General features: G+C 41.5%; 1 protein-coding gene across 1 annotated transcript; it reads right to left on the bottom strand.

The window, feature by feature from the left end:
* Nucleotides 1–32584: 32584 nt before the first annotated feature.
* On the bottom strand, nucleotides 32585–70321 carry LOC133634115 (high affinity choline transporter 1-like). Its single transcript, XM_062027138.1, has 9 exons — nucleotides 70220–70321; nucleotides 65230–65419; nucleotides 65031–65144; nucleotides 60421–60576; nucleotides 45911–46059; nucleotides 45631–45774; nucleotides 41197–41350; nucleotides 40915–41129; nucleotides 32585–38405 (listed from the first exon to the last, which is right to left on the bottom strand). Exons 2-9 carry the CDS (start codon nucleotides 65405–65407, stop codon nucleotides 37896–37898), a joined length of 1620 nt encoding a protein of 539 aa, XP_061883122.1. The 5' UTR covers nucleotides 65408–65419; nucleotides 70220–70321; the 3' UTR covers nucleotides 32585–37895.
* Between the last annotated feature and the right edge of the window lie 1768 nt (nucleotides 70322–72089).

Below are 72089 nucleotides of genomic sequence, written 5' to 3'. Positions count from 1 at the left end.
TCTGGGAATCACTAATAAGCCGGAGTTCTTTGAACGCAGATTTCTGGCCGGGACATATGGTACAATACAATCGGCAAGATAGGATGGAGCTAGACCATTAACTGATATTATACTTAGTATCATTATTGTCAATATTTGTATTGATCTGCCCACCCTTGTTTATGTTTAATCAATCAATCAAAGTTTATTGATATAGCCCTTAATCTCAAGTGTCTCAAATTGCTGCACAAGGCACAACGAGATCCTCGGCTCAGATCCCACATCAGGGCAAGAAAAAACTCAACCCAATGGGCGTAATGAGAAACCCCGGACAACCGGTGAAATGGATGCCGAGTGGAAACAGTTAATAATGTGAGAGTCCAGTCCATAGTGAGGCCAGCAGGGGAACCTCTTGCATGTAGACACATCGCGGCGCAGAGACGTCATCGACTGATGCATAAGGAGTGGTCACTCCGGGTCCCCACTTCATGTGAAAGTCCAGTTCATTGGGAAGCCAGCAGGGGATCATCTTGAATGGAGACAAGTCAGCAGTGCAGAGACGTCACCAACTGATGCAAAGAGGAGTGGTCCATGCTAGGTCCCAACTTGGAACAGCTAGCGCCTCATCTGTGGTCACCTGATAACCTCTCCACGCAGGAGAGTGGGCAGAGCAGAAAAGAGACGGCTGATCAACTGGTCTAAGAGGGGGGTCTATTTAAGGGCTCTGGTCTCTAAATGAGTTTTAAGATGGGACTTAAATGCTTCTACTGAGGTAGCATCTCTAACTGTTACCGGGAGGGCATTGTAGAGTACTGGAGCCCGAATAGAAAACGCTCTAAAGCCCGCAGACTTTTTTTTGGCTCTGGGAATCACTAATATGCCAGAGTTCTTAGAACGCATATTTCTAGCCGGGACATATGGTACAATACAATCAGCAAGACAGGATGGAGCTAGGCTGTTTGGTATTTTGTAAGTAAGTAGTAAAACCTTAAAGTCACATCTTAAGTGCACAGGAAGCCAGTGCAGGTGAGCCAGTATAGGCGTAACATGATCAAACTTCCTTGTTCTTATCAAAAGTCTTGCAGCCGCATTTTGTACCAACTGTAATCTTTTAATGCTAGACATAGGGAGACCTGAAAATAATACGTTACAGTAATCGAGACGAGGCGTAACGAACGCATGAATAATGAATAAAGAGCTCTAGCTTAGGAGTTAGCTATACTCTTTTGTATCCCCCTCTGGTTGTAATGTTTAACGAGCCTTTGTCCTCCAGACACCTTTGTTGCTTGTCTCTGTCAAATTTGCGGGACACAGGCAGAATGTGTCATCAACATGACTTAACAATAGTACAAAACCCAAAACCAGTGAAGTTGGCACGTTGGGTAAATGGTAAATAAAAACAGAATACAATGATTTGCAAATCCTTTTCAACTTACGGTATATTCAATTGAATAGACTGCAAAGACAAGATACTTAACGTTCATACTGGAAAACGTTGTTATTTTTCGCAAATATTAGCTCATTTGGAATTTGATGCCTGAAACATGTATAAAAAAAGCTGGCGCAAGTGGCAAAAAAGACTGAAAAAGTTGAGGAATGCTCATCAAACACTTATTTGGTACATCCCACAGGTGAACAGGCTAATTGGGAACAGGTGGGTTATGATTGGGTATAAAAGCAGCTTCCATGAAATGCTCAGTCCTTCACAAACAAGGATGGGGCGAGGGTCACCACTTTGTCAACAAATGCGGGAGCAAATTGTTTAAGAACAACATTTCTCAACCAACTATTGCAAGGAATTTAGGGATTTCACCATCTACTATAGTACAAGACTGGCCTGCCTGTAGTCCAGACCTGTCTCCCATTGAAAATGTGTGGCGCATTATGAAGCCTAAAATACCACAACGGAGACCCCCGGACTGTTGAACAACTTAAGCTGTACATCAAGCAAGAATAGGAAAGAATTCCACTTGAAAAGCTTCAAAAATTGGTCTACTCAGTTCCCAAACGTTTACTGAGTGTTGTTAAAAGGAAAGGCCATGTAACACAGTGGTAAAAATGCCCCTCTGCCAATTTTTTTGCAATGTGTTGCTGCCATTAAGTTGTAAGTTAATGATTATTTGCAAAAAAAAAAAATTGTTTCTCAGTTCGAACATTAAATATCTTATCTTTGCAGTCTATTCAATTGAATATTAGTCGAAAAGAATTTGCAAATCATTGTATTCTGTTTTTATTTACGAATTACACAACGTGCCAACTTCACTGGCTTTGGGTTTTGTATTTAAAGCTCTATTGTTACCCAAATTCATATCATTTACATCGTGTGCCGTCTCAAACTATGGAGGCATTGATGACATATTTATAAAACAGTTTTTCTTTGTTCCAAACAAGCCATTTGAGCTTTGCCCCGACTTTTGACTGTTGTTTTAAAATGATTAGTTCCAGCTCAAACAACAATGTGAATGTTACTTCCGTCGCCATTGTTTACTACAACTACTACACGCAGGAAACTAATAACTAATTAACAAGAGTTGTGGTTGGTCACTCAGAAAAACAATTATGTGATGTGAAAGCATATTTCAGCCTTCAGAGCCTTGCCTCAATACGTGGACGATACACAGAAGGATTTACCTGTATCAACAAACAGGACTCTGGCACAAGGAGTCGTAGAGTTAGCAACCCACGGCTCTTTAGTGCCACCCTAGTGGCTCCCTGGAGCATTTTTAAAAATAATTGAAAATGGAAAAAGATGGGGGGGAAAATATTTGTTTTGTTTTAGTATGTTTTTTGTTTGAGGACAAACATGACACAAACCTTCCCAATTGTTAGGAAGCCCACTGTTTAATATGTTTGTGTGTATGCTACACTGATGAGAGTATTTGGGGAACATCGTTTTGTCCTACTAATTTCAGCGGTTCTTGAACTCACCATAGTGTGGATTGTGACGCAACAGTTTGTTTACATGTAAAATCTTCCACTCCTTCTTCATCTAATTTTGTACACCAAAAGTTTTATGCTGTGCGTGAATGCACAAAGGTGCGCTTTGTTGATGTTATTGACTTGGAGTGCTAATCAGGCTTATTTTGTCAGTGCACGACTGCAAGCTAATCAATGCTAACATGCTATTTAGGCTAGCTGTATGTACATATTGCATCATTATGCCTCGTTTGTAGGTATATTTGAGCTAATTTGGTATCCTTTACTTTTATCCACTTCATATACAATTTAGTTTTGCATGTCTCATGACACACTATCTGCATTTCAGATAGTTGTTTGGGTGCCATGTTGTTCCAGACCACAGCAAACATTACCTAGTTTGCCAAAGATTGTAATAAATCTATTAAAAGAAGAGAGCCTGCCGTTCCCTTTAACTTGGACACACACATCTATAACTTTGGCCATTAAAAGCCAGTAATTTCCAGGAGTTATCTCACCTTCTGAGTAGCCTCTGATTTACTAATGGTTTCTAATGTTGTAAAAATATATAGAATAAATATTACATTTCAACATTTCTGTCAACGAAGATTTGCGTCAGCCTGCGACACATTTTGATAGTAGGCTAATATAGCTAATATATACACTTACATCATGTGGAACAAACATTGTACAGGGTAACAGAACACGAACGCTGATGGATCGTCACAAGGCGCCCCGTAAAAGGTGGGAAATAGGTAGACACTGGGGTAGACCTGGGTAAATAAAGTTCCTCCAGTGTTTCCCACAAGATTGTAGATTTAGATCTTCAGTAACTTTTAGGAGTTCTTGCCAACTGGGTGGGACTTTTGGAAGGTTCCTGGAACCTTGATTGGTTGAACACAGTTGGGGGCGTTCCTAAAACGTCTTATTCGAATACAGAATGCTGGACGACTTGTTCATATGTTATTTTTTGTGTATTTCTATTACAACAAAGTGACGATGGATAGAAGGAAGAATGAAAGAAACTTTCGACTTGCAGGATATTTTGTGGGCATCTTTGTGTTAAAACCCCTGATCAGTGGAACTACCTTGCAGTGTTTTTACTCGGCCGTATAGTCTTTAAACTATATACAGTTTAGTGTTGTTGTGCGACTGGATGAAAAGAGACGTCGGAGACGCTTTACTGAACCAAAAGTTGCTTTATTACAAGCGAGCATCATTATACAGGTCTGCAGTTCCCTGGAGGAACCTAGGTCAAAAAATGAAGGACTCCTAAATTGGAAAAGCCAAACCACCAGTCTTATATTCCTACCTCCTGTCTGTGTGTGTGTATGTGCTAAGTCAGGAGAGCACATCCTGACCATAAAAGGAGATGTTTGTGGGTAAGTGTCTGGAAAACAACTGCTCTAAGTCATAACTTAAATGTTGGCGTTGAGCTGGACAGGTAGTCTCCTCTCAAGGATATGGTTATCACTTTTGCATTCCGAAGTCCCAATTAGGGCCTCTTTTCTAGGAGAAGTGATCCAATCCACCTGCGAATATCAAACTAAGGGCCCTTATCTTATTATGTGCTCAAACTGAAATACCACTGTTTACTTCAACTCGGAGGTTTGCTTTTTCCAAGATGAACATGAACATTCACCATATGCAAAACATAATATGAGTTAATAAATTCACTTGAGTGTACAGACTCTTTTAAACATATTTACAGAGGAGTATGTCAGAATAATTGTATCTAAGTTATCACAAAACTTTGTGTTGCCATGAGTTCCCGGCGAGAGGACAAAAGCTGTCTTTGATCCTACCAAGAAGAAGGCTTGTAAAACTCCACTGTGTAGGATGGGAAGCAACATGAAGATGTTCTGTTTCTTTGATGTATTGTAATCCACAGAAAGATTTTTGTCTTGACCCGAGAACTACAAAGCGGAGAGGAAGCAGGACCAGACTCCCCTCGAGGCGACCTCTTCTTTGAACTGTTTTACGACCTTTTCTTTGAACTGTTTTGTAACAAAGGCGATGGCTGTTTACGACCCCCGACCCTTAGAAACAGCTGTTGCCATGTAATCAGGGAAAGTCCAAATAAAAGAGGAGGCGTGCAATCTTTCGTCGGAGAGTACAGTCCAGACGTTTCTCCTCAATTGAGCCAAATTGAATTCTGTCTCTGTTTAATTCCTTGCTTCTTGTCTTGTTTAATAGATGTCATCAGTGTTTGAACCTGACAGAGTATCAAGCCGGCCTTGAAGGAACGACCTCACCTGCTTATTACTGTGAGACTTTGTTGGATAAATGTGAAATAAAAGAGGCAGTACACGAGTGGAACAAAGGTAAATGACATCAAATATTAACTTTTTACTTTATTACATGTTGTAAAAGTAGTCAGTGACACTCCATTTGTGTAGTTACTAGCCTCAACCCGAGTTAACAGGATGCTATTGCTAACATGCCAACGCAAAAGACCATGTGTTTGTGTTGTCGGCGTGAGATAAACACTGACATTGACTATTGATGTATTGTTATTTACAGCTGAAATGGACCATTGGACATTGCGGACAAAACCTGACTGTTTGTAAACAATTCATTGCACTTTAATGTTTATATCATGTTGTTTTGTATATTATTGCTCTGTATTTCATTTACTTAAGTTTTAGTAAAATAACTCTGACCCAATAGTGTCTATTTATTTACATGGTATTGGTATAGAAATATACTAAACCACTCCTCCACATGCCATCAGCCAGATTAGTTTAAACTACCCTAAACTGTTAAATGAGGTGGAAACAAAAACACTTTTCTACAGGGACCTCCAGTTCCAGGAATAAGAGATTCCAGATCCTAGAGTTCTTGAACTTTTGGTGAAAAAGGGCCTATTGTTTGTTAGAATTTTGCATTACACTTAAAGGGGTAATGTTATGATTTATTTCTACATTTAAGACTTCCTTGTGGTCTACATAACATGTAATGGTGGTTATTTGGTCAAAACGTTGCATAGATTATGTTTTACAGATCATCTTCAAGCCACTTTATGTCTGTCTTTTCAGTATGCGCTGTTTTGTGGGTGGTCTTATTTATGTTGTAGTTTTTAGCGCTTCCATATCCCATCTACTGAGAGATAGAAGTTCAAACTATACTCTACTTTGCTATAGAAATTGCAACACCGTGCATGTGCATGTACAAGCCAGTCTGCCCTACAACAAGAGGATTAGAGAAAAGGAAGAAACTTATTGACTACAACGTTGGACTACGATGGCGGACTCGTGCAAAGCTCTTCGGGTAAAAATATACCATATATGGAGTTATCTGGTATCACTAAAATGACTAATTTGGAGGAAGTATAAAGAAAGGCAAGATTGATTTGTATTTTTTAAATATTTCCACTATTGCCTCCATTTGTTTGATTTCACATTTTTGAGACTTTTGCAGTATCCCAAATACACAAAAATAGATGCCAACAGGTAGGAAAAGTTGTTTTGCCTAATAGGACCCATTTAAACAGTCTTTTTTGACTGAAATGTGCTATATAACTATTAATAGATAACTCAATTGACAAATGTAATGACACATTAGTAAGCTAGCTTTGAAGCTTACATGTAGATAATATATAAACAGGCAAAGTCATTGCAAATAGAGAGACAGGCATTATATCAACTACTGTATTTATTACAGCATGGTACTGAAAGGCGTTAAAAGACAAAGCTAATAAACTAGCATTTGAGATACTTTCATTTCCTCGGTTTTAAAGTTTCTTCTTTCTACATGTACTCTGGCTTTTACATGTACGATTGGATGCTAAACTCCCCCGCCGTTACAATTTTTAGGAAACAAATTGCGTATTCCGTCATGTGACTTCTTTCAGGAAGTGAAAAACAGTGGTGGTCAACCAAGCCAAGCAGCGCACTTGAGTACGATCTTCCTGCAAAAAGCAGAAACGAGCAAAAAAAATCAAACTGTGCTATGGAATAAATCCCAACATTTTAACAAAATAGATTTTCGGTTTGTATCGAGGATTATCCGTCGGTGGAGTTCCCAGACATATCGACCTATGTTATGCTCCAGACGTCATTTTACACGACAAAACAGATGATACGTTGGAAAAGCATGTAGCCCTACAAGGATATTGGTATCAATTGGTATAAATCATGCATCGTATTTGGTTGCATTTTAGCATTCAAGTTTGCGTCTTGCGAGGAAGCGTCCATGTAAACAAAGAGCGCCTTATCGGCGGTCACTCGAACGAGTATGACGATCCTCCTGGTAGGGGGGTATCCCTTTATGGAGGATGCCTGTGCGTGACTTTGTTTAACGTGGGGAAACTGGTGCACAGACAGTCACCACAAGATCCTTGACAGATCCGGGTCAGGGTCCAGTGGCATGGAGTCCAAGACGACTGGGGACCCTTTTCTGCTGCAGCCTTCATCCGCCATCCCAGCCATTGTGACGCTCCACAGTCATCCTCCGCCTGTTCCACCGTTGAGGTCTTGGGTTGTTATTTCCCCATAACTGGGCCCACATGGATGTGGGGGTGCCTTCTTCCGCCTGCTCCGCAGTTGAAGTCTTCACCGTATCCCTGGCTAGGGGGCAGTTAGGTACTAGGCCTTTGCCAAGGGCCACCTGGGGTAACAGTAGTAAAGGGGTTAACCTCCTAGTGCCCCAAGACCCCATAGAGGAGCCTCCACTGCCGGATGCACTTTAACGTCATGCCCAGGACAAAAGAGCGACTACCATAGCACCCAACAACTGACACCCGCGACTGCATATTCGTTTAACAAACTAACAATTCTAACAAAATCACCCTTTTTTCCATTTTTTGTCGTGTTGTCATATGTACTCTGACACATTTGTGCACAAAATAAACAAGAGGGGAGATGTAGAAGTACCTTTCCTGACAAAATATCATTAACCCTGGTTTTCTAGTTTCCGTTTGTTAATAATAAAACACAAACAATATCAAGATATCACCTAAAGCCCCTAAAGCTGACCAACACGCCAGATTGTAGTCACCTGGAGGCGTGTCTATATGAAATTAAACAAAGGATGTCCACTAACTGAATGCTGATTATCGGTCATGTTAGACACCAACACCTATTTAATAATACCACCTTAACATTTGACAACCAAACAATTACACAAAGCGACTCGGTAAAGAATCTCGGTATTATCTACGACCCAACTCTCTCATTTGAGTCACACATTATATATACTGTCTCACCTGCACTGGCTTCCTGTGCACTTAAGATGCAACTTTAAGGTTTTACTACTTACGTATAAAATACTAAACGGTCTAGCTCCATCCTATCTTGCTGATTGTATTGTATCATATGTCTCGGACAGAAATTTGCGTTCAAAGAACTCCGGCTTATTAGTTATTCCCAGAGCCCAAAAAGTCTACAGCAGGGGTCACCAACGTGGTGCCCGCGGGCACCAGGTAGCCCGTAAGAACCAGATGAGTAGCCTGCTGGCCTGTTCTAAAAATAGCTCAAATAGCAGCACTTATCAGTGAGCTGCCTCTATTTTTAAAATGTTATTTATTTACTAGCAAGCTGGTCTCGCTTTGCCCGACATTTTTAATTCTAAGAGAGACAAAACTCAAATAGAATTTGAAAATCCAAGAAAATATTTTAAAGACTTGGTCTTCACTTGTTTAAATAAATTCATAATTTTTTTTACTTTGCTTCTTATAACTTTCAGAAAGACAATTTTTGAGAAAAAATACAACCTTAAAAATGATTTTAGGATTTTTAAACACATATACCTTTTTACCCTTAAATTCCTTCCTCTTCTTTCTTGACTATTTAAATCAATGTTCAAGTAAAACATTTTTTTTTATTGTAAAGAATGATAAATACATTTTAATTTAATTCTTCATTTTAGCTTCTGTTTTTTCGACAAAGAATATTTGTGAAATATTTCTTCAAACTTATTATGATTAAAATTCAAAAAAATTATTCTAGAAAATCTGTAGAATCAAATTTGAATCTTATTTCAAAGTCTTTTGAATTTCTTTTAAAATTTTTGTTCTGGAAAATCTAGAAGAAATAATGATTTGTCTTTGTTAGAAATATAGCTTGGTCAAATTTGTTATATATTCTAACAAAGTGTAGACTGGATTTTAACCTATTCAAAACATGTCATCAAAATTCTAAAATTAATCTTAATCAGGAAAAATTACTAATGATGTTCCATAAATTAATTTTTTTAAATTTTTTCAAAAAGATTCGAATTAGCTAGTTTTTCTCTTCTTTTTTTTGGTTGAATTTTGAATTTTAAAGAGTCGAAATTGAGGATAAACTATGTTTAAAAATTTAATTGTAATTTTTTTGTGTTTTCTCCTCTTTTAAACCGTTCAATTAAGTGTAAATATCATTAATTATTAATCATAATATAGAGTTAAAGGTAAATTGAGCAAATTGGCTATTTCTGGCAATTTATTTAAGTGTGTATCAAACTGGTAGCCCTTCGCATTAATCAGTACCCAAGAAGTAGCTCTTGGTTTCAAAAAGGTTGGTGACCCCTGGTCTACAGGCTTTAGAGCGTTTTTCTATTCGGGCTCCAGTACTCTGGAATGCCCTACCGGTAACAGTTAGAGATGCTACCTCAGTAGAAGCATTTAAGTCCCATCTTAAAACTCATTTATACACCCTAGCCTTTAAATAGACCCCCCTTTTAGACCAGTTGATCTGCCGCCTCTTTTCTGTTCTGCCCCCCTCTCCTGCATGGAGTTATCAGGTGACCACAGATGACGCGCTAGCTGTTCCAAGGCGGGACACAGGATGGACCACTCCTCTTTCATCAGTTGGTGAAGTCTCTGCGTTGCTGAATTGTCTCCATTCAAGATGATCCCCTGCTGGCCTTCCAATGGAGTGGACTTGCACATGAAGTCGGGACCCGGGATGACCACTCCTTTTGCATCAGTGGGTGACGTCTCTGCCCCGCGACGTGTCCACATGCAAGAGGTTTCCCTGCTGGCCCCACTATGGACTGGACTCTCACATTATTAACCGTATCCACTCGGTATCCATTGCACCGGTTGCGCGGGTGTGGTGTCATTCTGAAATGTTTTATGGTGCATGGATGTTTTTTATAACCTTGAGACAACCTTGAGACCTCCGATACCGGGAGGTGGGGGGTGGGGGGCGTGGCCGGGGGTGGGTCGGGGGCGTGGTTTAAGGGCGTGGTTAATAGGGGAGTATATTTACCAACTCAAGTATTTCATATATATATATATATATATATATATATATATATATATATATATATATATATATATATATATATATATATATATATATATATATATGAAATACTTGACTTTCAGTGAATTATATATATATATATACAGTATATATATATATATATATATATATATATATATATATATATATATATATATATATATATATATATATATATATATATATATATATATATATATATATATATATATATATATATATATATATATATATATATATATTTATTTATTTTATTATACATATAAATAAAATAAATACTTGAATTTCAGTGTTCCGGAGGCTATCTAGTAGATGGCAGTATTGTCCTGTTTAACTTCTCCGTTCATGACTGAGTATATCATTTCGGCCACCGTGTTCAATGGAGAAGTCTGTTCTACAAAATGTACAGGCAACATACCAAATATGTGTTATATGTGTTTTATGTTGCACGATTACACCAAGAAAAATTCCTAGTTTGTGAACCCGTTCTCAAACAATGGCAATAAAACTATTCTGATTCTGATTCTGATTCTGATTCTGAACTGTCCTGGATGAACTGAAATTCTTGTTTCCATTCGTTTTGGAACTTGCAAGAGTATTTCTTCATCTTGCTCGTCGACGGCGTCGCCATGTCTGTAACTTCCTCGTTCTTCTGCTTCGTCTCCTTGTTGTGTGCGCAGTTGTGCACTCTACTCTCTAAAAGCCCTAGATGTTATGACGTCATTGGGCAGGCAAGCTGTTTATATTGTGGGAAAGCAGACGTGAGAACAGGCTGTCCCCACTCAGGTCCGCATTGAGCTGGAGGGGGCGTGGCCTCCAGCTCCTGCTGAATACCGGGAGTTTGTCGGGAGAAAATTTCTGCCGGGAGGTTATCGGGAGAGGCGCTGAATACCGGGAATCTCCCGGTAAAACCGGGAGGGTTGACAAGTATGCATTAAATGCTGCACTTGGGTTCCTCGAAAGCAGGGGTGGGCAAAACTTTTGGCTCAGGGGCCACATTGGCTTTTGAAATTTGACAGACGGGCTGGGCGAGCACATGATGCATTTCAACGCATATCATATATGTTGGAACTAAGAGTAGGCTTCTCAAACATGGGCTATTTTAATCATAATACATCTATTTTCAACAATATCATATCAGAACATCAAAGAAACATAAACATGATAATTAAGGGTTAACACTTACATTCTCGTTTAGTGGGAGCAGTGTTGTTGATCACCCTTTTTTGCCAGAGCGTCAAAGTCTTGTATCAGTTTTGTTGTAGCAATTCTCAAACCAGATCTTTGCTCAATACTGTTTTAGTATTTGGCGGGCCGTATTAAAGGGACCAACAGGCCGGATGTGGCCCTCGGGCCGTAGTTTGCCCACCCTCTGCTCTAAAGAATGGTAATTGGTCACCGTTGCCCTGTGATACGCATGCTATCCACAAGATGGAAACAGAGCATCGACATATTTATTGACTTTTAAAATGAATTGAAATCTCCCTGCAACTAGATTCATGACGTCTTGCGGGCCAAATAGAAGGTACATTATTGTCGGGGAGGGGGCGATCTTGGAACATTATACTTGCCAACCCTCCCGGATTTTCCGGGAGACTCCCGGAATTCAGCGCCTCTCCCGAAAACCTCCCGGAAGAAATTTTCTACCGAAAATCTCTCGGAATTCAGCCGTAGCTGGAGGCCACGCCCCCTCCAGCTCCATGCGGACCTGAGTGGGGACAGCGGCGACAGTCTGTTTTCACGTCCGCTTTCCCACGATATAAACAGCGTGCCTGTCCAATGACGTCATAACTGTAGAATGATCGAGGTTGAGTTCTTGGTTTCTTATGTGGGTTTATTGTTAGGCAGTTTCATTAACATCCTCCCAGCGCGGTAACAACACACAACAACAGCAGTCACGTTTTCGTCTACCGTAAAGCAGTTCGTCTGCCGTAAACTGCAATGTTGTGACACTCTTAAACAGGACAATACTGCCATCTACTGGATAGCCTCCGGAACACTGAAATTCAAGTATTTCTTTTATTTATATGTATAATAAAATAAATATTTATATATATCTATATATATAGCTAGAATTCACTGAAAGTCAAGTATTTCATATATATATATATATATATATATATATATATATATATATATATATATATATATATATATATATATATATATATATATATATATATATATATATATATATATATATATATATATATATATATATATATGTATATATATGTATATATATATATATATTAGGGCTGCAACTACTAATCGATTAAATTGATTAAAATCGATTACCAAAATAGTTGGCGATTAATTTAGTCATCGGTTCGTTGGAACTATGCTATGCGCATGCGCGGAGGCTTTTTTTTGTTTGTTTGTTGTTGTTTTTTGTTTTTTTTTGTTTTTTTTGTTGTTGTTGTTTTTTTATAAACCTTTATTTATAAACTGCAACATTTACAAACAGCTGAGAAATAATAATCAAAATAAGTACAAAAACAGTACAAAACAGTGCCAGGGCGGCACTGAGGCTACGTCTCATGAGGTGGCGTAAGCTAGCCAATGATGTGTCATGTGCAGCTCACGTGACGACGGCGTCTCCTTTGCTGGAAAAATTCGAAAAATGGCGCAGGAAAACACTACCGATAGTTTAGCGGAGAAACATCTTGAGATTATTGTTTCAATGGAGAAAAGTGTACGACCTAAGTCGTCAAAAGTTTGGGAACACTTCACTTTAAAGACTTCAAAGAAGACCGTATCTTGCAAAACGGCACGGAAGTACAACATTGCTTCAGGAGCACCTGAAGAAGAAAAATGTTGGAGCCATGGATGAAGGGAAGAACTCATGGTACGTAACTTTTTAAGTCCATAGTGGCAACAAGCATTCATGAGTTCAGCTTTTTTTTGAGTAACGTTAAAGTTATGCCTTTGTTGCAACGCGGGGCTGATAATGTGTCTCCGGCACATTTGACTCCGTTTTGAGAGAGAAAACGCACGGTTACCAATTTCGAAATAAACGTAACGGACAGAAATATCTCAGGTTGGTTTCATAATGGATCAATGTAGCCGGGCCCGATAAAGCTATATAAATATATTTAGATTTGAGTGACGCTTTAGTATAACTAAACGTTATGAAGGTGCTGGAATATTTCATGCTATTATTCAGAGGCAGCCTAAAATTAATCCTTTATTATTCACAACAGAAACGTGTACAATATCTGATTCAGTTCTGATGAGTTACATTTCTGTGTTATTGTTGGTGTATGCTGCATCCCCAATGTCCACAACATGGTGCCAGTATGCTGTTTTTTTTCAATAAAATACTGGAAAGGATAGAAATGTAGTTTGTCTCTTTCATCCGATTATTAATCGATTAATCGAAGTAATAATCGACAGATTAATCGATTATCAAATTAATCGTTAGTTGCAGCCCTAATATATATATATGACATATAGAATGAGTTGGTGAATTCTAGCTGTAAATATACTCCTCCCCTCTTAACCACGCCACCAACCACGCCCCGCCCTAACCACACCCCCGACCACGCCCCCAACCACACACCCCACCTCCCGGAATCGGAGGTCTCAAGGTTGGCAAGTATGGTGAACATTGAAGCCCTAATCAATTCCGGGGCGGATGATTGTTTTGTTCATTTCGACTTTGTTAAACGTTTTGAGATACCTCTTACTCTTTCAGCGAGTCTAAAACAGTGTGTTCTCTTGATAGGCAGGTCCTAGCTCATATTACGCATCAAACTGTGGACCTTACTTTAATTCTGGATGGCAATCATCATGAAAAACTTCAGATTTTTTGGGATCTCAGTCAGCACCTTTAGTTCTGGGTATTACCTGGCTTAAGATTCACGACCCTTGTATTGATTGGTCCAAGCCTGTAGTTATTGGCTTGTGCTCATTTTGTTTTGCTTGTGTGTCTCCGTGCCGCCTTTCCACGGGCACCACTGTCTGCTCAGGTTAGCTGTGTGAGCATTAATTTGTCTTTGTTCCTATTGAATATCTTTGCTTTAAGGTGGTTGGTTTTATTCTTAACCTTAACATTCTACAGAGGCACTATAGAGAGCCTACTGACCAACAGCATCTCTGTCTGGACTGGAGCCTGCAGTGCCTCTCAGACTGGAAGTCTCTGCAGAGAGTGGTGAGGACGGCGAAAAAAATCATCAGGACTCCTCTTCCTCCTATCCAGGAGATCGCAAAAAGCCGCTGCCTGACCAGGGCTCAGAAAATCTGCAGAGACTCCTCCCACCCCCACCAAGGACTGTTTTCACTACTGGACTCTAGAAAGAGGTTCTGCAGCCTCCGTAGCAGATCCTCCAGGTTCTGTAACAGCTTCTTCCCTCAGGCCGTAAGACTCTTGAACGCATCATAATAATTCCCCCAAAAAATGGATTAACTCGCTGGAATATAAAGACAATATAACATACATCCATAAACGTGGATGCATATGCAAAAGTGCAATTTATTTATCTGTACAGTAATCTATTTATTTATATCTGCACCTTACTGCTCTTTTATCCTGCACTACCATGAGCTAATGCAACAAAATGTTGTTCTGAAATGTACTGTAAAGTTCGAATTTGGATGACAATAAAAAGGAAGTCTAAGTCTTCAGTAAGGACTGTGCCTTGTTGTTCTATTGACTTCCTTACTTGGGCGACCTTGCCTACAGAATGGCTGATTAATATTTCCTTACCAGAACGTCGTTATGTTCTTGTATAGACTTGAGGACACTTAATGATATCATGGTGGATACCCTCTTCCACTTATGGAAGCTGCATTCACTCCTTTACATTTCGCTACTGTTTTTTCCAAAGTAGACCTGTGCAATGCCAACCACTTGGTGCTGATAAGAAAGGGGGAAGAGTGGAGGACTGTGAAGTGAATGAATTAACTCATATTATGTTTTGCATATGGTGAATGTTTATATTCATCTTAGAGAAAGCAAACCACCTGGTTAACTAGTAGGTATTTCACTTTGGGCACATAATAACATAGGGCCCTTTAGTACTGACATTTGTGTGTGGATTGGGTCAGTTCTTGCTGAGGAAAAGGCAATAAAATTGGACCTTGGTATGCAAAAGTGATGGCCCTATCCGTGAGAAGAGACTACATGTTTAGCCTAATGACAGCATCTAAGATAGGACCGGCATCTGTTTTCTTTTCAGTCACTTACACACAAACATCCCCTTTATGGCCAGGATGCGCTCTCCTGACTTAGCACACACACACAGACAGGAGGTAGGAATATAAAACTGATGGTTTGGCTACTCCAAATTAAGAGTGTTTCATTTTCTTGCCCTGAACTCCTCCAGGAACTACAGTCCTGTATAATGAATGCCCCATAGCAAGAAGATAGTGAAAAAGAAGAAGCTTATCAACTACTGCAGGGGTGTCCAAACTTTTTCCACTGAGGGCCGCAAACGAAAAAATGAAAGCATGTGGGGGCCATTTAGATATTTTTCATTTTCAAACCATAACAAAATATATGGATTTTTGAAATTTATTTTACCTTTAGGGGTTCCGGGGACCATAAAGGGTCTCAGTTATTAAAATGTTAAAAATAAGTCTAATTTTTATTTTTATTTTTTATTTAACACTTACAGTAAATCTCTATATCAACTTTAAAAAAAAAAGGTTTTATGGCTTTTCTGTCAAAAACAACTTTGTTTTTTTATAGTACAACTGAAATATGCAGTATTTAGTAATTAGAGCCCTAAAATATCAATAATGCAGGACACCATTGATTTTAATTATTTAATATTTTTGAGTAATCACAGTGAAAAGATAAATAAAATACCACTAAATATATTTGGGATCCAAAAAGGTGCCCTACTCATAAAGTGATACATTTTTATTAGTTGTTTTTTTTTTGTACTTTCAACACTTAAGTTACGAGATCAACTTCAGATATATCTGTCGATTTTACGTTTGAACTATTATTTTGTTTGTTTTATGCTCTTTTGTCAAAGAAAACGTTGATGTTTTTATATGGCAACTACACAATATATGCAATATTTACCACATAAAACATTTTCAAGTGAAATATTTGAAGTAATTGGAGCCTTGAAAATAATTCATTATAACTTGGATTTTTTTGTCATTATTTTCTTTTTGAGCAATGGCAAAAAATAAAGAAAGACAAAAGAAGAAAAAAAACAGCCTGCATGGCAGCTTTGTGTCAACATTGCAACTTTTTCTCAATAGATTTCACCTCATTCCACTTTTTTTAATGATAATTTTTATTTTTTGCAATAGCATTTCCGGAATGTGTGGCGGGCCGTTAAACAATTAGCTGCGGGCCGCAAATGGCCCCCGGGCCGCACTTTGGACACCCCTGAACTACGGCATCGACACAGACTACAGTGGCGGACTTGCACAAGTTTTCAGGACTTATGCAGATCTCAAATCCATATCAGCAGGTACCAGAAGGTGAGAAAAGTTGGTTTTGCGTAATATTGTGAAAGAAAACGCCAGATAATATGTCTGCTAATGGGTGCCATTTTGCGGTCCTGATACACACACCATAGTAACACTTGTATCTCTGACTACAGTAGCCGTAATAGTCCGACAATCCATCAAGCGGTGCGGCTTCAAAGTCGTACTAAAACATTTTGACAGATTTTTGAGTGCCGTGTGTAATGTTCTTTATTTTCAATGGAACATTTAAAGTTTTGGTGCTGTTTACTGGCGTCATATTGCAGTCTACACACACTGTATCTCTTATGTGTGACTGACATCTACTGGTCACACTTATCATTTCACCATGTACCAAATAAAATAGCTTTGAGGTCGGTAAGCACAACCAGAATTATTCCATACATTAGGCGCACTGGGTCATAAGGCGCACTGTCGATTTTTGAGAAAATGAAAGGATTTTAAGTGCGCCTTATAGACCGAAAAATACGGTAATGTTATTTTGTGTTGAGACTGATGTGTTGTAATTGCTTTTTCAATCTGTCCACACTCATTTGCAGCTCATTTCCTGAGTTCTGTGTAACATTTATCTGCAACTTATTGTCTGATTATTAGAAATAATGACATCACACTCTGAAGTATAACACATGTTAGTATTTGTGACAATTAGCAGTTAAATATCACACTTATTGGTATTAAAAACACATAATTACAGTCAAAAAAAGGCCAGCATCCAACCAACGCAGCATGGTGAATTATTTATTTTTCAGCAGAAGTTGACTCGTCCTTTATTGAAAAGGTAATCGCACCACGTGAGCGAATGTGGGACTTGTGCCCAGACTGTGCACCACACCCTCAACATCCGAGGTGACTGACACACCGAAGTCACATCCTGTAAAAAGTAAAATAACGGTGCAGTATTGCATTTGCTTTGCCTTCACTTTGAATGGAGACAGAGCAAACATTTGTATGTGCATTTTTCTGGCTCTAATCTTGAGGGAAACTAAATAAAAGTGGTGAAAAATTGCCAGAGATGTTGAATAAACTTCAATGTGCTGAACACAGGATTTCCTGTGCAAGTACAGTTGTACCCACACTGTTGACTGCTATGCTTTTAAGAACATTACTCACGTTATGTAACTTTGCATCTAGCTACGTCTCTGACTATTTTACTAGGTGCATAGACTAAATCTGCAGTCTCTATCAACACAGAGAGTCAGACAAAACCTAAAACTTCAAAAGTGTGTGTGTTTACACAGGGCAAGCCCTTTTTGGAATATAAAACCAAAGCATGAAGCAAAGCAGCTTTTTTGTGTGGGTCTAGAGCAGGGGTGTCCAAAGTGCTGCCTGAGGGCCATTTGCGGTGTGCAGCCCGGGTTTTGTTGAATATTGTTATGAAAAACAACAGTAAGAAAATGCAGGGAAAAAAGAGCAAAAAGACATAATGTACCGTATTTTTCGGACTATATTTCATTTTCTCAAAAATCGACAGTGCACCTTATAACCCGGTGCACCTTAATGTACGGCATAATTCTGGTAGTGCTTACTGACCTCGAAGCAATTTTATTTGGTACATGGTGTAATGATAAGTGTGACCAGTAGATGGCAGTCATACATAAGAGAAGCGTGTAGACTGCAAGATGATGGCAGTAAACAACACCAAAACTTTAAATGTTCCATTGAGAATATAGAACATTACACACGGCGCTCAAAAATCTGTCAAAATGTTTTTAGTACGATTTCGGTAAGCTACAAAGCCGCACCGCTTGATGGATTGTCGGCGCATTAAACATACGAGTATTATTATGGTGTGTGTATAAGGACCGCAAAATGACACCTATTAGCAGACATGTTACCTGGCGTTTTGTTTCGCAATATTATGCAAAAACAACTTTTCTTACCTTCTGGTACCTGCTGATGTGTATTTGGGATCTGCATTGTAGTCCACAACGTAGTCTTAAGCTTCTTCTTTTTCTCTACCTTCTTATGCTGTTGCCATTTCAAATATAAAGTAGTGTAAAGTTCTTACATACATTATATTGCCCAAATTATTTGGCCACCTGCCTTGACTCCATTGGCGTTGTTAGGCCTATTTTAGATGGGCTCAAGCCCCCCTAAAATGTTCTTAAGCCCCCCTAAATAATTTGGTGTTAACATTTTTTTTATTTATTTTTTATTTTTTTTTACAAATACATGCCGACATATTCATTATGAAGTGGCCCGAATATGAGTTGAAATAAATAATCATATAACCTGTCTTTATTCACTCAGTTTCCCCTCACTTCATAGTGTAAGGTAGAGAGCCCCTTTAGTGCGTCGGTATCCAATCCTTTCCACTTGTTCATATAGAAAATGCCCACATCACTCAAAATCCAGTCCGCATTTTCTCTGCGACCTTGCTTGCGGTCCTGCGGGTGTACGAAGCACATTAGCACACAGCACTGCAGAACAAGAACCTTGTGTCTGCAATTGTAAATAATATAGTTTTTAAGTTTTGTGTTTCTTGTAGAATCTATATAAAGTAATATACAATAGCCTATTGTTAAAATAATGACAACAACATCATTGAATATATTTGTTTTATTGTATTGTTACATTAATAGCTGTTGTATTATTATAGGATGGCTTGTTAAACATTTCATAGGATTTTCAGAGGGTGGAAAAACCAAGACATTTAAAATAAAATGTAAAATGAATAAATACATAAAAAGAAAAAGAAAAAAAAATGGTTAAAAGCCATCATCCCGGGGAGCATTTAATTTCGTCCCGTGCATTTTTTTTACCGTCCCTGGGACGACGAGACTACGTTGATCTCAAGCCCTGTAAGTTACATTTTATTGTTTGCATTATTTGTTTCAGCATTGCACTTTGAAGATGGTCCCTCAGCTCTTTGACAGCTTTGGCTCTTTTTCAGATCAGCAGACTAAGTCTTTCTTATTTACAGTATATATAAAAGTTTCTCATTTCTATTCATACTTAATTTCCTTAACGGCTTGCCATAATATATATATATATATACAAATATTATATACAAGCCAAATTATCCCGATCCAGATATTACTTTAATTCAAGTAATTAAGTAATATTTCCAGGGCTTGAATTTACAACCATTTTAGTCACATATGTGCCCAAAATGTAATCTGTGCAACTTCAAAATATTTGGGAACAAACAATTATTGTATTGTGAGTGAAAGTGGTGGCATTAGCCTCTATGTTGTGAATGAATAACATAGAGGCTAATGCCATGACTTTCATAGTGTTTCAGTGTATCTTGAAGGATCATGCAAGTAATTGTTTCTTGTTGATGTTGTAAACAAAATGTCACTGTGCAAGCCCATGTTTGTTGTTGTACTGAACACAGATTGAAAATAAACCGACTGAAATAATAATAATAACAATGAATCATTTCTAAGTCTTTGTTAGCCGTTTGTGAAGTTTTGTGCTCGTGCGCTACGTTCGCTCGCATCCTGCATCTCCTGGGGGCTAAGCCCCCCCTGTCCTTAAAAGCTAGTGACGCCCCTGCTTGACTCACATATGAACTTGAAGTGCAATCCCATTTCTAACCCATAGGGGTTAGAAATGGGACCGCAACCTTTTGCAGCTATTACAGCTTCAACTCTACTGGGAAGGCTGTCCACAAGATTGCGGAGTGTGTTTATAGGAATTTTCGACCATTCTTCCATAAGCGCATTGGTGAGGTCACACACTGATGTTGGTCGAGAAGGCCTGGCTCTCAGTCACTGTTCTACAAACGTAGTTCATCCCAAAGGTGTTAATTGGGTTCAGGTCAGGACTCTGTGCAGGCCAGTCAAGTTCATCCACACCAGACTCTGTCATCCATGTCTTTATGGACCTTGCTTTGTGCACTGGTGCACAGTCTTGTTGGAAGAAGAAGGAATTGGGAGCATGGAATTGTCCAAAATGTTTTGGTATCCAAAGTTCCTTTCATTGGAACTAAGGGGCCATGCCCAACTCCTGAAAAACAACCCCACACCATAATTCTTCCTCCACCAAATTTCACACTCGGCACAGTGCAGTCCGAAATGTACCATTCTCCTGGCAACGTCCAAACCCAGACTCGTCCATCAGATTGCCAGTCTCCATGCCTAAGTGCTTGATTTTATACACCTGGTGGTACATGCCAAGTGATTAGGACACCTGATTCTGATCATTTGGATGGGTGGCCAAATACTTTTGGCAATATAGTGTATATCTGTTCGTAGACCACCTATCAAAACGCTAAAAACAATAGTGGGTTTACATTCTTTACCCACAGAACTTTAGTTATTAGAGTTCCGGTCAGACGGTTTTTCACGGGACACATTTCCGGCGTTGATGTTGCATTATTGAGCCACGGATGAGGAGATGCTGCTCTGTTATTGATTTAAGTAAAGTCTGAATATCATTAAAACAGTTAGCTCCATCTTTTGACACTTCTTCCACTCCCGCTACAACAAAGATGATGGGGAGAAGACGCTGTCGAAGGTGAGCCACGTAAATAAGACCGTCCACAAAACGGCGCATCTTGAAGAGATGCTCAGACAGCTACTTGAAGATGATCTGTAAAACATAATCTATGCAACATTTTGACCAAAGAACCACCATTACATGTTATGTAGACCACAAGAAAATGTTTAAAATTTAGACAAAAAATCATAATATGACCCCTTTAATGCGCCTTATAATCCGGTGTGCCTTTTGTATGAAAATAGACCTGAATAGACCCGCTCATCGGCAGTGCGTCTTATAATCCGGTGCGCCCTATAGTCCGAAAAATACGGTAATTAGAAACTACAATTTTAATTTCTAATAACTCAGGGGTGCATCAATACTGAAAAGTCGAATCATGCAGGGGCCGTTTTGATATTTTTTAAAATTTTGTTAAAATGAAAGAAGATATTGCATTCGGTCAATCGGGTTGAGGCTAATAACTACACAAATGGCGTGTCACTGACTACATTTAAAGCATGTAACAAAGTGAAAAGTGTTTAGTTCTCCAGAAATATAGTTTGTTAAATTTTGCTCACATTCAAAGATTAGCATCAATACGAATGGCCCATTGAATCCTAAATAACACTGCACCAGCACCACTTAAGCACTTTGTCCAGTTTACATCTGCTGTGACAACTAGAAACACACGAGCCTCCACCAGGGGGCAGTGTAGCGTACCCAGATGTAAAACATATTTTGCACAATAAGCCTTTTCATATAAAGCCATGAAGGAATGGGACGACCTCACAACAAACTTGAAAAGTCTAACAGATTACTCTTCATTCACAATTGAAGTTAAAAAGTGGCTTTGGAGCAATCAAAGCTGCTCACACGGTTACTAAGGTGGGCACCTTGTTTGACACATCAACTTAATGTGTATTATTTTTATGAACAAGAGCATGTATTGTCTTTGTGTGATGATGTAAATGAGGTGTGGTTGTATTGTATGTTAAGTATGTGTCAATGAAAGGGCATTTTATGACTTTTCTTAATTTGATTACATGCTATAGTATGATTTTATTGTCATAATTTTATTGCATGATTTTTGTATCCCTTTAATTTAGGTAGCCAGGGATGGAAATGAGCTATTTAGCTATAATCTGTAACAGAACATATCTGTCTTTGAGCTTAAAGGCCTACTGAAACCCACTACTACCGACCACGCAGTCTGATAGTTTATATATCAATGATGAAATCTTAACATTGCAACACATGCCAATACGGCCGGGTTAACTTATAAAGTGCAATTTTAAATTTCCCCCTAAACTTCCGGTTGAAACACCTTTGGATGATGACGTATGCGCGTGACGTAGCCAGTGAAACAGAAGTATCGGTACCCCATTGAATCCAATACAAAATAGCTCTGTTTTCATCTCATAATTCCACAGTATTCTGGACATCTGTGTTGGTGAATCTTTTGCAATTTGTTCAATGAAAAATGAAGACTGCAAAGAAGAAAGTTGTAGGTGTGATCGGTGTATTAGCGGCGGACTACAGCAACACAAGGAAGGCTTTGACTCGGATAGCAGACGCACTAGCCGACGCTAGCCACCGACCGCACGGATCATCGTGGTGAAGTCCTTCGTCCTTCCGTCGATCGCTGGAACGCAGGTGAGCACGGGTGTTGATGAGCAGATGAGGGCTGGCTGGTGTAGGTGGAGCACTAATGTTTTTATCATAGCTCTGTGAGGTCCCGTTATACTAAGTTAGCTTCAATGGCGTCGTTAGCAACAGCATTTTTAAGCTTCGCCAAGCTGGATGTCATGTCTGTTCATGTTTTTGTTTTGGCCATGTGTTTGTTTTTTGGACTCTTTTTAGTTCCTGGTTGCACTTCCTTGTTTGGTTTGGTTTCCATGGTCACCCATTAGTTTTCACCTGTCATGTCACGCACCTGTTTCACGTTTTGAGTCACGCACCTGTTGTTAATCATGTCTGTTATTTAAGTCTTTCTTTCTGTTCACTCGTTCTGCGTTCATTGTCTTTGTGACATCGGTTCATGTCCCTTGCTGAACAAGTAAGTTTTCATAGTCCACGTCATAGCTTCTGCTCAGTAGCAGCTTCATTTTGCTTTATTGTTTGCTTTTTTGATGGTAGTTTGAGTGATTTATGTTGAATAAATCCAAGCTCACCTTCACGCTGTCGTCCGGAGCCGTTTTTTGTACTGGAAGAACAACCCCGCAGCCAGCTGCGACCCACCCACGTGACAGTATGAACGCAGCAGAAGTTTTTCCGCAGACGGGCCATGACGAGGTGATGGAGACACGCTGGCGAAGATGGAGGCCAGCCAGAAAGGCTTCTTTTCGCCAGCATGGCGCGTCGTTCCCCCAGGATCCTCCTCCGGACAACAAGTTTCCCCAACCAGCCCTGTCTTCCTCGCCGCCGCAGGAGACCCGCGCTGATGACGTCATCCCGCCCACTGGTGATGACGTCAGAGACCAAGATTTTTTTTTAGATTCCATTTACGCCCTCTGTCAGCCGCCCACTAAGGACTTTGTTTCAAAAAATAATCCTTTTTGAGAATTTTTTTTCAAAATTTAGATTTTTTCAGACCCAGTCTAAAGTGGGGGTGGTGAATAGACATTGTGGACAATTTAATGGGGAGGATTCTGCCCCTCTCCTGACCTCACTCCACCCAAAAAAACTGTTCCAGACGGGGAGCGCGTCTGGTATCCGCTCCTTGAGGGGGGGGCTAGGGCCAGGAGCTGTAATAGTGGGGTGACTCAGCTGCGCCCAGCCAGGCAGCAACCTCCGGCCCGTCCACCACCACCGGTCTTTCGGCCTGCCAAGCAGCAACCCCCAGCTAGGCCACCTGCACCACGTCAAGTTCCTCCACGCCAAGGACCAGTGCTGCCAGTACCAGCTCCACGCGGCCAAGCTCCGGTACCGGCTCCACGCGGCCAAGCCCCCGTACCGGCTCCACGCGGCCAAGCTCCGGTACCGGCTCCACGCTGTCAAGCTCCGGTACCGGCTCCACGCCGCCAAGCTCCGGTTCCAGCTCCCCGCTGCCAAGCTCCGGTTCCAGCTCCACGCTGCCAAGACCAAGCACCCCCATGCCAAGACTCCCCAAGCCAAGACCAAGCACCGCCATGCCAAGACCCTCCAAGCAGCCAAGACCAAGACCCTCCAAGCAGCCAAGACCAAGACCCTTGCCAAGACCAAGACCAAGACCACCCACGCCAAGACCAAGACCACCCACGCCAAAACCAAGACCACCCACGCCAAGACCAAGACCACCCACGCCAAGACCCAAGCTGCCAGGACCAAGACCCACGCTGCCAGGACCAAGACCCACGCTGCCAGGACCAGGACCCACGCTGCCAGGACCAGGACCCACACTGCCAGGACCAGGACCCACGCTGCCAGGACACGCCACACCAAGCTTTTCCGCCCGACGCACCACGCCAAGCTTCGTCATCTGCTACTTCCACGCCTGCCACGACAACGAAGCGCCTGCCTTCTCGTCTGCCACGGATGTGGCCGCTGCCTGGTCGTCCGCCACGCCGGGTGCGCCCACCTTCTCGTCCGCCACGCCGGGTGCCCCCACTTTCTCGTCGGCCACGGGTGTGGCCCTTCCCGGGTCGTCCCCCTCCCGCCCTCCCATGACTCTTGATCCTGTTTTGTGTTTTGTTTTTTGGACATCTGCGATCTGTCCGTAAGGGGGGGGGTTCTGTCATGTCTGTTCATGTTTTTGTTTTGGCCATGTGTTTGTTTTTTGGACTCTTTTTAGTTCCTGGTTGCACTTCCTTGTTTGGTTTGTTTTCCATGGTCACCCATTAGTTTTCACCTGTCATGTCACGCACCTGTTTCACGTTTTGAGTCACGCACCTGTTGTTAATCATGTCTGTTATTTAAGTCTTTCTTTCTGTTGACTCGTTCTGCGTTCATTGTCTTTGTCACATCGGTTCATGTCCCATAGCTTCTGCTCAGTAGCAGCTTCATTTGTGTTTTTGGCACGCTTGCCTTTTTGCTTTATTGTTTGCTTTTCTGATGGTAGTTTGAGTGATTTATGTTGAATAAATCCAAGCTCACCTTCACGCTGTCGTCCGGAGCCATTTTTTGTATTGGAAGAACAACCCCGCAGCCAGCTGCGACCCACCCACGTGACACTGGAAAGCATTAACCGTGTATTTACATGTTCATGGTTTAATAGTATTGTTGATTTTCTGTCTATCCTTCCAGTCAGGGGTTTATGTATTTTGTTTCTATCTGCATTTGAGCCCGATGCTATCACGTTAGCTCCCTAGCTAAGTTAGCTTCAATGGCGTCGTTAGCAACAGCATTGTTAACCTTCGCCAGGCTGGAAAGCATTAACCGTGTATTTACATGTCCATGGTTTAATAGTATTGTTGATCTTCTGTCTATCCTTCCAGTCAGGGATTTATTTATTTTGTTTCTATATTCAGTTAAGCACGATGCTATCACGTTAGCTCCGTAGCTAAAGTGTTTTGTCGATGTATTGTCGTGGAGATAAAAGTCACTGTGAATGTCCATTTCGCGTTCTCGACTCTCATTTTCAAGAGGATATAGTATCCGAGGTGGTTTAAAATACAAATCCGTGATCCACAATAAAAAAAAGGAGAGAGTGTGGAATCCAATGAGTCAGCTTGTACCTAAGTTACGGTCAGAGCGAAAAAAGATATGTCTTGCACTGCATTCTAGTCCGTCACTCTAACGTTCCTCATCCACGAATCTTTCATCCTCGCTCAAATTAATGGGGTAATCGTCGCTTTCTCGGTCCAAATCGCTCTATCTGCATTGAAAACAATAGGAAAATACGAGGAGGCGATCAACTGACTACGTCACGCTATTTCCGGTAGGGGCAAGGCTTTTTTTTATCAGAGACCAAAAGTTGCGAACTTTATCGTCGTTGTTCTATACTAAATTCTTTCAGCAAAAATATGGCAATATCGCGAAATGATCAAGTATGACACATAGAATGGATCTGCTATCCCCGTTTAAATAAAAAAAAAATCATTTCAGTAGGCCTTTAATGTCCCTTCAAATAAAGACTAAACTAACTAAACTAAAAAAAAGTGAACATTTAATCGTACCTTTTGTTCCACTTGTGTACTGCCTCCTTTATTTCACAACAAAGTCTTGGAGTATTAAGCAGCTAAGGTTGCTGCTTTGAGTTCAGCTTAATACGTCATACTTCACTCTAAATACAATTAAAGTAGTCCGTCCACTTCTCATAGGTTCAAATATAAAAATGAAGTTTGTGAAAAATAATAAAAAGCAATAAACTGCATGTCGTGTAAAGACTACGGCTGAGTAAAAACACTGCAAGATAGTTCCACTAATGAGCATTCTTCAGTACACAGAGTTCCTGCAAGTTTAAAGTTCCTTTTGTTCTTCTTTCTCTCCTCTTGTGAAGTTTTTTTTGTAATAGAAATACACAAGAAATGGGGAATAAGTCGTCTCGCATTCTCAGTAATGGTTGATAAGTATAAAAATAAGTTTTAGGAACTGTGTTCAACCAATCAGCGGTTGACAGCAGAGCCCGCCCCTTCAAAAGTTCCTGGAACCTTTTCAAAGTCCCACCTAACTGGCAGGAACTAAACATAGATCCTGAAGAACTGGATCTACCCCGGGTAGTTTTTGCTGGACACACAGGGCGGAACTTTATTTACCCGGGTGAATGGGAAAGTTTCTGGAAAAAGTTCCCGCAGTGGAAAAGGGCCTAATGCCCTTTCAAAGCTGACCACAAAAACCCTTCTGGAAGACATTATCAGTTAAAAATCATTGCTGCACATAAACTACACTTGCTGATATCTGCAGAAAGATGTACAATAAACATAGAGCACAACTACAATAAGTGTTTACATATGCATTAATATAACTGTAATATTTCAATATTCTTCATCATACTCCCAATCATGTGTTTCTGTCACGTTCTTGTCTGCTGGGGGAACACTTTGTTACTCCCTCGTTTCATGATAACTATTAAGAGAGTTTGCTTGGATATGATTATGTTTCTAAACAAATTGAGACCAGGCATTAACGAACTTGTTTCATTATCAGTGTGAAGAATAACAATAACATAGTTATGTGTCATTACATGTTAGCCATGTTCACACTTTATCCAACAGGGCCTCCTTCTGGCTGCAGGTTATATTACATATATTACAAACTAAATTACCTACCAATTCAATTCAATCCAAAGTTACGATACTCCCGTAAAACTAAAGTAATGTCCGATCATTACCTTATAAAATTTGAAGTTCTGACTCATTGTCAACAAACTAATAATAGTAATAATAACTACTATAGCAGCCGCAACATTAATGCTGCCACAACGACGACTCGTACTGACCTACTGCATTCGGTAATGGCACCATTCCCAAATTATGTGGGCTCTATTGATAACCTCACTAACAACTTTAACGACGCCCTGCGCGACACCATTGATAGTGTAGCACCGCTAAAGCTAAAAAGGGCCCTTAAAAGGCGTACCCCATGGTTTACAGAAGAAACTAAAGCCCAGAAATTATCATGTAGAAAGCTGGAACGCAAATGGCGTGCGACTAAACTTGAGGTTTTCCATCAAGCATGGAGTGATAGTTTAATAACTTATAAACGTGGCGAAGTTGGTAGAGTGGCTGTGCCAGCAATCGGAGTGTTGCTGGTTACTGGGGTTCAATTCCCACCTTCTACCTTCCTAGTCACGTCCGTTGTGTCCTTGGGCAAGACACTTCACCCTTTGCCTCTGATGGCTGCTGGTAGCGCCTTGCATGGCAGCTCCCGCCATCAGTGTGTGAATGTGTGTGTGAATGGGTAAATGTGGAAATACTGTCAAAGCGCTTTGAGTACCTTGAAGGTAGAAAAGCGCTATACAAGTACAACCCATTTATCATTTATTTATTTATTTAAACGCATGCTTACCTCAGTTAAAGCTAAATATTACTCAAATCTCATCCACCTCAACAAAAATGATCCTAAATTTTTGTTTAGTACAGTAGCATCGCTAACCCAACAAGGGACTCCTCCCAGTAGCTCCACCCACTCAGCAGATGACTTTATGAATTTCTTTGATAAGAAAATTGAAGTCATTAGAAAATAGATTAAAGACAATGCATCTCAGCTACAACTGGGTTCTATTAACACAAATACGACTGTATATACGACGGACATTGCCCTCCAAAATAGTTTGTCTCTCTTTGATGAAATAACATTGGAGGAATTGTTCAAATGTGTAAATGGGACAAAACAAACAACATGTTTACTTGACCCAATTCCTGGGAAACTTATCAAGGAGCTTTTTGTTTTATTAGGTCCATCAGTGTTAAATATTATAAACTTATCACTTTCCTCTGGCACTGTTCCCCTAGCATTCAAAAAAGCGGTTATTCATCCTCTACTCAAAAGACCTAACTTCAATCCTGACCTCATGGTAAACTACCGGTCGGTGTCCCACCTTCCGTTTATCTCGAAAATCCTCAAAAAGATTGTCGCACAGCAGCTAAATGAACACTTAGCGTCTAACAATCTCTGTGAACCTTTTCAATCCGGTTTCAGGGCAAATCACTCTACGGAGACAGCCCTCGCAAAAATGACTAATGATCTATTGCTAGCGATGGATTCTGATGCGTCATCTATGTTGCTGCTTCTTGATCTTAGCGCCGCTTTCAATACTGTTGATCATAATATTTTATTAGAGCGTATCAAAACGCGTATCGGGATGTCAGACTTAGCCTTGTCTTGGTTTAACTCTTATCTTACTGACAGGATGCAGTGTGTCTCCCATAACAATGTGACCTCGGACTATGTTAAGGTAACGTGCAGAGTTCCCCAGGGTTCGGTTCTTGGCCCTGCACTCTTTAGTATTTACATGCTGCCGCTAGGTGACATTATACGCAAATACGGTGTTAGCTTTCACTGATATGCTGATGACACCCAACTGTATATGCCCCTAAAGCTGACCAACACGCCGGATTGTAGTCAGCTGGAGGCGTGTCTTAATGAAATTAAACAATGGATGTCCGCTAACTTTTTGCAACTCAACGCTAAGAAAACGGAAATGCTGATTATCGGTCCTGCTAGACACCGACATCTATTTAATAATACCACCTTAACATTTGACAACCAAACAATTAAACAAGGCGACTCAGTAAAGAATCTGGGTATTATCTTCCACCCAACTCTCTCGTTTGAGTCACACATTAAGAGTGTTACTAAAACGGCCTTCTTTCATCTCCGTAATATCGCTAAAATTCGTTCCATTTTGTCCACAAACGATGCTGAGATCATTATCCATGCGTTCGTTACATCTCGTCTCGATTACTGTAACGTTTTATTTTCGGGCCTCCCTAGGTCTAGCATTAAAAGATTACAGATGGTACAAAATGCGGCTGCTTTTGACAAAAACAAGAAAGTTTGATCATATTACGCCTATACTGGCTCACCTGCACTGGCTTCCTGTGCACCTAAGATGCGACTTGAAGGTTTTTCTACTTACGTATAAAATACTACACGGTCAAGCTCCTGCCTATCTTGCCGATTGTATTGTACCATATGTCCCGACAAGAAATCTGCGTTCAAAGAACTCCGGCTTATTAGTGATTCCCAGAGCCCAAAAAAAGTCTGCGAGCTATAGAGCGTTTTCTATTCGGGCTCCAATACTATGGAATGCCCTCCCGGTAAAAGTTAGAGATGCTACCTCAGTAGAAGCATTTAAGTCTCATCTTAAAACTCATTTGTATACTCTAGCCTTTAAATAGACTCCCTTTTTAGACCAGTTGATCTGCCGTTTCTTTTCTTCTCTCCTCTTCTCCCCTGTCCCTTGCGAGGGGGAGTTGCATAGGTCCGGTGGCCATGGATGAAGTGCTGGCTGTCCAGAGTCGGGACCCCGGGTGGACCACTAGCCTGTGCATCGGTTGGGGACATCTCTGCGCTGCTGACCCGTCTCCGCTCGGGATGGTTTCCTGCTGGCCCCGCTGTGGACTGGACTCTCGCTGACGTGTTGGATCCACTGTGGACTGGACTTTCACAATGTTATGTCAGACCCACTCGACATCCATTGCTTTCGGTCTCCCCTAGAGGGGGGGGGGGGGGGTTACCCACATATGCGGTCCTCTCCAAGGTTTCTCATAGTCATTCACCGACGTCCCACTGGGGTGAGTTTTTCCTTGCCCGTATGTGGGCTCTGTACCGAGGATGTCGTTGTGGCTTGTACAGCCCTTTGAGACACTTGTGATTTAGGGCTATATAAATAAACATTGATTGATTGATTGATTGATTGATATTATATATATTGTATATATATATATCATATATATAAATATATAAATATACATACATATATATACATATACATATATATATATATATATATATATATATATATATATATATATATATATATATATATATATATATATATATATATATACATATATATATATATATATTTATATATATATATATATATATATATATATATATATATATATATATATATATATATATATATATATATATATATATATATATATACCCATATGTATATATATATATATATATATATATATATATATATATATATATATATATATATATATATATATATATATATATATATATATATATATATATATATTACATCGGACGTAAGGCGGGGTACACCCTGGACAAGTTGCCACCTCATCACAGGGCCAACACACACATATATATATATATATATATATATATATATATATATATATATATATATATATATATATATATATATATATATATATATATATATATATATATATATATATATATATATATATATATATATATATATATATATATATAAACATATGTTAAAGTACCAATGATTGTCACACACACACTAGGTGTGGCGAAATTATTCTCTGCATTTGACCCATCACCCTTGTTCACCCCCTGGGAGGTGAGGGGAGCAGTGGGCAGCAGCGGTGCCGCGCCCGGGAATCATTTTTGGTGATTTAACCCCCAATTCCAACCCTTGATGCTGAGTGCCAAGCAGGGAGGTAATGGGTCCCATTTTTATAGTCTTTGGTATGACTCGGCCGGGGTTGCCACCTCATCACAGGGCCAACACAGATAGACAGACAAGCATCCACACTCACATTCACACACACCAGAACCAATTTAATGTTGCCAATCCTATGTTGAATTGAATTGGTAGGTAATTTAGTTTGTGATAAATGTAATATAACCTGCGGCCAGAAGGAGGCCCTGTTGGATAAAGTGTGAACATGGCTAACATGTAATGACATAACTATGTTTTTGTTATTCCTCACACTGATAATGATCAGGATCAAGGTTAGGTCTTTTGAGCAGAGGATCAATAACCACATTTTTGAATGCTAGGGGAACAGTGCCAGAGGAAAGTGATAAGTTGATAACATTTAGAACTGATGGTCCTAATATTACAAACAGCTCCTTGATAACTTTCCCAGGAAGTGGGTCAAGTGTTTGTTTTGTCCCATTTACAAGTCGCAAGATTTCCTCTAATGTTATTTCTTCAAAAAGAGAGAGATTTTTTTGGAGGGCAATATCGTACATACATTAGTATCTGTGTTAATAGAACCCAGTTGTAGCTGGGACGCGCTTTAATCTTCTTTCTAATGAGTTTAATTTTCTTAGTAAAGAATTTCATAAAGTCATCTGCCGAGTGGATGGAGCTACTGGGAGGAGTCCCTTGTTGGGTTAGCGATGCTACTGTACTGAACAAATATTTAGGATCATTTTTGTTGAGGCGGATGAGATTGGAGTAGTAATTAGCTTTAGCGAAGGTAAGCGTGCGTTTATAAGTTATTAAACTATTACTCCATGCTTGATGGAAAAAACCTCAAGTTTAGTCGCACGCCATTTGCGTTCCAGCTTTCTACATGATAGTTTAGGAGCTCTGGTTTCTTCTATAAACCAGGGGGTACGCCTTTCAGGGGCCTTTTTTTAGATTTAGCGGTGCTATACTATCAATGGCTTTGCGCAGGGAATTGTTAATGTCGTTAGTGAGGTTATCGATAGAACCCACATAATTCGGGAATAGCGCCATTACCAAAGGCAGTGGGCCAGCAAGAGTCGTAGTTGTGACAGCATTAATGTTGCGGCTGCTAAAGCATTGGTTATTAGTAGCTTGTTGACAATGAATCAGAACTTCAAATTTTACTAGGTAGTCATTGGACATTATTTTAGTGTACGGGAGTATCATAACTTTGGAAGTGGTGACACCCGGACAATGACTAAGTCTATTGCATTACTGTTGCGATGTGTGTGTTCTTTTATTATTTGTGTTAGACTACAGCTATCAATTATAATCTAGAGCGCCACGCACGGAGGTTCTGACGGGATATTATGAATATTAAATTCCCTCATTACAATCATAATATCTGCGTGCATCACTAGATCAGCACCAAAACTCTGAAAATTCACTGATAAAGTCCGAATAGAGCCCAGGGGGCCGATAGATAACGGCCAGATAGCGAGGTAGCGGTGTGACAGACCTCATAGTAAGCTCTTTAAATGTCAAGATTCAAGATCAAGATTCAAGATGCTTTATTGTTGTCCATTCTTTAACATGTACAAGACACATAAGAACTGAAATTTCATTTTCAGCACAGTCCCACTAAGAGCAGACATACGTTACGGGACCGCCAACGGATCAGCCACTTACAGCGCTCCTTAAAAAAAGTTGGAAAAAGGTGACATTGGGAAAGGGGGAAGAGTAAAAAAAAGTATCAGTCTAAGGCTGGACCCTCGGGAGGGGTCCAGACTGAGTCCAAGGAAAAAACCTCACAAAGCATAGCACACATAAACATGATACATGTAATCACAACAACTCGCAACAGAGGGGGGGGTTTGGGGCCCTGGAGGCCGGCTGCCGCTATAAAGCGCTACTCAGCCATCCACAACCCCGAAGAGGAATTACCGTATTTTCCGCACCATAAGCCGCCCCGTGTTGTAAGCCGCACCTTCAATGAATGGTATATTTCAAAACTTTGTTTACCTATTAGCCGCCCCGTGTTATTAGCCGCACCTACGCTACGCTAAAGGGAATGTCTAAAAAACCGTCAGATAGGTCAGTCAAACTTTAATAATATATTACAAACCAACGTTCTAACAACTCTGTTCACTCCCAAAATGTAATGTGCAAATGTGCAATCACAAAAATAGTAACACTCAAAATAGTGCAGAGCAATAGCAACATCAATAACTCAACGTTGCTCATACGTTAGTGTCACACAACACACAAAATAAACATTTAAAGCTCACTTTCTGAAGTTATTACTCATCCACAAATCCCTCGAATTATTCTTCTTCGGTGTGCTTAACTTGTTTTTTGACACCATCTGTGATGTGGACGCGCATGCAGTCATAGATCAACAGGGACGGAGCTGCGTGAAAAAAGTCACCCGGTCTCTTCGCTCATTTTTTCTTCATCCATCCATCCTTTCGAGTTAGCTTTTATGATGACGCCGGCTGGAAAGTTCTCTTTTGGCAAGGTCTTCCTTTTGAATATCACCGTGGGTGGAAGTTTCTGGCCGTTAGCATGGCAAGCTAGAACCACGGTGAAGGACGACTTCTCATTCCCTGTGGTGCGAATATTCACCGTACGTGTTCCCGTTGTATCCACAGTGCGGTTCACATGAATATCAAAAGTCAGTGGAACCTTGTACGCGTGTCTCTTAGTAAGAGACATTTTCTGGTCTTTACAGAAACACACAAATAAAATGAAACGTAATATCCGCGCGCTTCTTCTTCTACGGGGGCGGGTGCTCACCTTGGCGGTTGCTTACAGTAGAAGAAGAAGCGCTTCCTCTTCTATGGGGGCGGTTGCTTACCGTAGAAGAAGAAGTGCTTCCTCTTTTACGGGGAAAAAAGATGGCGGCTGTTTACCGTAGTTGCGAGACCTAAACTTTATGAAAACAAATATTAATATTAATCCATATATAAGGCCCACCGGGTTATTAGCCGCACTGTCTGCTTTTGAGAAAAATTGTGGTTTTTAGGTGCGGCTTATGGTGCGGAAAATACGGTAAGCAATGGTGAAGGCGTTGATTGGGGGAGGGGCGGGTGTATGCATGTATGCCCAATTAACTTGGGTGAGATGTTGAAATGTTTTTGTGGACTGGGGCCAATCTCAAAGTTCGACACCAGGTGTTATAGAAAAAAAGGAAGGTCAAAAGCGTCCATCGTTGAGTCCTCGGGGGAGTTCTTCAGAACAGCCTGTTCCTGATAGCGTCAAGGCCATTCGAGGGAGTCAAATCGTAGATTAAGATGTTGTTTTCTTCGAGCAGTCAAAACAATGACATACTCGCTCTGTGTCCGTGCTGGTTCTCTCAAATTCAATTTAATTATTACTTCTCAGCAAGCTTCTCCATGATGAGATCCATTTTGTGATTCAAATCAGAAATCCCCACAGTCTGTGTTCCCACAGCCCGACCCAATCCTTCCATTGCGATGAACAGCCATTGGGCTCCTTGAGTGGCTGCCATCTTCTTCCGAATTTGACGATACACCCGAGCAATGCCCAGCCCAATCAGCAGGTGCCCCGCGATCACGGTTCCAAATAGGTAGATGTCTTCCACGTCCTCGATGGAAAGGACTGAGAGGCACATGATTCTCCATTTATCCCAGGAGTCTCTCACGTACCCCGCAGCAATGGTTCCATCAGGGCAGCCAGGCTCCCCCGAACCTCTTTTCTTTGACGAAAAGACTTTGTCAATTGCGTCGAGAGTCCAGCTGATCATATCCATGTTTGATGTTTAGATTTGAGGACAGCGCAAATTATTTGTATGTTAGCACTTAGGTTAAGTTACTAAGGTTAAAGTTTTCATTGGATATTAGGGCGACCCCTCCACCCCTTTTAAAGAGACGAGCAATATGTGCACTCGTATATTAGAAGGAGATGCCTCGTTAAGCGGGAAAAATGTATTTGGTTTTAGCCAAGTTTCGCTGAGACCAATGACGTTAAAGATTGTTATTTCTAATGACCTCATTAACTAATAAAGTTTTGGAAGACAATGATCTGATGTTTAAAAAAGCCTTTTGTGGTAGTCTTTCTCCCGTGGGTCCCCTGATACCGACAGATCTTCACAGCAGCCCGGGGTCTGTTTTTGTCAATGTCTTTATTTGTGAGCGCACACACGTTAGGACCGCACTCCATGCTACAACTTTTCAGTCTTTGCGTCTGGAAGCCCCTCACGACATCTGCTCTGTGACTTTTCAGTCTTTTAGACTTTTTCTCTCCGGTAATGTCCAGCAACTGTGTCCGCTCACCAGCAACTACAACAGTGTGTGTCGGCCCGGCTGCTGCTGATAAGCATGGCAGGTGATTGGATTACCCAGCTGGGATTGATCATCCAATCACCTGCCAGCTGTGCTTCGAGGCCGGTCCATACACACCCCATTACTGCAGGAGGCGCGCCGACCACGCCCCCCTCCACACCTATATTATAGGTAGTGAGCTGTTTTGAGGCATTTTTGTTAATGATATCCATAGTACTGATATTTATAACAATATATTTATTTTGTGTAGTGCACCTTAAATCATTTCGATCACATCTAGCAATTAATATGATGAGGATCTTGAGATTATTTGCTTGGTGCTGCGATAGATTTAACCCGTCATAATTTGCCACCTAAATAGAATGCATGTTCACCTCTGGCACAGTCACTACAGAAAAAACATGTGAGTTGTGTATTATTCTACAGAAAATGCTGTGTGCAGGAATTTTCCACCCTGGCGCTGGTTAGTTCTAGCTTAAAGGCCTACTGTAACCCACTACTACCGACCACGCAGTCTGATAGTTTATATATCAATGATGAAATCTTAACATTGCAACATATGGCAATACGGCCGGGTTAACTTATAAAGTGCAATTTTAAATTTCCCGCCACACTTCCGGTTGAAAACGTCTAGATATGATGACGTATGCGCGTGACGTAAAAGGTTGACGGAAGTATTGTTACCCCATTGAATACAATACAAAAAAGCTCTGTTTTCATTTCAAAATTCCACAGTATTGTGGACATCTGTGTTGGTGAATCTTTTGCAATTTGTTTAATGAACAATGGAGACTGCAAAGAAGAAAGTTGTAGGTGGGATCGGTGTATTAGCAGCTGGCTGCAGCAACACAACCAGGAGGACTTTGACTTAGATAGCAGACGCGCTATCCGACGCTAGCCGCCGACCGCATCTATGATCGGTTGAAGTCCTGTGTCGCTCCGTTGATTGCTGGAATGCAGGTGAGCACGGGTGTTGATGAGCAGATGAGGGCTGGCTGGCGTAGGTGGATAGCTAATGTTTTTAGCATAGCTCTGTGAGGTCCCGTTGCTAAGTAAGCTTCAATGGCGTCGTTAGCAACAGCATTGTTAAGCTTTGGCAGGCTGGAAAGCATTAACCGTGTATTTACAGGTCCATGGTTTAATAGTACTGTTGATTTTCTGTCTATCTTTCCAGTCAGGGGTTTATTTCTTTTGTTTCTATCTGCAGTTAAGCCCGATGCTATCACGTTAGCTCCGTAGCTAAAGTGCTTCGCCGATGTATTGTCGTGGAGATAAAAGTCACTGTGAATATCCATTTCGCGTTCTCGACTCTCATTTTCAAGAGGATATAGTTTCCGAGGTGGTTTAAAATACAAATCCGTGATCCACAATAGAAAAAGGAGAGAGTGTGGAATCCAATGAGCCAGCTTGTACCTAAGTTACGGTCAGAGCGAAAAAAGATGCGTCCTGCACTGCACTCTAGTCCTTCACTCTCACGTTCCTCATCCACGAATCTTTCATCCTGGCTCATATTAATGGGGTAATCGTCGCTTTCTCGGTCCGAATCGCTCTCGCTGCTGGTGTAAACAATGGGGAAATGTGAGGAGCCTTTCAACCTGTGACGTCACGCTACTTCCGGTACAGGCAAGGCTTTTTTTATCAGTGACCAAAACAGACACTGTAATTGCCTGTGTTCGAGCTTGCTCTCGTGTAGTTAGTCAAGTGTGACTCAAAGAGTAATCTATATCTCTGGCCTTCCCGGTTTGGGTGAAGGCCGTCCCTCCTCAGCAAGCCCGGCCCCAAAAAGAGGGTAAATTATCAATAAACGTTAGTCACTGTTCTCTACAATAACTAGCCAGCCACTTGTTAAGCGAGACTAATCTGCTATACCTCTCATCATTGCCTCTCGCAGGCAAGGGGCCAGAGACAAGTACTCGATGCCGAGACATCTTTCTAGCGAGATTACAAGTCTGATGTATGTTCTTCTTTGTAATCTCTGATTGTCTCATCCTAGTGTCGGCGTGTGGCGCCGACTTGTATAATACCTTGGAGAGACACAATTACACCAAGGATAAACCAACTGTACTACACAAACAATTTACCACGGACTGACCGTTGGACTAAGTATTCACAATAAGCTGGGGTCGCAATTTATCAAAAAAAAGAGATCAATATTGTCATCAATCAATCAATCAAAGTTTAAGAAAAAAACTCAACCCAATGGGAACAATGAGAAACACCTTGGAAGGGACCGCAGAGCCCCCCATCTCTCTCTTTCTCTTTGTTTTTTTTTAACCCTAACCCTATCCTTTCAACCCAACCCCTAGTTTTTGATTGATTGATTGAAACTTTTATTAGTAGATTGCACAGTACAGTACATATTCCGTACAATTGACCACTAAATGGTAACACCCGAATAAGTTTTCAACTTGTTTAAATCGGGGTCCACGTAAATCAATTCAAGGTAAAAAAAAAAAAAAAGTTCCATAGAAAGTCTTTACAAAACAAAAAATCTGAACAAATGTAATCAAAGGCTTTCGAAAAAGTCTTTCTGGATGATAGGTTGATAATAAAAACATTTTGTAAAAATCGTTTTGCTCCTTTTGAGACCCTTCAGAACCCGGTTTCTATTTCCAGCTCTGACACAGAGACCTCTTGGCCGTCTTTAGGGACCACCTGCTTTGGTTTGACCTTGAACACATCCCACTTCGTAGGCAACAGGCCTCGGTTGAAAAGGAAAGCTGTCAGCCAGGAGAATAGCAGGATGGATAGAATGGAGGTGACCATGATAGTAGTGCGGAAGGGGAACAACTGGGTGAGCGGGCCCTCTGCATTCAGTTGGCAGTTGAGGTAGCAAATGACGGGCGGCAAGCCGATGAGTGGCTCCCCACTCAGGATTCTCATGAGGACTCCCACGGCGAAGCCCAAACTAGCACCGTAGCCATTGGACACCTTGAAGAAGAGGATGCAAACCAGCTGAGGGAACATGATGGTGAAGGACATATCCACACCCAAAAGCCAGAAGACCAGAACACTGTTGTCCAGGAAGGTGAGGCCAGTACCAGCCAGACCCACAACCACCTCCGAGATACGAATCACCCACTGCATTTCACGGTCTGATGCCTGACACAAGAGAAAGAGAGAACTTCCAAATGTTGATCTTCTAGTCTTGGGATCATAACAAAGACAACACAATGACCTTTGACAGACAATTGTATGTGACACTCTAAACTGAAATCTGTAGAACTGGTAGCTCAGTCGCTGGAATTTTATGATAAAAATAACAGAGGTACAGTTTTTCCATGCACTATAAAACGAAAAAAGTATTTTCTGGTTAAAAAAGCTGGTAAATTTGTTGTTTTTATTATGCATATGAATTAAGTTACAATTACAGTGTGTGATCTACCAGTTTTTTTTACCATTACATTTTGGTCGTGGGTTTTTACATTGGCTTACTGAAAATGGAAAACACGGTAATACTGTTTATTTAGGTAGAATTACTAAGCTGCCAGTTTGTTTACCGTAAAATCCAAGTTTTTACAGCGCATTACTGTCAAACGGTACCACTGTTATTTTTACGGTCAAATTCTGGCGACTTTTCTTTTTTTTTTTTCTATATAGAATTTTTTTGACACAGTCAACAGAAATACAATACAATACCCCAACCGAAAGCTTTTTTTAAAAATCAGTCAAATAAGTACAGTCAAATATTGCTATAAAGCCACAGACAACTGCAATTCAGAATGGCCCCGACATGACGCAGCAATACACAAAGGCAAACAAAAGGCTCATCAATCATCCACAATTCAACCACGTCTCAATCGGGGCCAAACTGGAGATTAGTCTCCTTTACATATTTCAAGAAAGCAAACCATACTTTTTGAAATTTTACAGAACAACTATTCAATGTCAGCTTAATGTCAGAGTGTTACTAAAACAGCCTTCTTTTATCTCCGTAATATCGCTAAAATCTGTTCCATTTTGTCCACCAGCGACGCTGAAGTCGTCTTGTCTCGATTACTGTAACGTATTATTTTCAGGTCCCCCTATGACTAGCATTAAAAGATTACAGTTGGTACAAAATGCGGCTGCTAGACTTTTGACAAGAACAAGAAAGTTTGATCATATTACGCCTATACTGGCTTTCTGTGCACTTAAGATGCGACTTTAAGGTTTTAGTACTTAGGTATAAAATACTAAAGGGTCTAGCTCAGGGGTGGGCAATTAATTTTTACCGGGGGCCGCATGAGCAACCCGAGCACTGCTGGAGGGCCACACCGACAATATTTAAATTAAATTTTGCTCAAATTATTTTTGATATACCGTGAGATAAATAATAATAATATTTTCATTTAACCTAACTTATCTTTATTCCAAAGCAGATGGCTTTTGATGGTTTTATTTTCAACACTTTCTTACACAACGCTTCCTGATGTGTAATACCATGCAAAAATTTTAATTTCTGTCACTTTATCCTGCATCCTCTTTGTTGTGAACGTAGCACGCCTGCAAGGTGATTGGCGAAGAAGGAGGAAGCGTTGCTGTTGCGGAAATGAGGAGTGAGGATAGACGTGCGTGTGGAAAGAACGAGATAAGTTGAGCTTTGTTAGCATAGGTTGCTCAATAAAAGTTTAAAAAGAGCATCAGACTTGGTGTGCACTTTTTCTGGACACTACAATTGGAGTCGGAAGTGGGATGAAATGCCTCCCAGTTCGCCTTGCCATCAAACCTGGGAGTCTTCATTGAGGGCAACAGCATTGTTAAGCTTCGCCAAGCTGGAAATTATTAACCGTGTATTTACATGTCCATGGTTTAATAGTATTGTTGATCTTCTGTATATCCTTCCAGTCAGGGGTTTATTTATTTTGTTTCAATCTGCATTTGAGCCCGATGCTATCACGTTAGCTCCGTAGCTAAAGAGCTTCGCCGATGTATTGTCGTGGAGATAAAAGTCACTGTGAATGTCCATTTCGCGTTCTCGACTCTCATTTTCAAGAGGATATAGCATCCGAGGTGGTTTAAAATAAAAATCCGTGATCCACAATAGAAAAAGGAGAAAGTGTGGAATCCAATGAACCCTTGTACCTAAGTTACGGTCAGAGCGAAAAAAGATACGTCCTGCACTGCACTCTAGTCCTTCACTCTCACGTTCCTCATCCACGAATCTTTCATCCTCGCTCAAATTAATGGGGTAATCGTCGCTTTCTCTGTCCGAATCTCTCTCGCTGCATTGTAAACAATGGGAAAATGTGAGGAATCCTTCCTCCTGTGACGTCACGCTACTTCCGGTATAGGCAAGGCTTTTTTTATCAGCGACCAAAAGTTGCAAACTTTATCCTCGTTGTTCTCTACTAAATCCTTTCAGCAAAAATATGGCAATATCGGGAAATGATCAAGTACGACACATAGAATGGGTCTGCTAGCCCCGTTTAAATTTAAAAAATTCATTTGAGTAGGCCTTTAAATTTTACATTTATAATGACTTTAGGACTACTATTGCTAAGGGTCACAATATCTGTTGGCAAATTTAACGATATTCGGGGAAAAAATCCTTGAAATACCCAGACTCGACCTGCAGCGGCCTCGAGATTAATTGAGTTTGAGACCCGTGATTTAAGGTTAACATTCTTACTTGTTTTCTGATGATCTTCTTGTAGACGTTGGAGGAGAACATTGAGGCAGAGGACAGCAGGGCAGCGTCCATGGAGGACATAACAGCAGCAGCTACAGCTGCAATGCCAATGACGGACACATTGGGGGTGAGGGTATTCAGTGTAATGGGCAGAATGGAACCTGCTTCTCCACGCTCATATGGAGTTGGTAGTCCATAGCTCGTTGAGTTCCAGTCTGTGGAAATATTTAATGAAGTGATCATAAATACGGAAGTCTGAAGTTAAAACAGTTAAATGCCTACCAGTCGATGCAGCAACAGCTCCGATGAGTATAGAGGGGATGCCCAGCACCAGGCAAAAGGCAGCGGAGGCAAAGCAGGTCACTTGAGCCTGGGTGTAAGATGAGGCCGACAGGACGCTCTGGTAGAACGCTTGGTAGGCCAAACCACCTAAAGCCTGGTAGAAACATAATTACCATATTGTCAGGACTATAAGCTGCAACGTTTTTCCTAAGATTTGAATCCTGCGGTTTTGTCATGTCTGTGTGATTATGTTTTGTTTTAGTCATGTTCGGTTTTGTTTTTGGACTCTTTGTGCACTTTTGTTTGTTTTGTCACCATAGCAACCCATTAGTTTTCACCTGTCATATCACGCACCTGTTTTCACGTTCGGTCTCACACACCTGTTGTCAATCATGTCACTAGTATTTAAGTCCATTGTTTTCAGTTAGTCTGCCTGGCGACAACACACGTTATCATCACTCTGCTTCATGCCATGTTCACAGTCCCGGGCCAAGTAAGTTTTTGTTTCATGTTTATAGTTTTTTGCCTTTGTGCAAGGCTTTTGTTTTCCTTAGCCAAGTTTTGTACCTCCGCTGTGAGCGCCTTTTGTCTATACCTTTTTGAGCTTTTTGAGTTAAAATATTAAACATGTCCTCACCTGCACGTCATGTCTGTTCCAAATCATTTGCACCACGGGAGAACAAACCACGCCATAGTCCTAGCCTTCACAGGCTTATACAAATGAGCGGCTAATCGACACATTTTTATCCGCTATTGGCAAAATGACCGTATTTTCCAGACCATAAGTGCACCGGATTATAAGGCGCACTGCCGATAAATGGTCTATTTTTTTTTCTTTTTTCATATATAAGGCGGAGTATAGGGCGCATTAACGGAGTCATATTTGTCAGAATAATTGTATCTAAGTTATCATAAAACTTTGTGTTACATTGAGTTCAGCTCGCCCTGCGAGAAGACAAAAGCTGTCTTTGCAGAAGGCTTGTAAAACTCCACTGTGTACGATGGGAAGCGACATGAAGGCGTCGGTTTCTTTCTTCTATTGTAATCCACAGGAAGATTTTGTCTTGACCCGAGATCTACAAAGCAGAGAGGAAGCAGAGCCTGACTCCTCTCCAGGCACCTTTTCTTTGAATTGTTTTACGACCTTTTCTTTGAACTGTTTTGTAACCAAAGGCGATGGCTGTTTACGACCCCCCTCCCTTAGAAACAGCTGTTGTCATGTAATCAGGAAAAGTCCAAATTAAAGAGGGGGCGTACAATCTTTCTTCAGAGCGTGGTGGAGACTGTTCAAGAGTACAGCCCAGACGTTTCTCCTCATTTGAGCCAAATGTAATTCTGTCTCTGTTTAATTCCTTGCTTCTTTGTCTGTTTAATAGATGTCATCAGTGTTTGAACCTGACATTTTATTATTATCCATCCATCCATCCATTTTCTACCGCTTGTCCCTTTCGGGGTCGCGGGGGGTGCTGGAGCCTATCTCAGCAGCATTCGGGCGGAAGGCGGGGTACACCCTGGACAAGTCGCCACCTCATCGCAGGGCCAACACAGATAGACAGACAACAGTAGGCGCAAACTGGCAACCTCGCTTCCGTCAGTCTACCCCAGGGCAGCTGTGGCTACAAATGTAGCTTACCACCATCAGGTGTGAATGAATGATGGGTTCCCACTTCTCTGTGAGCGCTTTGATTATCTAATAATAGAAAAGCGCGATATAAAATCTAATCCATTATTATTATTATTATTATTCACACTCACATTCACACACTAGGGCCAATTTACTGTTGCCAATCAACCTATCCCCAGGTGCATGTCTTTGGAGGTGGGAGGAAGCCGGAGTACCCGGAGGGAACCCAGGCAGTCACGGGGAGAACATGCAAACCCCCACAGAAAGATCCCGAGCCCGGGATTGAATTCAGGACTACTCAGGACCTGTCGTATTGTGAGGCACATGCACTAACCCCTGCCCCACCGTGCTGCCCCTATATTTATTTATTTTTTTCTAAATGTAAAACACTTCCTTGTGGTCTACATAACATGTAATGGTGGTTCTTTGGTCAAAATGTTGCATAGATTATGTTTTACAGATCATCTTCAAGCCGCTTTCTGACAGTCGCTTCCGGATGCTGCGTTTTGTGGGCGGTCTTATTTACGTGGCTCACCTTCGGCGGCGTCTTCTCCCCGTCATCTTTGTTGTAGCGGTGTAGCGTGCAAGGACGGGAGTGGAAGAAGTGTCGAAAGATGGAGCTATCTGTTTTAATGACATTCAGACTTTACTTAAATCAATAACGAAGCAGCATCTCCTCATCCGGAAACAACCGCATCGGAAATGTGTCCCGTGAAAAACGTCCTACCGGAACTCTCTAACAACTAGAGTTCCTTGGGTGAATAATGTAAACTCACTACACCGGTATGTTTTAGCGCTTTCATGACGAGTTTACTGACAGATATAAGTTAGAACTTTGGCAACAGCGGACGATGAATGTCCCATAACAAGAAGATAGAGAAAAAAAGAAGAAGTTTATCGATTACGGACTACAAAGGTGGAGGCACGCACATTTTCAGGACTTATGCAGATCCCAATTACAGATCAGCAGGTACCAGAAGGTAAGAAAAGTTGCTTTTGCATAATATTGCGAAACAAAAGGCCAGATAATATGTCTTACCTTATACACACACACCATAATAATTCCCCTTGTTGAAGCACAGTACAATCCATCAAGCGGTGCGGCTTCATTGCTTACCAAAGTCGTACTAAAACATTTTTGATAGATTTTTGAGCACCTTGTGTAATGTTCTATATTTTCAATGGGACAATGAGTTTTGAGGGGAAAAAATAATTTTAAGTGCGCCTTATAGTCCGGAAAATCAGAATCAGAATCAGAATAGTTTTATTGCCATTGTTTGAGAACGGGTTCACAAACTAGGAATTTTTCTTGGTGCAATCGTGCAACATAAAACACATATAACACATATTTGGTAATAAAATTAGCTGTAACTGAGCTATCAGATAGACTTAGAAGGAATTCAAGGAGCTGCTGTTAGGAGTTATTGTTCATTTGCCTGATGGCCGAGGGGAAAAACTGTTCAGGTGGCGGGAGGTGTGGGTCTGGATGGAGCGTAGTCTCCTGCCTGAGGGGAGAGGGGAGAATAGTTTGTGTCCAGGGTGAGAAGAGTCAGCTGTGATCCAACCCACACGCCTCCTAGTCCTGGAGGAGAACAAGTCCTGGAGGGATGGGAGCTTGCAGCCAATCACCTTCTCAGCAGCACGTACAAAGCGCTGCAGTCGATGCTTATCCTGGACTGTGGCGCCGGGGAACCACACTGTGATGGAGGAGGTCAGGATGGACTCTATGGTGGCTGAGTAAAACTGCACCAGCATCTCGGTCGGCTCCTTAAGTTTCCTAATCTGCCGCAGGAAGTACATCCTCTGCTGCGCCTTCTTGATGAGGGAGCTGATGGTCTGCTCCCACTTGAGGTCTTGGGTGATGGTGGTGCCCAAGAAACGGAAGGAGTCCACAATGGGGACGGGGGTGGAAGAGTCAATCAGGGTTTGGGGGGATGGTGGGAATGTGACTTTCCTGAAGTCCATGATCATCTCCACTGTTTTCTGGGAGTTCAGCTCCAGGTTGTTGAGGCTGCACCAGGACGTCAGCCGGTCCACCTCTCTCCTGTAGGCGGACTCATCGCCATTCAAGATGAGCCCGATGAGGGTGGTGTCATCCGCAAACTTGAGCAGTTTTACGGATTGGTGACTGGAGGTGCAGCAGTTTGTATACAGGGAGAAGAGCCAGGGGGAGAGTACACAGCCCTGAGGAGTACCAGTGTTCGTGGTTCGACTGTCCGAGACAATCTTAACCAGCCGCACGTGCTGTAAAACTTTTTTTTTTAAAATACTGCAGAGATGGTTGTCCTTCTGGTAGATTCCTCTCTCTCCACAGAAGAATGCTGTAGCTCTGACAGAGTGACCATTGGCTTCTTTGTCCCCTCCCTGACTAGAGTAAGATGAATGCAGCCATCTACAGAGACATCCTGGATGAAAGCCAACACTTCCCATCCAATCTGATGGAGCTTGAGAGGTGCTGTTAAGAGAAATGGGCGAAACTGCCCAGAGATAAATGTGCCAAGCTTGTGGCATCGTATTCAAAACAACTTGAGGCTGTAATTGCGACCAAAGGTGCATCAACACAGTATTAACCAAAGGCTGTGAATACTTTTTTTTATTTTTGATAAATTTGCACAAAAAAAAAAATTCACATTATCATTATGGGGTATTGTGTGTAGAATTTTGAGGACACAATAGGATTAATTGCATTTTGGAATAAGGATGTCACATACCAAAATTTAGAAAAGGTGAAGCACTGTAAATATTTTCCGGATGCATTGTATAGTCCAAGAAATGTGACAATTTCACATTTATGAACACTTTGTACTCACCAGCACCATAAAGTTGTCAAACCAGATGCCCGCTTCATGAAGCTCCACAGTGCCAACCCAGGGAGCCTGGAAGCCTTGACTGTACGCCGTCAGTGAGATGTCCAAAAAGTGAGAGCTGGTCAAGACGGAAGAGACACTCAGCCACTGTGTACACAAACACATGATTTTCTGTCAACTTACACACTGTATATAACCATTCACTACAACTTTAAGACCGCCTGCATAATCTAATGTTTTTCAATGACAGTATGCAATAATTCAGAAAAAAAATGCTACTTACCAGGCCGATGAAGATGCAGATGAGCTGAATGACATTTGTGTAAGCCACAGAGAGGAACCCCCCCACGAGCGTATACACGATGGCCACAGCAAAGGAGATGAGGATGGAGATGTTGTAGGAAAGGTCCAGGATCACATGCATAGTTACGCCTGGAACAACACAGCACAGTGATAACGCTGACACATCGCAATTACGGATGCCCTCATAGGGCCACATTGAATGATATGGGGGGCCACCTTGAATGATGTGGTGGACCACATAAAATGTGCCAAACCACTTTCAATGACGTGGTGGGCCACTTTAAAATGACGTGACGGGTAACATTCAATGACGTGGCGGACCACATTCAATGATGTGGTGGGCCACATTAAAATTATGTGACGGGTAACGTTAAATGTTGTGGCGGACCACATTCAATGACGTGGCGGACCACATTCAATGATGTGGTGGGCCACATTCAATTTATGTGACGGATAACGATAAATGTTGTGGCGGACCAATTTCAATGATGTGGCAGACCACGTTCAATGACGTGGTGGGTCACTTTAAAATTATGTGACGGGTAACATTAAATGTTGTGGCGGACCACATTCAATGACATGGTTGGCCACATTAAAATGATTTGACGGGTAACATTAAATGTTGTGGCGGACCACATTCAATGACGTGTTGGGCCACTTTAAAATGATGTGACGGGTAACATCAAATGGCGTGGCGTACCAAATTCAATGATATGGTTGGGTACTTTAAAATGATGTGACGATTAACGTTTTATGTTGTGGCGGACCACATTCAATGACGTGGTGGGCCACATTGAAATGATGTGACGGGTAACGTTAAATGTTGGGGCGGACCACATTCAATGATGTGGTGGGCCACTTTAAAATGATGTGACGGGCAACATTCAATGACGTGGCGGACCACATTCAATGATGTGGTGGGCCACATTAAAATTATGTGACGGGTAACGTTAAATGTTGTGGCGAACCGCATTCAATGACGTGGCGGACCACATTCAATTTATGTGACGGATAACGATAAATGTTGTGGCGAACCAATTTCAATGATGTGGCAGACCACGTTCAAAGACGTGGTGGGTCACTTTAAAATGATGTGACGGGTAACATTAAATGTTGTGGCGGACCACATTCAATGACATGGTTTGCCACTTTAAAATGATGTGACGGGTAACATTAAATGTTGTGGCGTACCACATTCAATGACGTGTTGGGCCACTTTAAAATGATGTGACGGGTAACATCAAATGGCGTGGCGTACCACATTCAATGACATGGTTGGCTACTTTAAAATGATGTGACAGTTAACGTTTTATGTTGTGGCGGACCACATTCAATGACGTGGCGGACCACATTCAATGACGTGGTCGGCCACTTTAAAATGACGTGACGGGTAACATTCAATGACGTGGCGGACCACATTCAATGATGTGGTGGGCCACGTTAAAATTATGTGACGGGTAACGTTAAATGTTGTGGCGAACCGCATTCAATGACGTGGCGGACCACATTCAATTTATGTGACGGATAACGATAAATGTTGTGGCGGACCAATTTCAATGATGTGGCAGACCACATCCAATGATGTGGTGGGCCACTTTAAAATGATTTGACGGGTAGCATTAAATGTTGTGGCGGACCACATTCAATGACATGGTTGGCCACATTAAAATGATGTGATGGGTAACATTAAATGTTGTGGCGTACCACATTCAATGACGTGTTGTGCCACTTTAAAATGATGTGACGGGTAACATCAAATGGCGTGGCGTACCACATTCAATGACATGGTTGGCTACTTTAAAATGATGTGACGGTTAACGTTTTATGTTGTGGCGGACCACATTCAATGACGTGGTGGGCCACATTGAAATGATGTGACGGGTAACGTTAAATGTTGGGGCGGATTACATTCAATGACGTGGTGGGCCACTTTAAAATGATGTGACGGGTAACATTAAATGTTGTGGCGGACCACATTCAATGACATGGTTGGCCACATTAAAATAATGTGACGGGTAACATTAAATGTTGTGGCGTACCACATTCAATGATGTGTTGGGCCACATTAAAATTATGTGACGGGTAACGTTAAATGTTGTGGTGAACCAATTTCAATGATGTGGCAGACCACGTTCAATGACGTGGTGGGTCACATTAAAATGATGTGACGGGTAACATTAAATGTTGTGGCGGACCACATTCAATGACATGGTTTGCCACTTTAAAATGATGTGACGGGTAACATTAAATGTTGTGGCGTACCACATTCAATGACGTGTTGGGCCACTTTAAAATGATGTGACGGGTAATATTAAATGTTGTGGCGTACCACATTCAATGACGTGTTGGGCCACTTTAAAATGATGTGACGGGTAACATCAAATGGCGTGGCGTACCACATTCAGTGACATGGTTGGCTAATTTAAAATGATGTGACTGTTAACGTTTTATGTTGTGGCGGACCACATTCAATGACGTGGCGGACCACATTCAATGACGTGGCGGGCCACATTGAAATGATGTGACGGGTAACGTTAAATGTTGGGGCGGACCACATTCAATGACATGGTTGGCCACATTAAAATAATGTGACGGGTAACATTAAATGTTGTGGCGTACCACATTCAATGATGTGTTGGGCCACGTTAAAATTATGTGACGGGTAACATCAAATGGCGTGGCGTACCACATTCAATAACATGGTTGGCTACTTTAAAATGATGTGACGGTTAACGTTTTATGTTGTGGCGGACCACATTCAATGACGTGGTGGGCCACATTGAAATGATGTGACGGGTAACGTTAAATGTTAAATTCAATGACGTGGTGGGCCACTTTAAAATGATGTGACGGGTAACATTCAATGACGTGGCGGACCACATTCAATGAAGTGGTGGGCCACCTTAAAATTATGTGACGGGTAACGTTAAATGTTGTGGCGAACCGCATTCAATGACGTGGCGGACCACATTCAATTTATGTGACGGATAACGATAAATGTTGTGGCGGACCAATTTCAATGATGTGGCAGACCACATTCAATGATGTGGTGGGCCACTTTAAAATGATTTGACGGGTAGCATTAAATGTTGTGGCGGACCACATTCAATGACATGGTTGGCCACATTAAAATGATGTGACGGGTAACATTAAATGTTGTGGCGTACCACATTCAATGACGTGTTGTGCCACTTTAAAATGATGTGACGGGTAACGTTTTATGTTGTGGCGGACCACATTCAATGACGTGGCGGACCACATTCAATGGCGTGGTGGGCAACTTTGAAATGATGTGACGGGTAACGTTAAATGTGGCGGACTACATTCAATGTCGTGGTGGGCCACTTTAAAATGATGTGACGGGCAACATTCAATGACGTGGTGGGCCACATTAGAATGACATGGGAAACCACATTGAATTATCAGGCCACTTTAAGGAAAAGTCCAAGATCGCTTTCATAGTTACTCCTGGAACAACACAGCATAGTGGTAACGCTATGGCGGGGGTGCAATTATGGATGCCCTCAGAGGGCCACTTTAATTGATATTGATGTGGCGGACTACATCAAATGATTTGGCGGACCATATTGAATGACGTGACGGACCTCGTTAAATGACGTGGCGGGCCACATTGAATGACATGGCGGTCCACATTCAATGATGTGGTGGGCCACATTAAAATGATGTGACGGGTAACATTAAATGGTGTGGCGGTGTGGTAATCTGTAAATGTCCTTGCCTATTTCTATTGTCTGCACCATGTTCACTCTCTCTCTCATCCACAGTATGGAGTGCAGCTGACGCAAGGCAGCAGCACACACCTGAGCTTGATTAGTAGCAGCCTATTTTAACTGGCTGCTGACGGCCGGTGAGCGCCGGAACTTTTGCCATTGCTACCAAACGGTTGGTCGTGCAAGAGGACTCACTAAGTCGCGAACCTTTCACCTCAGGTTGGCCCGTACAATCCTAGCCTTGTCTAGCGTTTTATTTTGGTACCTTGTTTTATCACTTCTCTCATGAAGTATATTTTTCCTAGCCTTGTCTAGCGCTTTTAGTTTTGTGTTTTTTCTCTCAGTAGTTTGTTACATGGTGTGTTGTGTTTTCCACCATCGCCATTGTTTTTTGCTACCTTGTGCTTCCGCCAAATAAAGTGGAAGAACAATTGTAAACCCAAACTCGTCTCTGCATCCTTGGGATCCATATCACCACACCCTAACAGAAAGTTCCGGCCAAAAACGATGGAACCCGCAGAGACAGACTCCTTGAAGAGAGCATTGCAAGGCCAGGCTCAAAGGATCAACCAGCAGGGGGACCAGCTTGACCACCTGAGCCGAGGTCTACAGGGGATGTCGGAGCGCCAAGACGCCATGTTGGAGCGAATCAACATGCTGTTAGCCACCGTCGTACCCACCTCGACCACCGTGCCTGACCAGGCATCCACCCAGCCTACACAACCCGCTAGTACTAGCAACATACGGCTTTCCCGACCCGAACGTTTTTCCGGGGAAAAGGAAGACGTAAGACAATTCCTGACGCAGTGTGAACTCCATTTTGAGCTAAACGCGTCCGCTTTCACCTCTGAGCGGGCTAAAGTAGCGTTTGTGATCTCTCACCTGTCTGGCCGCGCTGGCACCTGGGCGACTGCCGAATGGAACCGTCAGACCACCTCCAGCTCCACATACGCGAACTTTTCCAAGTCCTTGAAGCAAATATTCCAACGACGACTCCCAGGTAGAGAGGCAGCGAGATCCCTTTTCCGGCTGCAACAGGGTTCACGACGGGTCGCGGATTACGCGATCGAGTTCCGCACCATGGCGGCCGACTGTGACTGGGGTCCCTCGGCGTTGTTGGACGCCTTCTTCCTGGGTCTCGCGGACGAAATTCGTCATATGATGATCCCGCTGTCACTCCCGACGAACCTGGATGATCTAATTGAGCTGGCGGTGCAAATCGACTTCCGCCTACTAGAGGAGAGGAGGGATCGACGGGGAAGACAAGCCCCACCTAGCAGCCAATCAGCGCCTGCTAGACCCGCCATCTGCAAGACGGAGCAACTCGTCCCCGAAGACACCTCTCCTTCATGGCAGATAGACGAGCCAATGCAACTGGGAGGCCGTCGACTCACCACCGCTGAGAGGGAACGCCGTTTTCGCCTCCAACTCTGCCTATACTGTGGAGGCGCTGATCACCTCATCTCCCGCTGCAAGGAACTGCCGCGCCCCGCTGCACGGCCACGAGCGCGCCCTCACTCGCCAGAGGACACGTCCACCAGAGGTCGCCGTTCTCCTTCGTTGGCCGCAGGCAGAATGCAGCTAAAAGGTACTCTTTCTTGGCCTAACCAACAAATAGACATTTGCGCTCTCATTGACTCGGGAGCAGATGATAACTTTTTGGATTTTGAGTTCATGAGACTCCATAAGATTCCTGTTGTAAAACTGTATGTACCCAAGAGGGTGTATTCTCTAGATGGGCGCCTATTAGCCAGCATAACCCACCAGACACTCCCACTCAACCTGCGCTTGTCTGGAAATCATTGTGAGAAAATAATTTTTTTGATTGTGCCATCACGGTCCGCGCCCATCATTCTTGGGTTAACCTGGTTACAGAAGCATAACCCGAGCATAGACTGGCCTCGTTCGGCCATTATTAATTGGAGTGTTACCTGCCACCTACATTGTCTCCGTTCCGCAGCGGGATCTCACACACCGCCACATACCACCGTTGTAGAGAACATAGACTTGACAAACGTGCCCACAAACTACCATGACTTAAGAGCGGTGTTTAGCAAAGATAGAGCACTCTCACTTCCCCCCCACCGACCCTACGATTGCGGTATCGATTTGCTAGCCGGAGCGGCTTTACCATCGACCCGTTTGTACAAGGTGTCGAACACCGAACTCAAAGCACTAGAGGAATACATAAACACTTCAATAGCTGCGGGCCTCATTCGCCCCTCGACCGCACCAGTAGCCGCCGGATTTTTTTTTGTCGAAAAGAAGGACAAGTCCCTACGGCCTTGTATAGACTACCGCGCTCTTAATCTGATTACTGTCAAGAATAAGTATCCTCTTCCTCTCCTTGATTCTGCATTTACTCCCTTACAGTCCGCAAGGTTTTTTACTAAACTCGATCTACGTAACGCGTACCATCTAGTTCGCATCCGAGAGGGGGATGAATGGAAGACCGCATTCAACACTCCTCTCGGACATTTTGAGTATCTTGTCATGCCGTTTGGACTTACAAATGCACCTGGCGTTTTTCAGGGCTTCATTAATGATATTTTTCGGGACATGACAGGGCGGTTTCTCTTCGTTTACCTGGACGACATATTAATTTATTCTTCGACATTTGACGAACATGTGCAGCAGGTTCGGTTAGTCCTTCAACGTTTGCTCGAAAATAAACTGTTCGTCAAGGCAGAAAAATGCGAGTTTCACTCATCTTCCATACCCTTCTTAGGATTTATCATTGAGGAGGGTAGACTCAGACCGGACCCTGCTAAGGTCAAAGCAGTAGTAGACTGGCCCACTCCGGTGTCCAAGAAGCACCTCCAGAGATTCTTGGGCTTCTCTAATTTTTATCGGCGATTTATTCGCAATTTTAGTCGCGTCGCTGAGCCACTTACGAGACTAACTTCTACTAAGGTTCTGTTTGAATGGACACCCGATGCTAATTCCGCGTTCCTAAGGCTAAAGAGATTGTTTACTTCGGCTCCTGTGCTTTGTTACCCTGACCGTTCTCTCCAATTTTTTGTTGAAGTGGACGCTTCTGATTCAGGTGTAGGGGCCGTACTCTCCCAGCAATCTACCAGCGACCAGAAGTTGCACCCCTGTGCTTTCTTCTCTCGTCGCCTATCCCCTGCCGAGAAGAATTATGACATTGGCAACAGGGAGCTTCTGGCGGTCATCTTGGCCCTTCAGGAGTGGAGACACTGGCTGGAAGGGGCGGAGCTACCATTCATCGTCTACACGGACCACAAGAACCTGTCCTACTTAAGGACCGCACAGAGACTGAACCCTCGCCAGGCCAGGTGGGCACTATTTCTGACCCGTTTTAACTTTATCATCACTTTCCGACCTGGTTCTCAGAATGGGAAGCCCGATGCCCTGTCCCGTGTCTACTCTTCGTCCTTGGAAGATTCCTCACCTGAACCTATTGTTCCCCATACCCACTTCATTGGGGGACTCCAGTGGGACATCGAGCGGCAGGTCTTGGAGGCCCTGAAGTCGGACACATCTCCGCGGGGCTGCCCACCAGGTCGGCTGTTTGTGGTTCCTCGGCTCCGTTCCAGCGTTCTGGATTGGGCACATGGGTCGAAGATCGCTTGCCATCCAGGCATTCGTCGCACCAGTTTTATCCTCTCCCAGCGTTTTTGGTGGCCATCCATTCTGGCAGATACGAAGGCGTTTGTGGCAGCATGTCGGGTCTGCTCCCGGAACAAGGCATCCCACCAGGCCCCAGCAGGACTGCTACACCCATTACCCATCCCCTCCCGCCCGTGGTCACACATAGCTGTGGATTTTGTCACAGGACTGCCCCCCTCTGAGGGAAGCGACACCATTTTGACCATTGTGGACCGGTTCTCGAAGATGGCCCATTTCGTAGCCCTCCCCAAGCTGCCGTCTGCTCTTGAAACAGCCCAATTATTAGTGCTCCACGCTTTCCGGCTGCACGGCATCCCCACTGATGTTGTATCCGACAGAGGGCCACAGTTCTCCTCGGCCGTCTGGAGAGCATTCTGCAAGTCTCTGGGGGCCTCCCCTAGCCTATCCTCCGGCTACCACCCTCAGAGCAATGGACAGACCGAGCGGACCAACCAAGACCTGGAGGCGGCCATCCGGTGCACTTGTCATCAGCAACCCGCAACCTGGTCTGAAAATCTCCCATGGATAGAATACGCTCACAACTCTCTCATTAGCTCCGCCACCGGTCTGTCTCCATTTCACGTCGCCTATGGTTTCCAACCCCCAGTTTTTCCTTCTACCCAACCCAATGCCGACGTACCATCCGTAACGGCACACCTGCGTCGGGCTCACCAGGCTTGGCGCAACACCAGGGCTGCGTTAAAAAGAACATCGGCCAGGAACCAGGTCTTAGCCAACCGACATCGCACACCAGCCCCACACTACCAGTTGGGACAGAAGGTCTGGTTATCGTCTCGGGACCTACCATTGGCCACCGAATCTAGGAAACTGGCTCCCAGGTTCATTGGACCATTCCCCATTGCCAAGATCATCAATCGTGTTGCAGTCAAGCTCCATCTCCCTAGATCTCTCAAGTGCCATCCTGTTTTTCACGTGTCCCGCATCAAGCCTGTCTCATCCAGCCCACTCAGTCCTCCGGAGGTACCGCCTCCTCCACCCAGGCTGGTTGATGGTCACCCAGCATTTACTGTAAACACCATCTTGGATGTGAGAAGAAGGGGAAGGGGTTTTCAATACCTGGTGGACTGGGAGGGGTACGGCCCAGAGGAACGGTCATGGATTTCTAGATCGCTTATAATTGACAAGGACTTGATCAAGGACTTTTACGTTCGATTCCCAGACAAGCCAGGTAGGCCGCCAGGAGGCGTCCGTTGAGGGGGGGGTACTGTGGTAATCTGTAAATGTCCTTGCCTATTTCTATTGTCTGCACCATGTTCACTCTCTCTCTCATCCACAGTATGGAGTGCAGCTGACGCAAGGCAGCAGCACACACCTGAGCTTGATTAGTAGCAGCCTATTTTAACTGGCTGCTGACGGCCGGTGAGCGCCGGAACTTTTGCCATTGCTACCAAACGGTTGGTCGTGCAAGAGGACTCACTAAGTCGCGAACCTTTCACCTCAGGTTGGCCCGTACAATCCTAGCCTTGTCTAGCGTTTTATTTTGGTACCTTGTTTTATCACTTCTCTCATGAAGTATATTTTTCCTAGCCTTGTCTAGCGCTTTTAGTTTTGTGTTTTTTCTCTCAGTAGTTTGTTACATGGTGTGTTGTGTTTTCCACCATCGCCATTGTTTTTTGCTACCTTGTGCTTCCGCCAAATAAAGTGGAAGAACAATTGTAAACCCAAACTCGTCTCTGCATCCTTGGGATCCATATCACCACACCCTAACAGGCGGACCACATTGAATGACATGGCGAGCCACATTCAATGATGCGGCGGAACACATTAAACGTGGGGGACCACATTTAATGACAGGGTGGGCCACATTTTAATTAACATGACGGTAATATTAATAGTGTAGCGGACCACATTCAATAACATGGTGGACCACATTTAAATGACGTGACGGGCCACATTAAATGACTTGGGAAACCACATTGAATTATCAGGCCACATTAAGGAAAAGTCCAAGATCACTTTCATAGTTACGCCTGGAACAACACAGCATAGTGGTAACGCTATGGCAGGGGTGTCAAACTTGGGTTTTTTTTAGCGCCACATCGCCCTCAGAGGGCCACCTTAATTGAAATTGAGGTGGCGGATTACATCAAAGGATGTGGCGGACCATAGTGAATGATATGGGGGGCCACACTGAATGATCTGGCAGATCACATTGAATGTGCCAAACCACATTCACTAATGTGGTGGGCCATTTTAAAATGTTTTGACGGGTAACATTAAATGATGTGGCGGAACACATTCAATGATGTGGTGGGCCACACTAAAATGATGTCACTGGTAACATTATATGTTGTGGCAGACCACATTCAATGACGTGGCAGAACACATTCAATGATGTGCTGAGCCACATTAAAATGAGGTGACGGGTAACATAAAATGGTGTGGCAGACCACATTAAATGTGGCAGACCACATTCACTAATGTGGTGGGCCATTTTAAAATGTTTTGACGGGTAACATTAAATGTTGTGGCGGACCACATTCAATGACGTGGCAGAACACATTCAATGACGTGGTGGGCCACTTAAAATGACGTCACGGGTAACATTATATGTTGTGGCAGACCACATTCAATGATGTGGCGGACCACATTCAATGATGTGGCAGAACACATTCAATGATGTGGTGGGCCACATTAAAATGAGGTGACGTGTAACATCAAATGGTGTGGCAGACCACGTTAAATGTGGCGGACCACATTGAATGACATGGCGAGCCACATTCAATGGTGCGGCGGAACACATTAAACCAGGTGGACCACATTTAATGACGGAGTGGGCCACATTTAAATGGCAGGACAGTAACAATAAATGGTGTGGCGGACCAAGTTGAATGACATGGCGGGCCACTTTAAATGGTGCGGCTGACCACATTAAATGTGGCGGACCACGTTCAATTACATGGTGGGCCACATTTAATGACATGGCAAATGACATGAATGACATGTCAGGCCACATTAAATTATGTTACAGACTACATTAAATGGTGTAGTGAAAGTAAAGCGGCAGGCCAGACATTGCCCCCGGGCCTTGAGTTTGACACGTGTGTTTGGGGGTGTCTCTATATAACTTTTTTTTTTTACTTCCGATACAATATCCATATTGGAGCAATATCAGCAGGAATCATCCTTTTTTTTTTTTAAATTGTAGTGTGCAATGTTAGAAAAAGTGTGATCAAGTAAAATGAGTCAAACAGAGAAAAATGGCAGGTATGAAAAAGACTAACATATTTATTAATAACAGTCTGGAATGGACTTACGGTATGCTGTCTTTAGGTTGTAGTGGAGTGCTAATTGTTTTTGGGGATACTTAGTAGCCCCAATCATTTTTCAAGTTAAGCTCGTGGCACAGTAAATTTAATTATGCGGACATGTTTCTTGCTGGATACTAAATTATACGCTTCCGCCTTACAGACTTTGTATGTGTAAGTTATATGTAACTATAATTATTGGATACTTGTTTATATTGGCAAATGTGCTGTTTTAGACTGTATTATTGTTCAATTAAGCTCCTTGTAGCCTATAAGCTACCATGTTTACCATTTGTAAATGACTTGACTAAAATACAAGTAAAGACCAATCTTGTGTGCTCATTGGAGGACATTTAGATATTAACTGGCTGTCCAGCTTTGCACAATCATAATCTTTTTCGCTAAAATCAGATCAGGACACCCCTATATCAGGGGTGTCAAACTCGTGTTCATTGAGGGCCACATCGCAGTTATGGTTGCCCTCAGAGGGCCACTTTTAACAATGTATAAATAATGTATATGTATAATACATTAACAATATATTTTTTTACATAAGCTGCAAAAAATATATAACAATTTTAAATACAGCATAGGGTTGCACAGTATACCGGTACTGGTATAGTATCGCGGTACTAATTAATCAAAAACGGTACTGTAATGTTTGAAAAGTACCGGTTCCCGGGCATGACGGTGCGTTGTCATGTCATGACATTGCTGGTTGTACGAGCAGAGGAGCATGTTCGGCAGCGCATAATTACGGAGTACTTACAAGCAGACTCTGTGTGTCGACAGAAAAAGGAGAACGGACGCATTTTGGCTTAAAAACTGACGATAAAGGTGAAGTTATAACACTGAAACGCCCTCAGGAAGAGGTGCTTTAAGACAGTGGTCCCCAACCTTTTTGGAACCGCGGACCGGTCAACGCTGGAATATTTGTCCCACGGACCGGGGGCGGGGGTGGTTTGTTTGTTTGTCATTAAAAAATCCAATCATGTGTGCTTACGGACTGTATCCCTGCAGAATGTATTGATCTATATTGATATATAATGTAGGAACCAGAAATATTAATAACAGAAAGAAACAACCCTTTTGTGCGAATGAGTGTAAATGGGGGGGGGGGTTTGGGGTTAGTGCACTAATTGTAAGTGTGTCTTGTATTTTTTATGTTGATTTAATAAAAAAATAAAAAAATAAAAATAAAAACAAAAAATATTAAAAAAAAAAATTTTTTTGTTGTGCGGCCCGGTACCAATCGTTCCACGCACCGGTACCGGGCCGCGGCCCGGTGGTTGGGGACCACTACTTTAAGACATGGCTAGCTAGCTAGCGGCTAACATCCATCCGCAGTCGGCAGTGTTTTAGCTACTTCTAAATCACTAATCCTCGTCTCCATGGTGACGAATAAAGTGAGTTTCTTACAAGTATCATCCCTGCAGGAAGAGGAATAGCTAAACATGCTTCACTACACACCGTAGGAGGATACAATAGCTAACAGCAAGCCGGCACCCTGAATGTAAACAAACGCCATGGGTGGATCTACACCTGACATCCACTGTAATGATACATAGATATTTTTTATCGTCACAAAATCTTTTTTCCTTTATTTAAAATTCATATTAAGTTAATAAACTCAGGAAATGCGTCGCTGGACACATGAGGACTTTGAATATGACCAATGTATGATCCTGTAACTACTTGGTATCGGATCGATACCTAAATTTGTGGTATCATCCAAAACTAATGTAAAGTATCCAAACAACAGAAGAATAAGTGATTATTACTTTTTAACAGCAGTGTAGTTAGAAAATAACCAGATATTAACAGTAAATGAACAAGTAGATGAATAATACATTTTTACAGCTTGTCCTTCATAATGTTGTATTTAAAATACGATAAATGACACAATATGTTACTGCATACGTCAGAAGACAAATTAGGAGCCTTTGTTTGTTTACTTACTACTAAAAGACAAGTTGTCTTGTATGTTTACTATTTTATTTAAGGACAAAATTGTTCTTCGATTGCAATAAGAAACATATGTTTCATGTACCGTAAGATTTTCTGTTAAAATAAAGCCAATAATGCCATTTTTTTGTGGTCCCCGTTATTTAGAAAAGTATTTAAAAGTATTGAAATACATTTAGGTACTGGTACTAAAATATTCGTATCGGGACAACACTAATACAGCATATAAAAAAATATGAATGGAATGGAAAAACAATACCACTGTTTTTAGGGGTAAAATTCACACAACAGAGCTGCCAGTTGTTGTTTTTTTACCGTAAAATCTTGTTTAATGTTTTTTTTTGTTTTTTTTTAATGCTTTAGTGTCTTAATGTATATGGAAAAAAAGAGTACCAATGTTGATTTTACGGTAAAAAACTCAGTCCGTGGAATTTAACTGTAAAATCTATTGTAAATTTTACAGTCTACAATTTCATTGATAATTCAAGCAGATATTTAAGTACAGTATGTATCTTTATTTTAACAAAAAATATTTTTGGAATACATGATAATATAACATTTTGATTTTGATGATAAGGAGTTTGAAAGGTTATGCAATTGCTTGCAGTACATGATTTTTAATGTCAAAAGGGAAAGAACAAATTAGTGTTGTCCCGATACCAATATTTTAGTACCGGTACCAAAATGTATTTCGATACTTTTCGATACTTTCCTAAACAATAGGGGACCACAAAAAATGGCATTATTGGCTTTATTTTAACAAAAAATCTAACGGTACATTAAAGACCTACTGAAATGATTTTTTTTTATTTAAACGGGAATAGCAGATCCATAAAGTTCGCAACTTTTGCTCGCTGATAAAAAAAAAGCCTTGCCTGTACCGGAAGTAGCGTGACATCACAGGAGCTAGTATTCCTCACAATTCCCCATTGTTTACAATGGAGCGAGAGAGATTCGGACCGAGAAAGTGACGATTACCTCATTAATTTGAGCGAGGATGAAAGATTCGTAGATGAGGAACGTTACAGTGAAGGACTTGAGAGGCAGTGATGGATGTATCTTTTTTCGCTCTGACCGTAACTTAGGTACAAGCTGGCTCATTGGATTCCACACTCTCCTTTTTCTATTGTGGATCACGGATTTGTGTCCTCATGTGTCAAGGGACATATTTCCTGAGTTTATAAACATAATATGGATTTTTTAAAACGTAAAAAAGATTTTGTGACGATAAAAAATATCGATGTAATCATAGAAGTATCGACGAGATACGCTATTGTACTTGGTATCATTACAGTGGATGTCAGGTGTAGATCCACCCATGGCATTTGATTACATTCAGGGTGCTAGCTTGCTGTTAGCGGTTAGCAATCGTATCTTCCTACGGTGTGTAGTGAACATGTTTAGCTATTCCTCGTCCTGCAGGGATGATACTTGTCAAAAACTCACTTTATTCGTCGCCATGGAGGCGAGGATTAGCTAACATGTCTTAAAGCACCTCTTCCTGAGGGCGTTTCAGTGTTATAACTTCACCTTTATCGTCAGTTTTTAGGCCAAAATGCGTCCGTTCTCCCTTTTCAGTCTACACACTGTGTCTGCTTGTAAGTACTCCGTGATTGTGCGCTGCCGAACATGCTCCACTGCTTGTAAAACCAGCAATGTCACAACGAGCCAAACCGGTACTTTTCAAACAGACTATAGTACTGTTTTGATTCATTAGTACTGCAATACTATACTAGTACCGTACAACCCTCAAACAAATACATTTAGTAAGAAAAGATTGAGCATTCATATTATTTCCAGGCTTTAGCGGGCCACATAAAATAATGTGGCAGGTCAGATTTGGAGGCTAAATAACACGCCCGTCCACACAAAAGGTTGTGTAAGGAACTCACCCAGGCTGACGAGTGTGCGTGCCACCCACAGCACATCAGCGACCAGAGCCGGAATGGTGAGAAGACTGGCCAGTATGTTCCCGTACCTCTGCTGGAAAGGATCCATCATCGTCAAATACTTGTTGTCTCTCATAGGCTTTGCAAAGAAAACGCCACCTGGGAAAGGGTTGGTGTAAAGAATTAAGAAGAAGTAGCAACTTTGGGCATGCTTATCTTTGGTGTCCCAATCTGATATTGACATTGGTCAGTATCAGCAAAGTATTGGATTATATCGCTCTGATACAAGCAGCATGTTTACCTGTGCAAAGCTGGGCAGCCATTTAACATCTAAATGTCCTCCAAAACGCACACAAATTTGGTGTTTTCTGGTATTTTGGTCGAGTCATTTACAAACCCCGTTTCCATATGAGTTGAGAAATTGTGTTAGATGTAAATATAAACGGAATACAATGAATTGCAAATCATTTTCAACCCATATTCAGTTGAATATGCTACAAAGACAACATATTTGATGTTCAAACTGATAAACTTTTTTTTTTTTTTGCAAATAATCATTAACTTTAGAATTTGATGCCAGCAACACGTGACAAAGAAATTGGGAAAGGTGGCAATAAATACTGATAAAGTTGAGGAATGCTCATCAAACACTTATTTGGAACATCCCACAGGTGAACAGGCAAATTGGGAACAGGTGGGTGCCATGATTGAATATAAAAGTAGATTCCATGAAATGCTCAGTCATTCACAAACAAGGATAGGGCGAGGGTCACCACTTTGTCAACAAATGCATGAGAAAATTGTTGAACAGTTTAAGAAAAACCTTTCTCAACCAGCTATTGCAAGGAATTTAGGGATTTCACCATCTACGGTCCGTAATATCATCAAAGGGTTCAGAGAATCTGGAGAAATCACTGCACGTAAGCATCTAAGCTCGTGACCTTCGATCCCTCAGGCTGTACTGCATCAACAAGCGACATCAGTGTGTAAAGGATATCACCACATTGGCTCAGGAACACTTCAGAAACCCACTGTCAATAACTACAGTTGGTCGCTACATCTGTAAGTGCAAGTTAAAACTCTCCTATGCAAGGCAAAAACCGTTTATCAACAACACCCAGAAACGCTGTCGGCTTCGCTAGGCCTGAGCTCATCTAAGCTGGACTGATACAAAGTGGAAAAGTGTTCTGTGGTCTGACGAGTCCACATTTCAAATTGTTTTTGGAAACTGTGGACGTCGTGTCCTCCGGAACAAAGAGGAAAAGAACCATCCGGATTGTTATAGGCGCAAAGTTCAAAAGCCAGCATCTGTGATGGTATGGGGGTATATTAGTGCCCAAGGCATGGGTAACTGACACATCTGTGAAGGCACCATTAATGCTGAAAGGGACATACAGGTTTTGGAGCAACATATGTTGCCACCCAAGCAATGTTATCATGGACGCCCCTGCTTATTTCAGCAAGACAATGCCAAGCCACATGTTACAACAGCGGGGCTTCATAGTAAAAGAGTGCGGGTACTAGACTGGCCTGCCTGTAGTCCAGACCTGTCTCCCATTGAAAATGTGTGGCGCAATATAAAGCCTTATATACCACAACGGAGACCCCGGACTGTTGAACAACTTAAGATGTAGATCAAGCAAGAATGGGGAAAAATTTCACCTGAAAAGCTTCAGAAATTGGTCTCGTCAGTTCCCAAACGTTTACAAAGTGTTGTTAAAAGGAAAGGCCATGTAACACAGTGGTGAACATGCCCCTGTGCCAACTTTTTTGCGATGTGTTGCTGCCATTACGTTGTAAGTTAATGATTATTTGCACCAAAAAAAATGAAGTTTCTCAGTTTGAACATTAAATATCTTGTCTTTGCAGTCTATTCAGTTGAATATAAGTTGAAAATGATTTGCAAATCATTGTATTCTGTTTTTATTTACGATTTACACAACGTGCCAACTTCACTGGTTTTGGGTTTTGTACAAAATGTAAAAATGGTAGGCTATGATGTAGTAAAAGCCAGCAGCTACAAACAACTAAGCACACAATAGCACACAAGCTAAATATATGTAATACTAATAAGTGACATTAATTATATTGCAGTCTAAAACAGCCCATTTGTCAATATAAACAAGTATCTAATAATTATACTTGCATATTACTTACACATACAAAGTCTCCAAGGCGGTATTAGAAAATATCCTGGAACAAACGTGTCCGCATCATTCAACTTTCAGTGTCATCAGCTTAACATAATGAATTATTGTGGCCAGCTCCAAATTGGCTAAATAACTAGTTGTTCTATTGTATTCGAAATATGCATAAGACGATATCGGTATTGGCCAATACGGAAGGGTCCGATATTGGTATCATAAAGGAAGTGAAAGTATTGTATTGGGACACCAATGCTTTCACAGCTATCAATGAAAGCACAAACAGAAGACAGGAAAAGGGGTTAAGATCAAGTATTTGGTTAAGGGGGGCTGAATACTTTGGTACACCGAACTTTTCCCATCTATTATTCGTGTGTCGCTCTGCGTTGGTTTTTCTCATTAAATCCAAAAAAAATAATTGTACATTTGTATGATGACAATATAGAGAACATACAAACCCTATATTTATCAAATCACAATTACTGAAATTCAACGATTTGGTGCTAAAATTATGCACAAAGCAAACTATAACCTGCAACCCAAGAATGTACAACAATTCTTCTCAACAAAAGAGGAGAAATATAACCTTAGAGGAAAATCTAATTTAAAACATTTGTATGCTCGTACAACACTTAAAACCTTCAGTATATCAGTATGTGGGATTAAATTATGGAACGTATTAACCAAAGAAATCAAACAAAGCACCAATATGATTCAGTTTAAAGAGACTGTTCAAACTACAAGTGTTCACAAAGTACACAGAACAGGAAACATGATGAACATCTTGAACCCTTTTAATATTTGTTTGCTTCCTATGGTATATTATTTATGTATAATTTATTTCTTCACTGTTTTGTTACAGAGAACAAGGAAATTGGATAAAATTGATACGGTATGAAAAGGGGTAGGATTAAATAAGCTCTGCTTCTTCCTACTCCTGTTCGGACGTGCTGTAATGAAACAACTGGAATTGTGTGATGCATTAGATCATGGGTGTCAAACTCTGGCCCGCGGGCCAAAATTGGCCCGCCGTGTAATTTCACTTGGCCCTTGAGGCGATATCAAATTAACACTAGAGCTGGGCCGGCGATTATATACAGCGGCGGTGCCGCGGTAACACCGCATTCACCGCTAATTCTCATACTTGCCAACCCTCCCGGGAGACTCCCAAATTTCAGTGCCCCTCCCGAAAATCGTCACGTCCGCTTTTCATCCAGTCCAACGAGTGCTGGCCCAGTCACATAATATGTGCGACTTCTGCACGCATACACAAGTGAATGCAACGCATACTTGATCAACAGCGACACAGGTTAGGGTGGCCGTATAAACAACTTTAACACTGTTAGAAATATGCGCCACACTGTGAATCCACACCAAACAAGAATGACAAACACATTTAGGGAGAACATCTGCACCGTAACACAACATAAACACAACAGAACAAATACCCAGAACCCTTTGCAGCACTAACTGTTCCGGGACGCTACATGGTGTGTGTGTGTGGGAGGGAGGGTGGGGGGGGGGTGTATTTTGTAGCGTCCCGGAAGAGACGGGTTCTGGGTATTTGTTCTGTATTGTTTATGTTGTGTTACGGTGCAGATGTTCTCCCGAAATGTGTTTGTCATTCTTGTTTGGTGTGGATTCACAGTGTGGCGCATATTTGTAACAGTGTTAAAGTTGTACGGCCACCCTCGGTGTAACCTGTATCGCTGTTGATCAAGTATGCGTTGCATTCACGTGTGTGTGCGTACAGAAGCCGCACATATCTTGTGACTGGGCCGACACGTTGTTAGAACGGATGAAAAGCGGACGTGACGACAGCTCGTAGAGGACGTTAAAGGCAGTGCCTTTAAGGCACGCCCCCAAGACTGTGGTCCGGGTGGACTACGAGATATAATGACCGATGAACACCTTCGTTCGATAATGAAGGTTGCCTCAGCTCAAAGCCTAAACCCCGACATTAATGAACTAGCATCCAAGAAAAGATGGCAGGTATCTGGCTTGGGCACATCAGATTAGATCAGTGTGTTGCAAACTGAGCAGTTTAAAGTCCTGAATGGTTGGTTTATTCATTGTTATTTTATTTTCAAACTTATTAGCCTGTGGAAAAAGTTAATGTTGATATTTACCTCCAAAGGCTGCAAATAGAAAAGAGGCATTACATTTTTATTTAAATTGTATTTGATATGCCATTGATATTTTTTAGTTATCATTATTATTATTTGAAACACGATTTTGCATGTCACTATAAAGTTATATAAGGCGTGCTTGTTCAATATTCAATACAAAACTTGTTTGGGTCCCTTTTAAAAGGTTAATTTGTTCAACCTTGGCCCGCGGCTTTGTTCAGTTTTAAATTTTGGCCCACTCTGTATTTGAGTTTGACACCCCTGCATTAGATTGTATCGTATGCATGTTCGAAATAAACTGAAACTGAACTGAAGAAAATGTGGAAAAGACTTTAAGTACCTAAGAAGAATGTAAGGACATAAGACACAGGCATGAGAGCCCACACTGCTCCCAATGTCGGGTTGTACGTTGCTTCAGCGATACCAAGGATGAATCCTCCTCCTATCCAGGTGGCTGCAAAAACATACATCATATTTACTTCATACAAGTTAGTCATCATTACTTGACTTCTTCTGAAGAAATGTTGTGTTTTTTTTACATGTAAGGCTGAAGATCCCCATCAGCAAGTTGATGTTACGCCCAGCCAGAAACGTGTCTTCCATTCCATCTCCTGTCCCTCCTGACTTCTTGAAGCGCCTGGCGGCCCACATGCCCGCTGCCGGGATGAGCAGGAAGAACGCCACCACCACCACCAGACCCGTCACGTTCAATGCCATCACTTATGGGCTCTGTGGGTCCAATGGAGGAGACCGTAAAATACACAAAACAGGAGTAAACACCAAGAAAATATGACATGCTGTATGTCATATTATCTATCCAGTCTTCATGTGCTCAAAAATACACTTAGTAGGTTTACTTTTTATTGGTATCGGACATGAAAAAGTGCTGTCATGCGCACACAAAAGACAAATATATTTCAAAAATCATCATTATGAAAAGAACTATGACTGGCCGACCAGTTGATTGATTGACCAACTGACTAATTCATTAACTGATTGATTGATTCACTCACTGACTGATCCACACATTAATTGATTGATGGATTGATTGACTGACTGAGTGATTCATATATTAATTGATCGACTGACTGATAAACTGATTTATTGATTGACTGACTATTTGAGTGACTGATTGGTTGACCAGATGATTGATTGATTGATTGACTGACTGATTAACTGATTTAATCAGATTTAATCAGTTAATCCTCCTATCCAGCCACCTGGATAAGAGGAGGATTAACTGATTAAATCAGATCGATTAATCAGTCAGATTGACTAACTGATTAATAATTGATTGATTGACTGATTGACTGACTGACTGATTCATATATTAATTGATCGACTGACTGATAAACTGATTTATTAATTGACTGACTGATTGATTATTGATTGACTGACTATTTGAGTGACTGATTGGTTGACCGGATGATTGATTGATTGGTTGACTGATTGATTCATTGACTGACTGATTTATTATTGATTGATTAACTGACTGATGAACTGATTTATAGATTGACTGACTTGATTAATTATTGATTGATTCATTGACTGACAGATTCATATATTAATTAATCGACTGACTGATTTATTGATTGACTGGCTGACTGATTCGTATAATACATTTATTGACTGATTAACTGTTTTATTGACTGACTGATTGATTATTGATTGACTGACTGTTTGAGTGACTGATTGGTTGACCAGATGATTGATTGATTGATTGGTTGACTGATTCATTGACAGACTGATTGATTATTGATTGACTGACTGACTGATTCATAAATTAATTGATTGATTGACTGATTGATTTATTGACTAACTGATTGATTATTGATTGACTGACTGACTGACTGATTCATATATTAATTGATTGACTGACTGATTAACTGACTGATTGATTATTGATTGACTGACTGAGTGATTGATTGGTTGACCGGATGAATGATTGACTGGTTGACTGATTGATTCATTGACTATTGATTGACTGACTGACTTGAGTCATATATTAATTGATCGACTGACTGATAAACTGATTTATTGATTGACTGACTATTTGAGTGACTGATCGGTTGACCGGATGATTGATTGATTGGTTGACTGATTGATTCATTGACTGACTGATTTATTATTGATTGATTGACTGACTTATTAACTGATTTATGGATTGACTGACTGATTAACTGATTTAATCAGTTAATCCTCCTATCCAGCCACCTGGATAAGAGGAGTATTAACTGATTAAATCAGATCGATTAATCAGTCAGATTGACTAACTGATTAATAATTGATTGATTGACTGACTGACAGATTCATATATTAATTGATCGACTGACTGATTTATTGATTGACTGGCTGACTGATTCATATATTAATTGATTGATTGACTGATTTATTGATTGACTGACTGATTAACTGACTGAGTGACTGATTGGTTGACTGATTCATTGACAGACTGATTGATTATTGATTGACTGACTAACTGATTCATATTTTAATTGATCGATTGACTGATTGATTTATTGACTAACTGAGTATTGATTGACTGACTGATTCATATATTAATTGATTAACTGATTGATTATTGATTGACTGACTGTTTGAGTGATTGATTGGTTGACTGATTGATTCATTGACTAACTGATTGACTATTTATTGATTGACTGACTGATTCATATATTAATTGAGTGACTGACTGATTAACTGACTGATTGATTATTAATTGACTGACTGTTTGAGTGACTGATTGGTTGACCGGATGATTGATTGATCGGTTGACTGATTGATTCATTGACTGACTGATTGATTATTGATTGGCTAACTTACTGATTCATATATTAATTGATTGACTGACTGACTGACTGATTCATATTTTAATTGATTGACTGACTGATTAACTGATTTATTGATTGACTGACTGATTATTGATTGACTGACTGTTTGAGTGTCTGATTGGGTGACCGGATGATTGATTGATTGGTTGACTGATTTTTTCATTGACTGACTGAGTAATTAAAACATTGACAAATTGACTGACTTGTTGACTTGATTTTAATGATTACAAACAAAGCAATTTCAAAAATAATCTCCAATAATATTATTTCAAACTGAATAGCACATACTCAATCAAGTGTCATATCGGGAAAAAATAAGGAATAAGTCTGAGAAGAAGCAGGCAGAAGTAATAGCTTGTTGTGCCATATTAGTTTTTGATTACAATAGTCTTATTACCTTATCCTATATCTATGTTAATAAAATGTTCATTATTATTGATATTAACAGCATTATTTTTGTTATTAACATCCATCCATTTTTTACCGCTTGGCCCATACGGGGTCGCGGGGGGTGCTGGAGCCTATCCCATCTGCACTCGGTCAAGTCGCCATCTCGTGGCAGGGCCAAGACTGATAGACGGACAACATTCACACACCAGGGGCAATTTAGTGTTGCCAATCAACCTATCCCCAGGTGCATGTCTTTGGAGGTGGGAGGAAGCCGGAGTACCCGGAGGGAACCCACGCAGTCACGGGGAGAACATGCAAACTCCACACAGAAAGACCCAGAGCCCGGGGGGTATTATTAAATTAGTATTGCCTAATTATTTTTATTCTCATATTATTTTTGTTATATTTGTCTTCTGTCCCATCTTAACCCCACCCCCTTTTATTCCGACCTGCTCCAAAAAGGCACTTTAAAAATTGACAGCTTAAAATTAAAAATAAAACTCGCTAACTGGTGTAAAGTTTCCGTCTCCTGCCTTCCATGACAGAGGTCTTGGGGTCTATTCCCAGCCAGGGTTACATCATATTTCATCAGTGGTAGGCCGCCAGGGACAGCGAGGCCTTCTCTGCTGGCCTAACATAACCAGAAATCATGATCATAAATAAAGATAAAAAATAATTTTTAATTTACTTTCCCTAAATATCTAAAAGTATTCATATTCTCTTCATGTTATATTATGCTCCTTCCAATGCTGTTGTTTTTAGGTTAGAGTTTGTATCCAATCAGAATTCAGCTAGCTTATGTTGCCATGCTGTACCAAATCTGCCCGGGGCCGATGCGGGCGTCTTTGCACTGCAAGTGAACGGGCACATAGAGTTGATAGATAATTGCGATAGCCAATAAGATCACAAGTTGTTGTCAGTAAGGCCTTCTAGCTGGCTTTACGCTGTGATTGGATACTCACTTGGGAGTCCCAAGTGAGTATCCAATCACATGTTGCAAAAACAGGAAGTGGCACAGGAGCCATACGAGCCATAGAAAGCCACAGAAAACTTGCCGGTACTCACAAAGAAAAAGAGCAACATGTTGATTAGGTGGCAGATATATATTTGCAAGGCCATTCTCAAGAAAGATATTTAAGAGAAACTACATCTTGTGTTACGAGGTCGGCGATGAAATGGGGAAATACCCGCCATTTCCACTCAAATCAACAGACTACGAGGGGCTATACGTGTCGAATAGGTGCTACAAATTGTGAGTTCAAATATTTTATTTAAAAAAAATTTAATGTTTAATATGTTTTTTGCAATTTTTATTTTGACAGTATTACATAAGATTTGTTTTAATTGCTGATGCGGGTTTATTGATTTTTAAATGCGCCAGAAAATACCTGTTTTGTACACTGTTGAGGTGTTCAATGCACAGTAGTGCATAAATGTGTTTCTGTATAGTATTTCTCCAACAATGGTCATGTGGTGACATAAATGATGGTATTTTAAGAGGTAATCATTGAAGTCGGACATCACTGAAAGCCTAGGTGGGAAACGGACAGCCCGCCACTGGATTACATTGACTCGCTATGTGGTGACCTCTGACCTGGAACGGTTGAAGGAGAAAAACAGATTGTACACATACAGTACTTATGGACACATTTTGAAATGTAACCATTTTGTCCCTTGAGCACAATTGTCTTCAGATTATGAACAGCAATTGTTATCTAAAGCAACTCAGTTTAGTTCCGTTATGAAATCTTTCATCAATAGCAGTAAGTTGTATCAGATATAAGACAACACCCAGGGATTTTGATTTCAAGTAGCAAAAACTGTGAGTAAGAAACTTCAAAGACACTAGAAAAAAAACACATTCCATTGGGCTGCAGGAAAGACACAAATGAAAGACGAGCGTTAACACCACGAGTCACTAACACTGTTTAAAATACATTTAACGGTCTGTGCAAATGTTACACTGCAGCGCTTTCTTTGCCAGTGAAATATGACAAAACATAACCACCAAACCGAACACCAGAGGGAGAATCACCAGAACCAACAGGGCTCCTTGAATTTTGCGCTTCATTCTTGTGACTGCAATAAAAATTCCTTGTTTTCAGTATGAAACAGACACATTCAAAATGAATGAAATACAGAACCAGCAGAATGATCAAACATGCACAGACTTGAAGTCACCCTGTATGTGTCCTTTCACAACTTGAAAAGACACATGTAGAAGCTATTTGTACTCATTGAACCATGCAAGAAATCAGCACATTGTCAAGAAATGAGGTTATTACAATGAACACAACATAATACTTGCCCAAAACATGGAAACTTCTCACTTGGTGATGATGTGCAGATTCAGTCAAGGAGGAAAAAAATGCAGACTCTACTGGAAGAGTGTCACAGGAAGTGACGCCCATTTAAAGGTGTAGTGGGCATGGTCAGGCGGTCCAAGGGAAAGGGGTAAGACAACCCAGGCTGGATACAAAGTACCAAGCTCTGGTACTGCACGTTACTACAAATGATGCGTTTTCTTTCTTCAAAATTACAATTCAGATGTAACACTAGTGCAGGGGTGGGCAATTCATTTTTACCAGGGGCCGCATGAGCAACCCGAGCACTGCTGGAGGGCCACATCGACAATATTTCAATTAAATTTTGGTCAATATTATTTTTGATATATACCGTAAGATAAATAATAATAATAATAATAATAATTAATAATAATAGTAATACTTCAACATAGTGTGTGTAACAGCATTCCATGACTAATATAAATAAATTAACATTAATAATAAATGACAGTAAAATAAGCACACGTATGACTGAGGAGTCATAGTGTAACTTTGTGTGGTGTTTGAGTTGTCCGACTTTTTGTGTGGCCATAAACGCACCAGTGGTTTAGTGCTATGCGTGTTGGTGACAGATGACAAGTTGGTTTTGGCCTGGTTTATACGGCAGAAAATGACTAGTTTTTCGAGATAGAATTGTTTTACTCATGTTTTTGGTGTGGTTATGTCCGAATACAAACAGTTTTGCTCAATAAAGTGATCGATATAATTCCTAGCCTCGAAGCATCTCGATAGACGTTACAATAATTGAACGGTGTTCAATTGAACGGTGTTGACGAACACCATTAGGGCCGCTTGTTGTCACTGTCACTCAAAGTTGCATTGCAAAATTACATAGAATAAATATGTTTATTTTGTTTAGAATTCAGATGGGATTTGATTTGGTGCGCGGCATATATTTGCTGCGCGCAGCAGACGCTTGAGCAGTGCGCAATTGCGCAGGCACGCACCTTAGAGGGAACGTTGCATGGCAGTCCACGTCTTGTTGGAAACACGCCATTCTTCATCAACTTTTCTCTTTTTAGCGTCTCGGGTGTAAACCGTGCATCACTTGTCGCTGCATGTGCACCTTCACTCGCAGGTTACACACGGACACACGCCCATAAATAATACTTTTCAAAATAAAAGCAGCACAGTTGTGTTGCGCGCACGACATAGATGTTTTTTCAACTTTATTTTGTAATTAATGATTGCAGCTGTTCATATTCACTCACAATCACGCACACGCATACGTCCACACGGAAGTAATACAACGATTTTCAAAACAAAAGCAGCACCGTTGTATTGTACACTCGACATAGATACTTTTTAAAATGTATTTTGTAATTTATAATTGGCCTCACGCGGGCCGGACAGGGACGCACAAAGGGCCGGATGCGGCCCGCGGGCCGCAGAATGCCCAGGTCTGCACTAGTGTGTGAATGTGAGTGTGAATGTTGTCTATCTGTGTTGGTCCTGCGATGAGGTGGCGACTTATCCAGGGTGTATCTGCCCGAATGCAGCTGAGATAGGCTCCAGCGACCCCCGCGACCCCGAAAGGGACAAGCGGTAGAAAAATGGATGGATGGAACCCATTGCAAAAAGTTGTCACAGTGGCATTTTTACCACTGTGTTACATGGCCTTTCCTTTCAACAACACTTAGTAAACATTTGGGAACTGAGGAGAACAATTTTTGAAGCTTTTCAGGTGGAATTCTTTCCCATTCTTGCTTGATGTACAGCTTAAGTTGTTCAACAGTCCGGGGTCTCCATTGTGGTATTTTAGGCTTCATATTAAGCCACACATTTTCAATGGGAGACTGGCCTGCCTGTGGTCCAGACCTGTCTTGTATATTG

Source organism: Entelurus aequoreus, linkage group LG18 (genome assembly GCF_033978785.1).
Source record: "Entelurus aequoreus isolate RoL-2023_Sb linkage group LG18, RoL_Eaeq_v1.1, whole genome shotgun sequence".
NCBI lineage: Eukaryota > Metazoa > Chordata > Actinopteri > Syngnathiformes > Syngnathidae > Entelurus > Entelurus aequoreus.
This window is presented reverse-complemented; position numbering and strand designations above follow the sequence as displayed.

Coding starts and splice junctions, on each gene's coding strand:
- LOC133634115 (XM_062027138.1), bottom strand. CDS start 65,407: ATGGCATTGAACGTGACGGGTCTGGTGGTGGTGGTGGCGTTCTTCCTG. Junction 41,351..45,630: donor TTGACAACTTTATGGTGCTG/GTGAGTACAAAG, acceptor TGTTTCTACCAG/GCTTTAGGTGGTTTGGCCTA. Junction 41,130..41,196: donor AGCTGTTGCTGCATCGACTG/GTAGGCATTTAA, acceptor ATATTTCCACAG/ACTGGAACTCAACGAGCTAT.